At 42.1% G+C, this 60,948-nt stretch overlaps 1 protein-coding gene and 1 non-coding gene across 7 annotated transcripts; both read right to left on the bottom strand.

Annotated features, from left to right (window-relative positions):
* Positions 1-778: 778 nt before the first annotated feature.
* On the bottom strand, positions 779-17,819 carry C4H8orf37 (chromosome 4 C8orf37 homolog). 6 transcript variants are annotated; one of them, XR_003923226.1, is made up of 8 exons: positions 17,528-17,818; positions 15,904-16,003; positions 13,395-13,465; positions 12,814-12,879; positions 11,900-11,995; positions 8,467-10,195; positions 4,345-4,506; positions 779-1,175 (listed from the first exon to the last, which is right to left on the bottom strand). XR_003923226.1 is itself a non-coding variant. In XM_030012894.2 (7 exons), exons 1-7 carry the CDS (start codon positions 17,677-17,679, stop codon positions 4,494-4,496), a joined length of 630 nt encoding a protein of 209 aa, XP_029868754.1. In that variant the 5' UTR covers positions 17,680-17,819; the 3' UTR covers positions 4,164-4,493. The 6 variants fall into 6 exon arrangements, 3 of the variants coding, with proteins under 3 accessions (XP_029868754.1, XP_029868751.1, XP_029868752.1); XM_030012894.2 differs by lacking the exon at positions 779-1,175 and having other exon boundaries at positions 4,164-4,506; positions 10,064-10,195; positions 17,528-17,819; XR_003923225.2 differs by lacking the exon at positions 779-1,175 and having other exon boundaries at positions 4,167-4,506.
* A 79-nt stretch (positions 17,820-17,898) lies between these two features.
* TRNAS-AGA lies at positions 17,899-17,980 on the bottom strand. Its single transcript has one exon. It is a non-coding gene; the product is annotated as a tRNA-Ser (tRNA).
* Between the last annotated feature and the right edge of the window lie 42,968 nt (positions 17,981-60,948).

Raw genomic sequence — 60,948 nt, 5'->3', positions numbered from 1 at the left:
GTAGTTGGCAGGATGGGTTGGTGCCGTACATTACAACTTCCTAGAGTATAATGAGCAGAGCAAGGGGAGCTCCTCAGGTGTGCTTTTCCAGTGAGCAGGCTCCTCAGTGCTCACCCATACCTACCCGGATGGCAGTGGCTCACGCGAGGATGTTTGTACACATGTTCATGGTCTATAGTTTACATACTGGTGCTGAGTCAGAATATATTAGAGTGAAAAGATTTTCCTGCAAACGTCTTTGCATTTCAGGAAGAATTTGCCTCTGTATTTTGAAAAAACACAACAGCTGCTGCTGCCCAGCTTGTGGCCTTGCTCTCAGACCTTTCTTTCAATCTGCAAACCCTTACATTTTTTTTTTCCCCAGCAGTACAGTCTCCAGCACAGCAAATTTAAGGCTGCTGACAACAGGCTTGCTTTTCTTAGTTACCCTTCTTGGGCCTCTTAGATGTGGCCTGTGACCTCCTGGGGCCCAAAGCTACATTAGGGCCCGCAACACTAGACTGCACCTCCCAGAGCAGCAAGCTCTTTCTCCATCAAAAGTTTAGGAGGATGGTTGTCAGACATGACAGCTGAATTGGTTAAACTCATTGAGAAACTAAATTTACTTCCTCAAAGTTTGCATTGCAAGCGTGCCCTGAGCTTTTCCCAGGCTGTCCAGACCAAGATGAGATTTTTTCTGAAGGATGAATAAGCATACTTTCAAGTCTGTAAAGAAAACAACAGCCAACAGGAATGAAAAAAAGTGTGGGAAGCACTGTTTTAGTTTTAAGTGGTTCAAGCGTGAATGTGCTCAGTTAAGGGAAGACTGTCAAAAATACCACTAAGTGCCTAAATGCCACTGGTGTTAGCTTATTGAAATTCTCCTGCGTTCTCCCATGCGCTTCTGTTCTTGGCTAAAATAGAGCCCAAACCATCAGGCAGCAGGGAGAGAGGGGTGTTCCTCCTGTCCCTCCTGGGACCCGCTGGACAGCCAGCATGGAAACTCGTGGTCTCTTTTTCTTTGACATATACTATATCCAGCCCCCTGCAGATTGGAGGGAGATTTCTGGTGGCAACCTGCACCTGGGTTCAGCCTGAGCTTCCAGTAGGGCTAGTCCTGTTTCAGGGCAGAAGGCACTACCTGCTCCTCGGAGATGCCTTCCAGGCCTCAGTTTATGTCATTCATTTGACCGTGGCTGTAGAAAGACAGGAAAATATTTCATTTCAGACAAGTTAATGAACTCCCATTTTCAGCCCTTAGTCCTTTAAATAGCAGAACAGGAAATATGAGTAACTTGCAACATCTGACAGAAAAGGAAAGTAGCTGCTTCGTTCTTTTATGGCCTGTTACCCTATCGAACAATGATGTGAGAATGTGTTGGGACAAACCTGATGAGGTGCTCTCTGCTGTGAAGTGCCTATTAGGCTGTTTGTTTTTCCCCTATTTAAAGGTGCCATTTGCCTTACCATGGATCCTGAAAATACCCAAGGTAACCACGTGCCCAGCCCTGGCCGAGAACCCCGAGTAGTGAATTGTTATTGCAAGGTCTGAGAAACGATTTGACATCTGGAAATTATCCACTTTACAAACATATTCTTTATAAAGAAGTAATGCTCTCCAGGTTTTAGGAGGGATTTCCAATATACTATGGGGAAAAAAAAATCTTTTGCAAAAACAGAGCGATTAAGGATTTTAGCTTACGCTAGCAACCCTGGCGTGAAGCACCTGGCTGGATACTCTGGGCGCTAAGACTGCTGACGGCTGTGTCACCGTATCCTCCTGTTCTCAGGAGATCGGTGATGTGCAGTACCCACATTCAGTTTGCAGAACAGATGGACCCCAATATCTTCTTGGCTTAACTTGTTTTAGCAGTTCAAATCCAGAATGTTCTCTTTGCAATTACCCAGGACAGATATATTTTATTGCTCTTCAGGACACGGGTAGACTCTTTTGTACCACTCTCCTTTTTCATAGTTTAATTGTTTCCAGCCTTCCTCACTGGAATTGAACTAAATATATGTCTAGCATGGAAAAAAAAAAAGTGGTGTTTCAGACATATGTGGGAAGATGCAACTAAAAGACTGCTTTAAAGTGTTTCCAGGTCTCAACCTTAGCTTGTATAAAGTTTTGAGAAAATCTGAAATAATTTTGCAGTATACTTTGGGGAAGAGGGGAGAAATAAGAGTCATCATTCATAGAAAAATCAGTGCAGAGGATGCTACCATTTTGTGTTAACTCTTCATTTCAGCCACTGAGGAGCACGTATTGATTGAATGGTGCCTTGCTGCGCTGTGGGCTCAGGGTGGATGGATTTCCCAAGATATACACAGAAATCAAAAGGAAACTTGGCATCATATGTTAACGAGAAACCCATTATACTGCCAAGAATGTTTTGAAGCTGTTTATCTTCCACTTGTAAACAAGACACCTCATTGATTCAAAGCAGTAAAACAATGCTGCAACAGCTTTTATCTCTAAAGCGTTGGAACCAGAGCTGTGCCAGCTCTGATATAAAACCTATAATCTAAAAATTGAACCGGATATTGCAGTGTGTATTAGGATTCAGGAAAGGCTTATATTTCTTTAGGGCTAGTAAGACTAATAATAATTCTTACTATGATAAAGTTTTTATTTTTAAAAGACACGCACCCTCTTACTTTGGCATGCAGATCAATCTGTTTCTGCAAGTGACAGTAACTGAGACTGAATGAGACCGTAATACACCATGGTAAGCAGTTTTTCGGATAACTGGCCTCAGGATATAATCTCTTCCTAAACCCATCTGCATGTGCAAGATTGTACCCTGATTACATCGATGTGAATGGTCTTCCCAGGAAGGGTGTTACAGCCAGGCAGCTATCACAGTCTGCTGTAGCAATTTATACACTTTTTCTTATCCGCATCCTGAGCAGCCCACTCTGCCCTAGATAAGGAGTTTGATGCTAAATGCAACCTTCCTGTCTCTTCTCTGGTAGCTGCTTCCCCCTTCCTGTGAATGCTGTTTACATTGGGGCAGTCAGGACATGGGCTTCCGAGCACCATCAGCTTGCTGACTATCCCAGAGCTTCTTTGCATTAGCTGAAAGATGTATGCTCACTGTATTTCATTACTATCACATACATTGCATTGTCTTAGAGCAAGGCCATATTACTTGCCTTTAAATAGAGATTGAAAAATTTAATGGATACTTTATAAAATATCTTACCACCATTCAAAAGCTAGTTAACATTTTTTTCCCCTCTGTAGACAACCACATTTTTAAATAGATGTATTTAAGGTACTTGGAGCTAGAATATTATGTGTTTGTTTGACCAGTATGAAAATGTCTTCCTCCTCTTTGCCTCCCAGTTCTTTAGCATAAGCTCTGAGGCTGTGAGGGTTTCAGTTTCACTAAACTGTCATGAAAAGCTTCAAGATCATTTGCTTGTATTTGAATTACAGCTATAAACCACTGGCTAAGATGATTTTAGCAGCCCTGATTATCTTAGCTCTTATAACTAAATATAATATCTGACTATAATATCTAAATATAACATCTGACTATCTTAGCTCTTGTATCTAAAACCTATCACCAGGAAACAGGTTTCAAAATACTGCAGGAAACCCTTCTCACAAATTTTAGAGGAAAAAAACCCAAACCCAAATGAACCATACTCCGCTCACGTGTTCCACTGCATCCTCATGTGGAAGCAAGCAGGTACCCTCCGAGGTTGAAGACACTCCTGCACTTCGCTTCCCTATGCAGCTCAGGTTCCTGGGATGGAAGTGACCGAAGGGCAGTGTATGGGGGGGTGGATTCACCCCCACCTTCTGGACCAGCCCCTGGAATTGCAATTCTAAAAGACTCCTAGAAAGGACACCTGCCATATGAAGTTTTGTCCTTGCTTTTGGCAAATTGTGGACATTTCAACTTGTCCCGGCAGCATGCTATTTTTGTTTCTTTCACTTAGGTGTGTCTTCTCTAGAAGCAAACAAAAACCAATGGCTTATTTCTTGCCTGAAAAAATGTTTTCATGAAACTTTTCTATAGGCAACCTCTCACACTGTGCTACTCAGCCTTGCTTATTCCTATTTTCTCTACTAACCTTTTTGTTCAACTATTTCTCCTATTAGAAGGAAGGAAGTAAGTAAAAAATGAAGTGTTACAGAGATCACTCACCTATGGTGTAACTAGGCTAAATTTAGATGATACTCCCTCTTTTACCAGTAAAATAAGCAAACTCTAGTTTCATGGTTTAGATGTGTTTGTGCTTCCAGTTAAAAGCACCTTATTGCTTCTACAGAAATAGACACAACTTCACCAGTTACCGGAGATCACAGTTACTTCCATCCACTATAAATCTGCTTTGTGCATTCCCACTTACTGGATTCCCAAAAAACCAGAAGAGAGTTCAGAGAGTGAGATTTCACCAAAACCTTAGCCACGGCTCATGGCTGATGAACTACGGGATGCAGGTCTTCAGACGATTCTCCTTGCCATTTCTCAGACTGCTTGCTCTGCAGCATCTCTGGTCTACATTGCTTTCCTACATAGACAGAAACGATTTTTTGGTATTTCTAAATCTTGGCCCTTTAATATTTCCTTTTAAAGATCTGCCATCTTTTCATATCTTGGGTGATGTGCCATATAATTTTTGTATTGAACATTAGAAGATCCTAACGTACACAACCTCTACTTGCCAAAATTACTTAACAACCTTTTCAGGGAAAATTAATTTGGGCAGGGTGAAAGGTAAATCCTGAGGCAATTTAGTTTTTCCACGATGTTATTAGAGGATAAACATATACATACATATACCTACATACACACACAGAGACACAGGGGTTTTTTTTACGCTTCTTTAGCTGAGAGCTAAAAAAGTTAATCTGCTTTAGTACTGGTCAAGGACCACTTCAGGACCATTTGGATGAAGTCACACAAAAATAAAGTGGAGTTGCCACAGATCTGGCTACCCCACTTATAATCACACTAGTAGGAGACAAATGCAAGCAGCCTCGGTTGGTTGAATGTAAATCTTCATTATTCTAGAAAAAAAGAAGTATGAGCTTGTATTAGTGAAGCATAAGCTGAACTGTAACACTCAGCGGTGTTGCTCTGCCCTCTACAGACTAGATTGTATAATCACATTTTACCCCAAATTGCATACTTTTAAAGCACATCTAACCCAACAGAAAAGTTGTCAATGTGAATTAAATGTACATGGTCACTACCTTCTAACGGTGCACTGTGACATTGCAAGTCGTAAATAAGGTAAGTCAGGAGTACTCCTGAGGCAGTGGGTGTTTTCTATGTGTTCTCACAGTGTCCACACTGCCCACTAAGTCTGGGAAGTAATTATTGCCTGAAGAGCACCAACGCCTGGAGTCCAAATTCAGAATGGAATATAGGAAATATTTATGTCTGTTACTCTAACGTATGCCATGCAGCATTTCTCCATGATGGAGAAACACCATTTGTTCCAACTCCCATATGTAGAGCAACTTCTTCCTGGTACTAAGAATGGTTTTCTACAGTGAGATCCAGGGGACAGCAAATGTTGTGATTCCTTGATTGATCTCCCTCTTTTAAGTGACCAGTGTGATGCTAGTGAAAACCTGCCTTGACTGATACACAAAGGTACCAGCATCCCACTCTGCAAGAAGTTAGCTATATGCCCCCTTCCACAGCAGCTGGCTCCACCTTTTATCCTAGGTAAACATCCAAGAAATGTGGTAAATGCAGCCACCTTTATGAGCTCTCTATAATTTAATGTGCTCTCCTCATGTTATCTGGTAAAGAATGTTAAAGTTCATTTAATTCTCAGGTATTTGCTGCATCCCCATCGATGTGAGAAAACACACACAACAGTACTTATTGTTTCTTATGAGTTGGACAGTGTTTTTGTACTAAGGGCATTTCATAACCCTTCTGACAGAGAAAACATGGTCCTACATAATTTTTATAAGGCTTCTCTTAGATAGGAACAACACAATAGCATTTACACAACACACAATTCAGATTTGTTCCAACTTTTCATTTTATTGAAGTATCAACATTTGAAAAATGCATTCCTTGAAGCACACATGCCAAGTCCCAGGAATTATATGTGGCCCTTGCAAATGAGCAGCACCTGATGCTCCTTTACTCCATCCCCTACAGGTTGGCCTGTCTGCAGTTATCAGATGTCACACAGCAGACAAAACTGGTCAGGTCTTGTGCAAAAAGAGCCTGGCAGGAAGAAAAATTTGCCTACGCAGCTCCCAGCACAGTCCCTCTCCTATTGTTTGACTACCACATGTGCTGGTTACATGACCCAAAGGCTCACATGTCAGGAAACAAGAGAAGTGAGCAGTCTTTCAGCAAGTGGCAGCTTCCAGTGCCTAGCATTTGTAGAATACCTTCAGTACAAAACTGAAATGGGTGCTCAGAAAAAAAATATCTTTATTCAATTTTATACAGTGCAGAGCTTGCAATGTGTGATGCTATTATGCTTCTCTAAGTTAAATTTTATGGCAGGGCAAGATCCTTAATAATTACTCTATTGAGCTATACTCAGCATCTGGGTTGGACACCCTCCATAGTTTGCAGGTAAAACAAGTTAGATATGGTCAGAACAGCACATTAAAATTTGATAAAGAAAAGCTATAAGAATGCACTACGTACATCTGAATTGGATTCCTATCTAGAAGTGCTGCAGGAACACAGATTTACAAAAGTTGGTATGACACTAAAATTTCCAAGTGAATGCTTTTGTGTGGATTCTCATTTTGTCATCCTTCATTGGTTTTGTTTTGTTGAGGGATCTGCTGCAGAATAAAAAATTTCCAAGCATATCACCTAAACAAAATGAAAGTCTCAGGTTTTCACCTTGCCCATTTCACAAACAGAAATGGTATTATTACTTCCAAAGAAAAAAACTGGAGGAAAACAATGGTCACGTTTATACATAGCAAAACTGTTCTCCAGTACTTCCGTTTGACAACAGCTGAATGGCATTCTTAAACAAAATTCTTTACATAGTCCCTGCTATCTCAGATAACTGACACGGAAATATCACTTAGGGTCTGGGCTACATCTTGAAAACCTTGTGCAATCTTACAATACCTTCATCAAATGAGCATTCAAGTTCTAATTTTACCTTTCTTTACATTCTTTTCATTTGAGGACTTCGGAGTGGTTTGTAACATGTAACTGAAGACAGTAAAGGAAGGGAAATCAAATACTTAATACCACTCCTCTTTCCAACAAAATAATTATATTTAATGACACAGTAACTATTATCAGATCTAGAAATATGCTAAATTCTGTAATGAAAACTAATGCAATAAGCACTATTTCTGCACCTGTTTAAAACTTCACTTGGACAAAGAGCTGTCATATCCCACCATTCTGACCAAGGCTAGAAACAAGTAACTACACTCGAATAAGCATGATGATTTCAGGGGAATGCTCAGGTTTTCACGCACATTTACCAATAAAGATTATCTCCTAACATTTTCAGTGCTTGGAGTGCAGTCTTAATTGCATTAGTGATACAATCACCTGACAACAATCTCCACCCAGAAGAAGAACTCTCTTTCTACAACTCTCCAGGCTAACAGAAGACTGAGGGGTGAGGTGACCTCGGAGAAATGCTGACTAACGTTGTCAATAGATATTGGTGCTAATCCTTTTTACTTCTCCTACACTCTTAGTCCTTTTGTCTCAATTCCTTCCTAGCCTCCACTTTTGAAGTGCTGCAGGCTGTATTCTTGTCATAAAAATCACTAGAACGGATGTCTTGAACTTTTGTTTCTGCACGATTTGCTCCACACACTTGGTAGTGCAAACTATTCCAGAGAGGGTGACTATTTCTGTTGGTTTGTTTAAAACAGGGTACAGGAGACCTTTTGCGCTCCTTTTCCAAGTCACGTAAGACTCATGAACTGAGATGGGTGTTAGGATTTCCCCATTTCCTGCTCACAAGTTGCAAGCCCAACTTGTTCCCTACATTGTGGCACAAGTTCCAGTGCAAAGGCAGGCCAAAAGAGCATCCTGCGGAGCTACTTGGTCATCAGTTTCAAATGGCCTTGGAGCAGGCAAGCTAAGGCAACTCAGCACTTTTTGAAATGCATTCTTCTTCAAGAAGAAGAATGGAAAGTAGGTTTCTTCTTCTCTAGAGCTTGTTAATAAATTACGTACTACTGCTGGGTTCTTCTCTTACCATTAGCACTGATGTTCTCTGGGACTGGAAATCGCTCAGGCTCACCTGAAGAAAACCCAGGAACACTGCTTACAGTCCACACAGAGGCTATCTCTTCACAAAGGACAGAAAGGCAAGCAGACCTCTTCCAGTAGCTGACTATTAATCAACTGGTCTCTGGGTCTCTCTGTCTCCTGAACCTGCAGTTTTAGACTCTAGCAGTTGAAACTTCAGCCTGAAACACCAATTGCATTGAAAACAATACATGACCTCAAATATGTCTATACCATTATGCCAAGTAGTACCTCTCCAAAGCAAACTCACGTCTGAACCTACTAGCAAGGCCGCATGTGGCACTGGAACATGCACTCTAGAGCACCGAAGCACTGTGTATGTAAAGCACTACCAGGCCTCCCAGGCACACTGCTGGTCCTCTGCAGGTTCTAAAAAAACACTCATGGAGGGGGAAGGTGAGCAGGACGCAGAGTATATTGTGCCTCTGGTCACTACCGATATCTGCTCTTTCAGAGGGGTACAGAAAAAGCAACAGGTTCAAGAGATGACCTCTATAAGAAAGATCATGCAATTGTTTTGGAAAAGCTCAGAAAAAGAACAAATGTACAGATCAGGGCCATGAGCAAAACTTCACAAAAAAAGAAATAGCTCTGTATAGCTAGAATTGCACAAAGTAATTGAATTTATCTGTACAGTATCACATAGTGCATAGCAAAAATATTGACAGACTTCCCATTTTGAGATACTTTTCAATTTAGTAATTGCCAGGACTGGTAATCCTTTCCTTCCTCTCTGCCCACCCAAAACCCATATCCATCTCCTGTGTCATTTATACAGAATGAAAAGAAAGAGCTCATAAAGTATAGTGACATTAACTGTAATCAAGACAATTCACCAAGTAACATGATACTGGAAGTAGTTTTACGATGTTACTGGGGGAAGGGAGTGTGTTGAAACAGCACAGTTACACTTTCTGAATACATAGTATTTTGAAGTGAAGCTGAAGTGAGAGCTAAGTGAAACTGAAAAAAATCCAAATCTGAATGTCAGTGGGGATATATATTTTCTCACTCAAAAGCCTAAGGCTTTTTTCCCTTGAAAATATTGATAAAGAGTTATACACTCTTCAGAATCTCTTTAAAATTGCACAGTATTTAATAATTGCACAATAACTTGTTCACCTCTTGCAGTGAAGGCTGAAGGGAAGTCCAAGAAATTCACTGTGGTAAAAGTCTTTAGTCAGCAGAAAGTGCTTTGAAGAAAGCAGTAGGAACTGGATGGAGATTTCCAGCACCTGCAGTTTTTGGCTACTGGTGGCTAAAAGAAAGTAAAGTTTTGGGGTGTGCTGAAACCTTCGAGGTGAGAGCTGATCTTGCAGTAATTTTTTAAGAGATCTACAACCACTTGCTCATTAACAGCTATGAGTAAAGCAGAACAGCAGTATTAATTTCTGTGCAGAAATTCATATGCTTGTGTGTCATGGCTGCATCCCAACCCACCATATTTTGAGTCCAAGATTCTGCAAACATGGGAAATAAGGTGCTCTGCTAGATATGAGGAAGAGTCTCAAGGTGCTTTGCCCCATGCCTAAATCTGTCAATTTCCTCTTCCTTTCTTTAACACTACTGAGTATAAGCTTTAACCTCATTTAGCATCTAGAAAGCCTCCAAATTGATTGTTTCTTCTAATAATTCAACTCCCCACGTTGCTTGCAAGACAGATAAATTGAAAAAAAGTTTTCAGGTTGAAGTCTGGGTGTTATAATCTATTTCTAGATATAAGTATTCAGGTTTCCATCTGTTCTCAGAAAACTGTGGGGGACACAAATTGAGTTTATGACCTGTTTCCACACAAGTAGGTACCACGCACAAAAGGACTTCATTCTGCATGTTTACCACAAACCCACCGAAGCTGCTGGTCTGTTTGGAGGTCAGTTAATTCATCAATGGATCTCCAGCTGCACTGACAAGCATATGCTCGTGCTCCTTTCTTCTTTATCATCTTTGCTCTTAGTTTACTGAGCTCAGGCATGTTATTCCTGCCAATCAAGTGAGTTCAGCTTAGGATCATGCATTTTTTTTTTAAAGAAAAAAGATTCCTAAGGCCATTTCAATTCAGAAGAGCTCTTAAGAACATTTCTGAGTACCATTGTCATGAATGAATTTAGGGATGTGTTTAAATTCTGTTTTGAACACAGTCCTTTCCTGAGAGCAGTTTCAGTGTGTAGTTGCTGTATTCTCAGATCAACTGGAGATTGACATTTTTGTAAACAATGTCCTCGGTCGGGTTTAGAGACCCTGTGTGAGCCTCCAGAGAAAGAGCTGGGAAGAAAACTAGATAGAGTTAATTGTCGTGTTAAGAAATTATCCAAAAATGTATTTATCTTATCAAACTTACTGTAAAAATCCCTATGCAGAATGGGTACAACAACAACAGCTAAAATTTTCATCAGGAACTGTTATTCAGGATGGTTGTTAAAGTGACTGAAATGAATTGGCCTTAAGAGGGAAGAATGTACATCAAACCACAAGTAATTCCTATGCAAGCATCAAGCACAACAGATTTAGCATTTTAACTATCCCTGCTCTCATGACCTCCTCCTGGCCATCAATTACTGACCACTCAGTTGCTCAGAAACAACATTAACAAGTCCAGCTAAATAAAGAAAACCCAAAACAAACATCAAAGGAAGAATTTTTAGAAAAAGAGGTCAGACGCCTATTCATGGAAGGCAAATGTTCAATCTTCAACTTCATTTTTTAAACTTCAGATTGGTCAAAATAAATAGCTAAATATCTTGCTAAAGATTACAGATTTTAATCAATGTTACAAGTATCTGATACTAATGCCTTTCATTTCTTTTTTTTTTTAATATTAATTTCAAGAAATCAGAAGCAGAATAATTTTGACTTTGAGTAAGTAAAAGAATCATATTTTTATTTAACCTTTCCAGTTACCAAACTCATCTCAGGAGACTAGTGCAGCACTGTATTTTTAATGCTGCTTTAAGTAATGGGAAAATAAGATTTGCATTCAAAGAGAAATACAATTTTGAAACTTGAAGGAAAATACAGGAAAAACCTAACATGTAATACAGGAAAAATAATGGAAAAGGAGATGATGTACCCACTACTGCTCTTCTCCAGCTGTCCACCCCCTGGTGGCCAAGCACATACTCTGAACACATCCACTACCTCCCAACAGTTAACGGGCACATACAGAGACTACTAAAACCCGAGGCATTCCAATTTGATGTCTGTATTAGGAGCATGCCTACTACAGTACTGGGTAAAAGTATACTTATATATAATATAACGATACTGAAAAAACCAAAATCTGACTTGAAACAATCACAGTTTGTATGACTGAAGGTACGGTGAGAAGTACATGCTGAAAAATCTGCATTCATTTTGTAGACATCCTGCAATGGCACACCAGAGGCCAGTCCATCACACAGATTGTCTGCTCATTTCAGCAGTAAAGTTGCCTTTTGATCCATGAAACTTGAAGTCTTTTTAAAAAGCACAGAGGTAGAGTGACGGGGGAAGAAATGGAAAGGCACGATTATGGGAGACATTGCATCCCTCTCCCTGCAGACTTTCCCACCTGATCCCTGAACAGGTTGCACACATGCTCCTTTTTAAGTAACACAGGAGTGCTCAGGACTTTTCATCTTTTCCGTTCATATCAAGCCCCAAAGCACAGCCACGCAATACTAATACCAAACCCACCTCAGACATACCTGAAAAAAAGATAATCACAGGACTGATCCCAGATGTAGTCATTGAAAAGTGACACACGGAAGTCGCAAGCAGTACAACGTAGTTGATCACACGTTCTGACCAAAAAAGAACAGAAAGCTCCAAGAGCTTATTACAATCAGAGAGGCTACGCAGATCATAACTGTTTTAAAGTACAGCGCTCACTCAGAAATACTAGAAGCAAGGTTACCCTGTAATCTTAATTTTTTGACATCTCTGGCACATTCATTATGGTATGTGTTTTAACTCTATGATCAGGTATTATTTTTACAGGTTCCTAACCTCACAGAACACATGAAATAAACTAATACTCTCTTGATATATTCTCTTTAGTCTTCCTCACTGGTATGGCACCTGACCAGCATCCAAATATGCATCAAACGCATAATTACTACAAAAAATCCCACAAGGAAAAGCAATAACATTCTACAGGATATTGGGGATAAATCTTTAAAGTACCTCTCCTACTAAGTTCAGCTGCAGTTGCAAAGCACTCTGACTATTTTCATTTCAGGCTCTGGGATGATTTAAACCAGCCCGTTGATTTAAGTCACATACTCAGCATCGCACAGAAAGATGAAGAGAGGCAGGGAAAAATAACAATATTCTACAGCAGCAATTTTCTTAACTACCTGTTACTGATTTTTGGAGTCTCGTGTCTCATTTGCACATATCTTTCAACTCCTCAAATGAAAAAAAGATCTAGCGGTCAACAACAAAGGACTGGAAGGGACCAGCTGACTTCAACTGCAGTTACAGGCAGACATATGTTTAGATGAATATAGGGCTGTCCTGTCCAGTTCAAATGCAGAACACTGTACCACCGCAGAAACACAGTTGTGAATAAAAATAATGATAAAGCAAGTAGAACTTTTTTTTTTTTCACATTTCCTACCTTTTTGAAATATTTGTTCCTATGCCATATGGTGAAGAGCTTCCACCCAGGAACACTGGACAGCATCTATATAGATTTCATTAAAAAATATTAAATTATAGCAAAACATTTTTGAGAAAGTAGTACAATGCTTCTCCTAGTTTAACAGTATGGTATTTCTAAAATAATATTTATTAAATATAGGCAAAGCATCCAAATGTTTACAAACTATAGAATTTTAAAATTTCCATTACCAAGGTGTTCAAAGAAAAACTCTACAACAACCACTCTCTATACCAAATATATATGGGACTATATATTGCAGCATTTGATAAACGTATATGTCCACAAGGCAAAGGAAGCTGTTGTTCAATAACTTAAACAATTAATAAATTTATAACAAATAATTTTGACCACATGAAAGCACATTAGCAATTCTTCAGAATCATCTTTCTGTTTATCTTTTTCTTCAAAAACAATACTTTTCTGAGTACTCAGTTTCTTTCTTAGTTAATGTCAACACAGATTGAACAGGAGCAATATTATTAGACTGACAACAAGCTATAATCAAGCTATGTTCAACATAAACATTTTTTACTTACCTTTTCCTATGAGCCTGTACAACAGCACTATTGCTTTCAGGTCTGAGACTTGCAGAGTTAGACTTCAATTTCTATTTAAAAAGCAATCAAAGAATAAAAGGCAGCATTACAGCAAGGTAACAATATTCTGTTTTACTTAATAAGCAGGAGCCAGAAAATCTCAGTCACAGAAGAAGGGGACTAAGAATTTGGGAATTTTATTGCTTATCTTTCTGTGATGCTCTTTGAGAAAAGAGCTGCTGAAGTAACAGTTAAATGAGGAACGAGGCTTCTCTTCCCTGAGTTCCCACCTCTGCATGAAGGAATTCAACACCACACAATCACTTTGACTTTACAATCAAGACAGTATTTCATGCCTGCTTTTTAATAATTTTGCTTTTAAAAAAGTTTAATTTAGTAACCTTCTCCCTCAGGTTTTCTGAGCTTTTGTTTTACTGAAAACACATCAAGGACCTACATTATTCAAAAAGATAAAATGTCTTTGAAAAGTTTGTTATTTACTGCACATAAACCACGTTATTTGACTTCTAGAATACTTGAATTCTAGATACTAAATGGGAAGTCCTAGGGATATAAAATGATAAAATTATGCAAATTTACTGATGTAGTTCTCTTTTGCTCAGACATACGTATTGCGGTATACAAGTGTTTTCTGTTGGTTCAGACTTAGCCATTCTGTAAGAAATCAAAGACAACCAAAGCAAAACCAACGTCACTCATGAAAATAAGAGCATCTGCACAGGGGTTATGAAGTATAAATAATACAATTTTCTACTGATGATACCTAAATGAATATCTATTTTCAATGCCTTCTATCACTCTGACTGTCTTAACAACGTAAATTTGCAGCTTCATCACCATCTCCTGCTGTCAAACAACAGAAGTAATTTGCAGATGATACAAAATGGGGAGCAGTGGTTGGCATGCCAGATGACTGCATTACCATTCAGAGGGACCTCAACAGACTGCAGAAATGGGCTGAGAGGAATCTCTTGAAGTTCACCTAAGAGGAAATGCAAATTCCCGACCCTGGGGAGGAACAACCCTCATGCACCAGAACACGCTGAGGGCTGACCAGCTGGAAAGCAGCTTTGCAGTGAAGGCCGTGGGAAATTCAGTCAATGATAAGTTGACCATGAGCCAGCAGTGTGCCCTTGCAGCACAGAAGGCCAACAGCATCCTGGGCTACATTAGGAGGGACGTTGCCAGCAGGTCAAGGGAGGCGATCCTTGCTCTCTACTCAGCACTGGTGAGACAGAATCACAGAACCCTTTCGATTGCAAGGGACCTCTTGAGATCATCTAGGCCACCACCCCTGCTCAAAGCAGGGTCAGCTTCAGCAGCTTGCCCAGGACTGTGTCTAGTTCAGTTTTGAAAATCTCCACAGACAGAGACTCCACAACCTCTCTGGACAGCCTGTGCCAGTGTTTGACCACCCTCGCAGTAAAAAAAGTGTTTTCTTGTGTACAGATGGAATTTCATGTCTTTCAGTTTGTGCCCATTGCCTCTCGTCCTGTCACTAGGCACTATAGAAGAGAGTCTGGCCCCTTCTTTACTCTACCCATCAGGTATTTACACACATTGACAAGATACCCCTGGAGCCTTCTCTTCTCCAGGCTGAACAGTCCCAGCTCTCCCAGCCTCTCCTCATATGAAAGATACTCCAGTCTCTTAATCATCTCCACGGCCCTTTGCTGGATGCTCTCCAGTAGCTCCACCTCTCGTACTGGGGGAGCCCAGAACTGGACACAGAACTCCTGATGTGGCCTCATAGACATGTCTGGAGTGCTGTGCCCAGCACAAAGGAGACATGGACATAATGGTGATTAAGGACTTAGACCATCTGACATACAGGTAGAGGCTGTATTTGTAGAGAGCTGGAATTCTTTAGCCTGGAGAAAGCAAGGGTTAGGAGAATCTTATTGATGTATAAAAATACATGACAGGGAAAAACAAAGAAGATGTAGCCAGACTCTTCTCAGTGAGGCCCACTGACAGGAGAAGAGGCAATGGGCACAAATTGAAATACAAGAAATTCCGGTTAAACATATGAAAAAACTTCTTTACTTCTTGTGAGGGTGGTCAGACACTGGAACAGATTACTTAGGCTGTAGAATCTCCATCCTTGGAGATATTCAAAAGCTGTCTGGACATGGTCCTGGGCAACCAGCTCTAGGTAGCCCTATTTGAGCAGGTGGTTGGACCAGATGACCTCCAGAGGTCCCTTCCAACCTCAACCATTCCGTAATTCTGTGATATCTGATGCTATGCTCTGTCTTGAACTAGCATTTCCTTTAATTGCCTGTTACTGCCTGGGTAAGACCACCTCTTTATAACTCTCCTGTTCCTCACTATAGGACTGTTGCATTTTCCTTCCTGCTTTATTTTCCAAGTTCATCCTACAGCTTGTTTTAGTTAATTTTTTGCTTTAAAACAGTTTTAGTTTATGGTGCTTTTCTTTCCATCGCTGAACCTCATCTGTTCTGCATTTCTCCAGACTCCTACTCACCAGAGGTGTTTTGGTAAAGCTGCTGTCATTACAGATTTCATCAATAATGTCGTCTATATTTTCTTCACTGCTGCCAGCACTCATTAACAGTTTAGCTGATCTGAAAAACAAACAAATCAACTTTCATTTCGCAGCATGACCAGAGCAGTTCTAACTGTAAGTTAGAACATAAAATTAGTTACAGCCTTTTTCCTCTATTATTTCTGTAGTATCTAAGGTAGGCCATCCAAATCATGACTGGACAGATGTAAACTGCAGGATGACGCCTTTCACTCCCTGTTGAAGTGTCCCATCATAGGCCTTATTTTTGCTCGCTTCTTTTATTTCCAACCACTTCCAACCCTGAATAAAATGATGACAACATCACCCATGCTGCACTTACAGAGCAGTAAATTGGGCAGCCCTGATTTTTCACATTAATCTTCAGCAGCAGGAATATGGAAAGGTCAGGGGGAGTTCTCTCCTTATGCTATACAACTGCAGGGGTTCTGAAGGAATTCCTGCCAAACTGTATGCATTTAGAGAGATCACCCGCACTTTGCTTTCACTCGAGGAGTCTTGTCACTCATCTGCTGTTTGCTAGGTCTTTGTCAGAGAAAGAGGCCTGTAGTACTGCTGCATTAACCAATCAAGAACAAATCTACTCCTGAGAAAGAAAAAAACTGTGTGATTTTTTAAAATATTATAACTAGACTGACTAAATTTAAGTGCTTATCTAACCATTATGCAAACAATGGGGAAGTCCAGTAATGTGGCCAAAGGTAGCAGGCTTGTTGGTCTTGCATTAGTCATTTGGGTCTTCAAGATCCTTGCCTGGGACTCTGAAATGCCTGCTGGGTAAGCGCTCAGCAGCCCACCTGTGGAGATATTTGGCAAAGCCCCTCTGGTCCACAGACCTTCCAACGGGAGTCTGAGATACCAGTGAGAGCCAGGATGGAAACCTGAGGGCCAGCAAAGACACCTGTGAGGGCCGGGATGGAAACCTGAGGGCCCGCAGCAGTGTGGCAGACCGCTTGGCAGTACGGTCAGCAGTTACCCTGTCACAACCAATCCTGTCAGTATTCAGGCCAGCATTTTCAAAATTGTGAAATTTGAGGTAGATACATGAAAGTGTGGAGTGTAAGTCAAGCGCTTACTGTAGAAGATATGGTTAACAGAATACATAAATGACTGAAGTATCAACAGAATAAAATGTTTGATAATACTATTGCTAAAGTTCTTCCTACTCTAAATCGCAGGATTTATAGATATTTTATATATATCACGAGGTCAGTTATAGAGCTAAGTAATCCCTGAGCCTAACTCACAAACAAATTGGTGCAGCTTTTAACGCCATATTTAATCCGAGGTTGGGATACTCCCAACAAAGACTGTCCGAAGTAACTCAGCTCGCTGGCAGACGACTTCGGTGTTTAAAGTAAGTACTACAGGAGATACCCGTTGACCGCCGGCCAGTGTTTCGGCTCCCGAACCTCGGTATTTTCGGCTCCGGAGGGGTCTCGCCGGACGCCGACCCCCTCCCGCCCCACAGGGCGGGGGAGGGGCGGGCTGCGCGCCACGCCGGCGGCCGCCCGCTCGGCGGGGAGGTGCGTGAGGGCGCCGGGACCCACGCGGGACCGCTAACCTGCCCTCCTTCACCGCTGCCGCCGCCGCCGCCGCCTCCTCCTCCTGCTCCTCGCCGTCGCCGCGCCGGTGGCCGCCCGCCGCCTCCCGCCCCGGCAGGCGGCAGAGCCGCCTCTCCACTTCATCCAGTAACCGGTCCAAGTCGTCCGCCATCTTGCCGCCGCCAGCGGTTGCCAAGGCGGCCCGGCGCCGGCAGGGGCGGAGTTTCGGCGCCCAGGGGGGTGGCGGGGGGGGCGCCAGGGGAGCTCGACAGCGGCTGGGGCCCGGCCCGGCCCTGCTGCCGCCCCGGGAGTCTGGAATGAACGAAAAGAAAGCAAGGGGGAAAAAAAAAAAAAAAAAACCAAAAAACACTGAGAGTCCGTCGACTCCCGCCGTAGTCGGCAGGATTCGAACCTGCGCGGGGAGACCCCAATGGATTTCTAGTCCATCGCCTTAACCACTCGGCCACGACTACGCACGCTACAGCATCTTTTCCCGCCGCACTAGGTCTAACCGCCCAGGCTGCCGCCGCGCGCCGCTGCGCCTCGGCCAGCCGCCCCCGAACGGGCCGCTGCGGCACGGCCAGGCCGCCGCCTGGAGCGGCACAGGGAAACGTCACCCGATACACCTGTGAGGGTTATGGTTGGGTATTTAGGGCGTGTCTCCTCACGGGTGGAGTGAAAGACATAAAATAGAGTTTGTGCTTAATGTTTTTGTTATATAGTTCAGTATGCTGTATATTGGTCTGCCTAGAGTAAAAAGAAAGGGTTACACCGCTAAATCCTGCAGGAGAATCCTGTTTTTTTGCATAGATTAGAAACACTTGTGGAGAGAATGGCCCTAGCCCCCTTAAAAAACAGGTATGCTCCCAAGCAGACATCCCCGACAGCATTTGGGGAAGTCGGGGCAGGCTCTGGCATGGACGGTGAGATGCTGGCAGTGCTGGGCTGGGGGGTGGCCCGTTCCGGCTGTTTCCAGCCAGGGTGCTGAGAGAAGTGTCTGTGGCCCTGCACCACCTCCCGCCTAGCTGTGGGGTTTCTGGGGCTTTGTGCCATAGTACTGCAGGCCTCACTTGACAAAGAGACAACTTAAGAAAGTGGGATTTTTTTTTGTGTGTGTGGGGTGTGTGTGTGTTTTATTTAGCATTTTTGAGGAAAGTCTCATAAAACACGGTCTCGCCTATCACTGTTAATAAATCCAGACAAACAGAAGGTCAGATGTCTCAAGGTGGACACACTGTTAGCATTGTCAATGCTGACGCTTTGAGAGAAATGACAGAGGTGAATGCTGTATATTATTATATTTGATTAGAAACCCAAGGAAGCAATTTAGAGAGAGAGAGAGAGAGGTCCTGTTAAGCAAAACAAAGCATTGCCATTTCCTCAGGTCAGCTGAGAGAGAAAGCTCAGTGCTCCCCCCCCCCCCCCCGTTGCCGAGAGCATTTAAAATTTGTCAGCCTGTGATGAAGTGGGGGCTGCACTCCTTAACAGCTCCAAGCAAAGCCTCTCGGTTATAAGGTGTTTTACAATTCTCCTGGTATTCCAAGTAATAAGTTGCAAGCCCTGATTGAATTCTCTTGTACTTAAGCTTTTATTTCATCGTTCCATTTTCCTCCACACGCATCACGGGGCTCCGTTAATACCCCGGCCTGTATCATGGCAGTGCTGCTGGGGGAGATGTGTTGGGTAGAACAGTTGTGAGCCTTCCCTGGGTTGATGTGATGGAAGAAACTAAATAGTGTTGATGCTGCTCCAGCTCTTTTAAGTGGTCCCTTGGTCAGGACTCGTTGTCGTGTAGGTAAATTCAATCCAGAAGAAATGGATTTTTGGGTGGAATTTTTACATTCATCGCTTGCAGCTGTGGAGAGTTTAAACTAATCACAATTCTCCCTGGTATGCTATCATCTCTATAATTTGAAAAAGGATCAGGAGCCCACAGGCTTGGAAAATCTTGAAGAAACTCTTGTCCTGAAATACATCATCACATGTGGAAAAGACCACTTGCTGCATCATCTTAAAGGAGCTTAAGAATGCCGAAATCCAGTATCATTCTGGCATTCTTTCAAATGGCCTTAGAAATCTGAGTACATTCTTTTTTGACTGCAAAACAGCTTCTTTCCCTTTCCATCAATCCTGTGGCTGTCAATGTGTCTGTTGCAAGGTGCCAAAAAATGTATGGAGTGTCTATGGGATAATGGTGCCAAAGTCAGGGGTGCCTCAAGGCCTTCTCCCATGAACCCGCTGCAGCATTTGCTCAGTTGAAAAGCATTTGAAATGAAAAAGACAAAAAAAAAAAAAAAAAAAGGCACAGACCTTTAAAAATCCTTAAATTGCAAAGATTGTTTTTGTGCAGATTGCTGCCTGCTGTTTAGATACTTGTTGTTCAAAACTTCTGAAAGGCCTGATGCAATCAAAGAGACTTACTGGGTCAAATTGATTCCAGACCAGTCCCTGGAATCACACTGGGCTGAATCTGACATACTGGGCCTTCAGCTAAGCTGTGGCCAGGAGAAAGGAGTTGTGGTCACACCCTGAATTTTGCCCTCTCTTAGGAAATGAGTGAATTTGCTTGTGCAAATCATGTCTCCCACTGACTGCTTGGGGCTTATATTGGTGCAAACAGAAAGGTTACTGACTGCTGAGGGCTGGAAAAGTACAGAATGACCACTTTGATGATGATGCTTTCTTTTTTTTTTTTTTGATACTTTCTCAGTATATCCTTAGGAAGAGAGGACAGAAAGCTGGAAGGCTGTCCTGTGTGGAAGCCATCATGTTCTCTAATACTCAAGCTACTGCAAGCTTTCTCAGCAGTGCTGATAAAACTGGATTTTGCCACCACAGTGATGAGGACAAAAAAACTTCCTAGGGCAGGATGTTAATTTGCCTCTTCTGTTTTGTCTGGGAACCAAAGAGAGCCTTAATTGAGGTTGAGCAGAGCTTTCCTCAGCCCTCTTCTCTGAATGATGAACTCTCCAGGGCTTGGGTGACAATAGAGGTTAGCAGAGCCAGGGAATACCAAAGCTGTCATTTCCCCCAATGCTACCTGCTGCCAGCCAGGAGGGAAATGATTGCAGGGAGGCACTCTTCTTTTTGATGTGGTGATGGCCATCTCTTCCCCCAGAAGCTGGGGTGGAAGCAGCACAGTGACTGCCTCTTACCAAGGTGTTCTGCTGCCTCCAGCAAATGTAGAACCAGTTCAACTCCTTGCTCCCAGTCACAGGATATTGCTCTAATCCTGTTCCTGGTCACGTTCCAGTATAATACCATTTTGAGTGACACAACACTTATTTTCCAGTAGTGGTACAATGCATCGACATGAGCAAATTCAGGCTGAATGTAGATTCTTGGCCATAATTTAACCACTAGCAAGCATTTCTGTGGATGAAATTATTCAGTGTAAAGATATCAGACTGGGAGACAATTTCTTGAAAGACTGCTTGGCAGCAAAAACAGCAGTCTGTGCAAGATTCCTCATATAATGTTATTCATTTGTGATGTTGAGAGACAGCCTTGGATCAGAGGACAGTTTAAGCTGGAGGCCACTTCAGTCTTGGACTTCACTGCTGATCCTTCCATCAAAGATGCCAGCTCAGAGGGTAAATTTTCAGTTTGGTTTTCTGGTACAGCTGCCTCACCCATGAGGGACCAGACTGGCATCAGGACTGGAACAACTTTCAGTTACTTCCAGCCTTCCCTCGAATTAATCATTTCAGGGTTAGGGTACGTGAGCACCCACCACCTGGTCCCTGGGCTACCCAGTTCTCTTGCAAAGGAAAATATTCTTGAGAAGAGCAGGTAAGCATCCAGAGTGACAATCTGAGCCCTCGCTGTCACGAGTAAACATAATTTTGGATGTTTGTAGCCACACATGCCTCATGTTCAAACGAGTGTGACATTGTGGTGCTTAAAAAGGGAAGGAGAAGGTTTTCAGGACAGTATACAAAGCAAAAAAGTACTTCTCTGGGGGCCTTTTAATGAACCTGACGTAATCCTGAAAACTGCTTATAACCATGACATTTCGATCTCTGTGAGGGCATAACAAACATTGTAAAGTAATTTCTGGGAAAAAACTGTTAGCTTGTAAGGCTGTGTATCAAGGAGATCACACTTCCAAATCAATGATAATTATGTGTAACTTCAAATAAAAATGGTGTTGCCAGGCACTGTATGGCTTTACTGCACCTGCATTCTCTGGCACCAAGAGTGTCTGTCCCTGTAAAGCAGGGCAGAGAGAGGCACACGGTGATAAAGCAGGTTAATGCAGAAGAAACATCTCATCACAAGGAAAAAATGTTTCCATTTAAAAGACAGAAATAATAATTAGTAGTAAACATAAAATAATTGGCCTGCCAGGAAGAACCTAAGCTGTGGAACATGAGTAGTAAGGAGCAAGCGTCCAGCAGAGAAGACCGGGGGCTATTGTGGAAAAATCCTTTCTACTTGCTGCTCATTGCACAGCTGTGGTGAGAGACAAACAACATGCAAGACCATCCTAGCTGAGGGACACATGAGCTGAAACCAAGGCAGCGATAGTGTTACATCACCCTTGCCAAGGCTGGAAAATATTTTTCAGGGATGATTCTCCAGATGAGTTGTGAGCTGGGAATAACTAGCCCGTAAGCCATGGGGTCATGGCACCAGTATGCATGTGAGGGGGAAGATTGCTGTTTGTGTGATCTCCACACTAGGATCCCGCTCCCTGGCAGGGCCGATTCAGATTTTTCTTCCTCAGACCCCAGGATGATGCATCTCAGAGGGAGTCAGAGGTGGCAGTTGGCAGGGTTGGTGTTCTCACACAGCAGATTCCAGATATACTCCTTTGTTTTACTGTATAGCATTTGCCTGGCTTCCTTTTCCCAGTACAAGAATCCTGTTCAGTGAAAAATATACATTAGGCAGAATCACACCTGTGTAAGATGAATGCTATTTGCATGCGCGATTTTGTACAGGCTTTTACAGTTAAAACGGCTTAGACGAATGTCAAGAGGAACAATGTCTTTTGCAGCTGAAAGCTTCCTTATAAAACCTCTCTCTAGGAGCTCAATAAATGCTAAAAGGAGATCTTCATGTCTGTAAGCCACTAATGAAGTTTTCATTTGGACTTGAAATAAACAGTTTTTTTCCAGTGTAGTTAATAACAGCACAGTTTTCAAAAGGGGGAATGATTAAGGGCAAAGTGAAAATTAAAAGCTAGAACCCCACTGATTTCAGCGGGGTCAGGAATTCACACAGAAGGTGAAAATCCAGTCCATCTCATTGCAAGTATCTGTTCCTCGCTTAAGGACACGAACTGGTAGCTCTCCTTCCAGCTCCAAGTCGCGTCTCCCAGCAGAGGGCATTGCAGGGTGACGTTACTGTTATTTAGGACAATCCAGCAGAAGGTAAACTGAACTTCAAGGCGTTGTTTGGCCGGTCTAAAATTTATTTTAATGACCTCCACTGGGAGAGTAGATTATCAGTCATTTAAAACCAAAAGATGCTGCTAGCAAACTCTGTAGTTGGAAGATAAAGGAATTTTTCCTTGCGCTCTAAAAAACCCTAATGCCTGAAAGAAAAAACTAATGCCAGAAGGCATTTGCTCTTCAGTGTCTCTAACAGTTGATTTTCCTGTTTTAAATGACACTGTAGGCTGAATTGCAAAGGCTTGTTTCAGGCTGAGATCCTCTTGACATTCTGTAAAAAATAATAAAATGTTCCCTATTAAAATGAAATGCAGAATTAAAGTAAAAATGATGTGAGCAACAAGGAGAAGAAAGAAACAATCATTTGCAGTAGATGTGAATGACAAACATAATTTTAAAAAGGGGATATAAGAAAGGAGATTTTAAAAAAGACAAGGGTGTGCTGTGTATCAAACCAAGAAGCTATGGGCTACCCAGGTACCCATAGGCAGTGCATAGCCTTCAATGCCAGGTTTCTGTCTTTCCTGCCATCTCTGCCCCAAGCCCTGCACCACCCCCCCCCCCCCCCCCCCCCCCCCCCTTACACATCAGGAGCACATCCAGGGGCCAGACAAGGATGTAGCTACCACGCAGGGCAGATTAAGTGTCTTCTGACCCTGTCCCCACATCCTGGCCAGTCCTGTCCCATAACAGTAGTGCCAATCCACTTTCTGAAGGCAGTGGATTTACTGTACATGATCAGGTTGACTCCACAACACAGGCATCCTGCTACGTCTCTGTTGGCAGGCAGTGTTTAGTCCAGCTTATTGTGTGGCCACCCAGCAAACTGAGTGGACATAGGCCTTGGAAGAGGAGAGTGAGGGACTGAGGGGAGAAGGGGAGGCTGAGGGGTGTGTGGAGCAACAGTACTTTCTCTTGTTTAGCATTTGTTTTTTGGCAGGTCACAAGAGGATTCAGCATGTTTGGAAGTCAGTACTGTCATGGTAGTTTTACAGGTGGGGAAACTGCGGCACCCAGGAGATTGTATCCTGCTGGGGCTCATCAGGTAAAATCAGGACAGAAGTACTAACAGCACTCCCATCTCTCCTGCTGATGAAGTCTCAGCTTAGTACATTGTACGCTCACTGGGCTGCACCATATTTATGTGCTGCGGTGAGAAACACTTGCAAAATTAAAAAAGTGCAGGTGAGCAAGAGTTAAAAAGCAAATTCTCCCACCTTGATTTTTGATAGCGTTCTCACTCAGGTTAGTTTACAGTGTTAAAACCAAAGGGACTTGAACAGAGCAAAGGTCCTGAATTTGAATTTCAATGAACGATACTGAGGGTGCGGTTGAGGTATTTTATAAATACCCTAAAAACGCCTAACAGGCATTCTGCTCTGGCGGACTTGAAAGGACCGTAACCTTTCCTACAGTTTAACAACACATTTCTCCATAAAACTAACTTAAGAGAAATTCCCTGCATTCCCACACTGAACACTTAGCAGTCTTTTCAAACTTATGATATAGCAGTAAATATAGCTTATAACCATAAAATTAAGGTTATGTGGACTTGTAACTTTTTATTTTATGCTAGCTCTGTGGGCCACTAGCAAATTCTACAGAGGTTACTGTCCTGAAGTCTGCAACGAATTACATGAGTAAAGTAAGAGGAAACAAAATGCAAAACAGAAAACAACCCTCACTCTTTAAACAGACACATTGGGTGTTTAAGGGGAGAAGAAGGGCAAACAAAGGGAAGGGGAATCCACCATGAAATTCACAACTTCTCATGCTCTACAATTTCAATTTCTTTTAACATAGTTCTTTGTGCTGTACAGGGAACTTGCTAGCTTACATGGCTGTCATTGCACTCATGGGGTGTTTAATGGGTACAGAACAATTCAAGAAAGGGTGATAGATCTCATGTATAATGAGTAGTGTTTTCTTGGAATCCTATCAATGAGATTCTGGCAACCTATGCCAGGTGAAGCTCAAACATTGTGCAAAATTTAGATGATTTTTACTGTGGTGTACTAAAAAAATTGGTTTCCGTGTAGCTGCATCCTTGCAAATTGTATTAAGTATTGTGAAGTAACAGAGCCCCTGGCTTTACAGAAAACGTGCACTGCTTTTATTATGTGGTTTTACAGTGCCTAGAAAACCTTTGCCTTTCCAGTAATATAACTGTGGACTAAAACATACTAAAGATAGTCTGGTTTTTTTTCAGTAGTGACTGTAGAGTCAAGGTGCCTCACCTTTTGGATTCCTGAACAGAAATTCTTTAAAGTCCTCTGCTTTTAAGAAAATAGGTGAGCAGAATTTTGTAGAAATCAGCCCTTTCCAGGGTAAATTTGTGACCTTCTCCCAGTAGTTCTGTTGTCTGAAAACTTTGGAGGCCAAGAGCCACCCAATGAACAGATTTGTTTATCATGAAAGCTCAGTTTGCTGAAATCTCTATCTGGCTTCTGCAGTGATTACAAGCATTTGGACAGCATGGAAATTGGATGCATCTTTACTGACTCAGGCCCTTAGCTAAAAGAAATACAGCCACAGCAGGAGGGGGCTAAGGAAGGGAGCAATTAATTTAGTTTTCCAATAGTATTGCAACAACATGGCCATCGTAATTTAAAAGCCTTTGGAACAGTCTTCTTCGTTTCTTCCTATCCCACTCCCTCAACTTTTTGTCTTGGTCTGGCTTCTGTTTGCTTCACGCAGCCTGCCAGACCAACCTGAGCCTGGCTGAACCCAACCGGTTGGTCCCTGACGTAATCCCGAGTGGTGACCTGTGAGGCCGACCTCAAGATTTGCTGGGCGGAAAAGGACCCACTCGGTTTTAAAGTGCTGGCTCTGTTTTGTGAGGAGCTGGCAAAGTATGTTTTTCTTTTTACTTTTATAGCTTGTTCCAAAGTCCATGGAGGATACACAGCTGGCTGGCAATACCACAGCTAATTCCATGGCTGCAGAGTCTTAAAAAGCCTCTGGTGATGATGCTCAAAAGCAATGCACAGGAGTAGTGCACACTGTGTAATATATATGCTGCCTACAGACCTGCATGCTCTCCACAAATGCACAACATTTGTGAGGTGTTTCATTAATCTGTGGTGGAAATAAAGCACACATTTCTATAGACAGCAAGTTCTAAGTGCTCCTGATCTAGGTCGATTTTGATTTTACCCCACTGCTCCTTGCTCTCTGTGTCTAATGCCACCGAAAGTGAATGACACCTTCCAAACGTGTTTTACATTTTGGAAATTGCTTGTGTCTGTGAAAGAGCACACTGTTGTTTTGAAACTCTTTAAATGAATATTCTGATTCCAAATGAATGCATATTTGTCTTGTTTCGTTGTTTATTGATGATAGTTCTGTTTTCTCTAAAGTATATATTTTTTATAGACTTTCTTTTTTCTTCTTGACTTCTGTGGGTTTACCAGTAGTCTGAAAAAGTCTACATGACAAAAAGAACACAAAAGTTACTGAAATTTACTGAAATTTCATCTAAATCATGACCCAGAAAAGCAGCATGAAGAGAAATGAACAGTACTAACCCTTATGGAACTAATCTCATTTTCTCTCTTCTGATTAAGGGAAGTTGCAAACATAATACATGTCTCTGTAGTAGCAATCCTAATGATAACTCCATGAAACATGGAAACTAGACAGGTCTCCCAAACACTTGCTGGTAGCTAGGATGAGGTAGTATGTGTTTTACTGTTGTTGGGTAAAGTCACCCACCCAGTCCTTACATAATGGCCGCCTGTGAGCACTGACATGAATTATCTTACTGTGAGCATGACAGAGCTCATCACCTTCACTCAACTAAATATCAGCATTTCTTAATAACATAAACAAATCAGGACGTCTGCAGCTGAAGTTCACACTCCAGTTAGATTTAGGTACCTAAAACTTAGATGGGTTTTAAGCACCTCAGGGAGGCAGCAGCATCAGAGCCAGAGTTTTGGGGATTTTGCAAACGGCACCTAATTCTTCTTTTAATCTCATATTTCCTCAGTTGCCTGCAGTTCTGCTGCTAGGCAGGCTCATAACAATCTGAGTCCTAGCATCTAAACCAGGTGGGGATCTAGAACTAGGTCTCCAAATGGGAAAGATCTTCTAGATGTGCTCAGAACCCAGCTCTCAAGGACAACATCAATAAATCCTGAAAGGTTGCAACAGAGCCTCCTTTCTTTCACAGGTTGTGGCTGTATCTTCTTTTATGACCCTCTACTCCCAAAGCCTAGAGATTAATGCCCTTACCGAGGATGTGGAAAATCCAGGTTCAGTTCCATCCCTTGCTCAAAAAAATCCAGAACTATTTTGCCCACCCATTTCAGGAAAATGATTTAGTCTCTCATTTGGAGAGGTGTTCTCAGTTCCTCCTGTGGTGCAAAAAAGAAACAGACTCGGTTGCTACCATTTGATGCTTGTTAGCTGTTACATTTAATGGAATTATCTTTGAGGTATTTTTAGGGACATATTTCTCCAAGAGTGTTTAGAGTAATTTTTTCTTTAATTAATTGACAGGAGAACATCTCTGTAGGCCTTGGAGCACTGGCTGGAACATGAGTCCCACTTTTTCCAGGTGAGCGTCCCAGCAGGATATGCAGCCATACTTGTATGATTTTCACCTGAGAGCCTGGAAGGATGTCTTGTAGTTAGGGCAGGGAGCTTGGACCTTTCAGGCAGAGGAAAGAACTGCTGAAGTGCTCTATCCGGTAGTCTACTGTATAAAAACACTGATGGTAGGATCTTTTCACACCAGCTTTTTAAAGACCGTAATGATCTGTAGCTAGTTTCTAAAAGAAGAGCTTCGGGAGCGACTGTGGAGCTCTCGATCTTGAGAAGGGTACTCTGCAGCACAAAGAAAGGAGCTTCAGCTATGGGCTGAAAGAAGGCTGCTGACACCCTATTGCTGCCCATGTTTCATGTTAGCTAGCTCTAGATATATGTCCCCTTGGTGCTGGGGATGTTGGGATCCCTTCCTGGGATTTCTGACTCAAACTACACATGTGGGAAGCCTAGCTGTGGAGGGGTTGTTTCTATGTCAGCACCTACAATTCAGGCACTGCGGCTTTCGGCATTCAGTCCTTGCTTCTTGTATTTTCAGAACCACAAAGTTTTCTGGCTTAGTGAATCTTGCTTGCCCAAGACTAGAGTTCAGATATGCAGCTATTCCTGTCTATCTCAATGGGTTGGGATTAATGAATCTCTTTTCTTTCTACCATTTATCTGGGGAATACATCTGAGAGAAGGTCCAGCTCCATAGTATTTTTATTTGTAGACAATCCAAGTTGTAACTATTGGTTACCTGCAGGGCATAACCATCTACTCATTCTGTGAGTAGTGCTGAAGTCCACCTGAAAGAGGCATCCATCTTCTTCACCCAGGCTTCTGTGAGGCCTCTGCAGTTGGCCCTGGCACAGTGTATGGTAGGAATCTAGACTGGAGTTGATAAAGGGATAAATAAATGCAATGTAGTCCAAGACTGAGGAAAAGAATGGCATTGGATCATTAGCTTAATAAATTATTTTTAGCTACAGGTCCTCTGTGTGGATCACATGATGAGCAATGATCTTTCACTCGGTGCTTTGGCAAATGCTGGGCAGAGCCACTGAAGCAAAAGGTAGTGAGCTGAACAGCTGCCTAGGAAAGAAAATAACTTGCCTCAAGAGATACTACTTTCATAAAGGTAAAATATTCTGGGTTGGGCATTGACCAGGTTCAAGAGCTGTGTCCTGTGTTTGCAAGTGGTTTCCAGGCAGCTAAAATACTCCTAGGATACCTGCGTATCTGTGGTCTTGATTTTGACTTCTTTGTCTTTTTTCTTCCCCACCAATTTCTTCCTTCTTTCCTTTTCTTCCTTTTCCTAAGTACCTTCCTGGCCACAGATACAGAATTACTCCTTCTTTTTGTGTCCCCTGCAACCCTGCCAGCGAAACAGTGGTCTGAATTCAGGGCCCTGCCCTTAGCCTGCCTTGTCCCCACCTTGTCCCCACCTTTTGGGCGCAGCTCCCCACTGCTGAAGGCTCTGTACCTTCTTACCCACAGGTCCCCAGCACCACTGAGCTCCCATCCCCTTCCCGCACACACTGGCTATTCATCCGGTCATCATCTTCACTTACCCTGGCACCGACTCAGGGCACCCACTGATGTCCACCTCATATCTTTGGTGTGTACCCTCCCAGCCTTGAGACCTGGCAATATTTTGGGGTTCTTATGGAGAAAGAGGGGCAAAGATTTGTTCAAAGAGATAAGACATAGCTAGTGGAGGATGAGGGGCAGAGAAGAGGGAGGAGAAGCTGTTGTGCTTGCAGGGAGGAACGGGAGAGGAACAGGGGTGGCTGAGATGGGCAGACATCTCAATGAGGGGAACATTTTCACAAAGAAGCAGAGTGGGGGGACCTTGGCTGGTGCTTGCTAACTTTACCACAGGCTACATTTATCCAAAAACCAAAGCGGGGGAAAAGTTTCCACCAGGAGAAAAACTGGGAGGATTTGCTCTTTGTTGAGACCAACGTGTGGGCAGTTTTCTTTGCCTACCACCCAAGCACCAAGCTCCTGTATGATTCTGAAGGCAGGTTATTAGTTTTAATATAGTTTTAAATTTGCTTCTATTATTTGTTTTTACAAATGTCCATGCTATATCCATCATGGGAAAACCAAGACTAGCCAATGAAAGCTGAGCTGCAAAAGCAAAGCTGTCCTATGAATGTAAAATGGAGTTTTATATAATCATGCATTTTATAATCATTATGATGAATTGTGATTGCTTTCCAGGCAAGAAATGACAATATCTGCAAAACTCCACCTGCAGCAAGGCTGTATTTTCTGTATAGTTCTGATGGAAAATGTGAATCATGGATTATTACAGTTTTGGTGGTGGTTTTTTTTTTTTCTTCTAAGTCATGGGTTTTCCATTATTTATTACAATTCCTTTAGGACAACACTGGAGTCTTGAGTATTAAATGTGTTCATGTGCTCTGGGGTACCTGCATGTAGTTTACATGCAATTTATGGAAAAGAAGATAAGTGTTTGAGAAGACTGAACTCTACAGCCACTGGAAATTGGAGGGAGAGAAATTTTTACAGCTAGATCTCATAGTCTGAGTTAAATCTTAATCACAATCACACTGGTATAAATCCAGAGTAACTCCACAGAGAGCTTAATAGGGTCCTGACCACACTGCTGCTGAATTAAACACAGCTTGTGCCTAGCATGTTGCAAGCCAGCGTTTGGTGGAAATATCCTTTGGTCAATGTATGCAAGTCCAGACAAGTTCACAGGCAGGATCGCAATTGTCTTTTATAGTACTATTTTCTGGTGCCCTGCTGGAGTTCCTGGTAACCAAAGAAGCATAATAGAAAGCTGTAGTACAACTCTAGAAAATATAGACCTGAGAGAAAAATGTAACCAATGAAAATATTACAGAAATGTGATACTAAGATTAACAAATGTCATTAGTCAGGTTGCCAGCTCTGTCTAAATAGTGCTGTAATGACCCTTGAAAGGAAATGAATAGAGTATTTCTGAAGACATTGTAGGAACTAGACAATCTAACATTTCATAGGTTGTGTTTTCCCCTTTGTGTGCATATAGTCAGGGAAGAATATACCACATAGGAAAATTAGTGAGCCTAACACATTTAACATCATGGCTATCCCTGGCCTGCTTTCCACAGTTAGTTTAAAATTGTGTCCCACGGACTTGCAGCACTTTCTTTGATTTGCTGCCAATATTTACTTAAGCAAATTGAAGAGTTCATGCTATAGTAGGGTAGAAAGAGTGATAAATTGCAAAAGCGCAGTAAATGTTAAAGCTAAATTTTTTTCAGCAGAAATCTGAAGAACTTATTCTCATGGCTGATAAATTTAACAGATTGAAAGGAAACCACACGGACACATAAACAGTTGGAAAGTGAAAGCTTCTGATAGAGGAGACAGATTCAAATATTTGCCACACCTGAAGAGATTTTGGCAAAGCATTTTTACTGGGTTCACTGAATCACAGTTCATTAGTGTTCAAAACAAAAGCTTTGAATCCTAGAAAAAGTTTACCAAATATCTTATTCAAATGTGAGAACTGAGAGGCTAAAGTCTCCTCTAAAGTGCCTGCAGCTCCAGTGTTGACTTCAGGATAGAATTTGGCTCATTGTAGTTCTTTTAGCCTATTTTCTTGTTGACAAATTTGTATTGCTTTTGTTTGTGCATGTGTGGAGAAAACCATTGCAGAAACTGTATTTTCAGAGCCATGAGGCACATAATACAGATGATATGGACCAGAACTAAATCCTGAACTGGTACGCTTTAATTTTGCTGCACGTCAAATGCAAATAAGAGATGCACGATCTATTATTATATGCACAATATATTATTATTTGAAGTACAAAAGTCAAAATAATCTGAAATAGATTTAGTGAGATGTATTCTGTCTCTGGATTTATACTTGCAGGAACATACTGTGTATTTCTGCAGTTATACTGGATAATCTGAAGATATGTATACTACTTAGTTCACATTAAAGCCAGGTGAATATTGTACAAAAATATTTAGAAATGCTCGTTTCAACAAAGGGAGGAGCTCAGTGAGGTACAGAACTAATGAAGTCTGGTATCCCATTGCCTTGTTACTTCTAGGTAGAATCTTAGATATTTGACTGAAGCTGTCAGTCCAATTAGATGGTATTCTCAGACCTTTTAATGGTTTCCATTAACATGGTGATATCTAATTACTTTTACTAAAAGGGTCTTTGTGGAAAGGCCTCATCACAGATACTTATGTAAAAAATTTTCTAAGAAACGTGTGTTGTGAGCAGAGAATAGTAGGAAAAGAGAGCATTATGAAATCTTTGATTTTGCTTCTCTACATAGACCTTCCAGTGATGCAAGGATCAGGTAATATTGCCACCAGGTGGGGTGGGTAAAACCAAATACAGCCCTTGAACAGTAAATAGCATGTAACAAATAGCAAAAGAAAGAACTGAAGTGAATCACTTGAGAACAATCTAAACAGCTGAAATATGTTCACTGACACAGTTATTTGAACAATTGTGAATAACAACCAGATGAATTAAAGTCAAAGTTTGTCCATAATAATTCACAAAGAGAACAAAAGGCTTAATCCACTAAATAAAACATTTGCTATGAAAAGCTTGCCCAGCTCTAGTTCATATATTGTAAAAGGAGGTTGGCTTAAGATATGCTTTATTACCGAACTCAGATAAGGATACAGGGAAATGCTGCCTGAGGACTTCATTAAAGGAGCTATGGACTATGAGATCTAAGAGTGGTCAATAGGTGAAACTAAGGTATTTTTACAATTTTATGACTTTAGTGTAATAAGAAAAGGATGTAACCAGTGGAACTTGGGGGAGGAGGCAGACAGAAGAAAGTCAACATTAGACAGGGTGCAAAAAAAGAAAACATCATTTGGCAAGCTTATTTTGACTTTTTAAATTGGAAGGCTGAACTACTATGGACAGTCCCTCCCTTCCACCATTATGCAATGACTTCCCCCCTGCTTTCCCTTGGTAGCCCTCTGTGCCAGTGGACACAGATCAGCTGTGGGTTTAAATTGGCCCTGGCACTTCATGAGACCTCACATGATTCAGGTCTGTGAAGTTCCTCAAAGCAAACCCCTGTTTCTGCAGAGTGCTGGGCTATTCCTCCTGCTGTAGACAAATGTACGTGGCTTTACTGTGATAACTTCCTCAAGGTTATGTTGACCTTAACTAGTGAGTCAAGCGGATAATATCCTGGTGGGTCGGGAGGACTTTCTGAGGGTGGATAATGAAAATCCTCTCTCAGGTTCCCTGGGAGACCACAAAGAAGAATGCTCACACACACAAAAAAGTGAGAATGGGCATTTGGAAGGAGTGTTCATCACCAGCGTGTTACTTTCTGGTGGAAGACTTGCAGGGTGTTAGAATCACTGTAGCTTGCATCCAAATCCAAGTCAATGAATTACAGTGCATTCTCTGCTGAGCAGGACTTCATGCTTTTCAGTTCTTTCACATGCAGCAGTTTTATGGATTTCAGGATATAACTGGGAAGGGATCATAGGTTTGTCCTGAAAATTGCAGTCCTTTGAAATGGGACCTTTATTAATTTGTAGTCATATAGATTTCATACACATTTGCAAATCTTAGACATATCTTCTGTGGAGCAGTCTTTGGACAGTGTGAAGAGTCCCAGATGCTTAGGTAGTTTACTGATCATACCTAGAGAAAGGCAGTTGCTCACTTGCAACAGCTGGCAGAAATCACTATGAACAGAGACAGGTACCTCTTTCTTGGGTGGAAACCCTCAGAAGAAGGGTCTCCACTAAACAAGAATCTTTGAAGGTTTCTTTTACAAATTTCTCCCCAGTTCTCTCCCACTTTCTTGGTCATTCAGGGGCTCCTGAGTTCCCTTCAGTACTGGATGGTGAGTTTGACACACAGGGTTTCATTCACAGCAGGATACCTGAAGCACTATAGTTAGTGTAGGAAGTCTTTTTGCTCTAACAGAGATTGGTATCTTCATTTTCACTTGATTTTGTGGGCAAGTTGAGCGTTGTCTTCTCCAGTTCCCCTTCATACTGTCCAAATTGATCTGTGCATATATTATTGTACTTTCGCAGCTTCCAGGCTGCTTCCATTAAAAGCTGAAAAGGACATAGATGAGCACAGATTCATGGAATAATGGGTCCTGTCTGGTTCCAGATTCCAGATTCCCTCTTCTACCCTACCCTGGATCCAAGGCACTCACAGAAACTGGGTTCATGGTTCTGAGGACCAGACAAATCTGGGGAGGAAACAGGCTGGTCAAATGAAAAAAAAAACAAACCCAAACCCTAAAACCAAAACAGTTCTCCCCAAAATCCAAAGTAAAGCACAAATTCAATAACACTGGAACTGCTCTGTGACCTTTCACAGGTGGGAGTTGAGGAATTAAGGAAACCTTAGAAAACTGAGGTCATGTCTGCTCAGCCTAGACATTAAAGATCCCGTGGTGCTTTACATACTAGGGGAGGATTTACCCCCATGTCCTGACCAAAATGTAACCTTTTCTCCAGAGCAAAGGAGCATACCATACTCTGATTAGAGGCTCTTCTCCATCCTGGAAGTGTCTGCATTTTGCTGATACAGCTTGTGCCTTTGTGTAAACACACACGCAAGTCTATGCAGAAGGACTTGGGTATTGCAGGGGACTTTGCACACAAAAGGAAGATTCCCATGTTTGTCCAGACTGTGAACAGGCTTATAGCCATGCCTTATGAAGTATTTTGGGATCCCTTTTTAGATAATCTTCATTATTTATAATTAATATAAAGGGATGGCCAGCAGTGCAAGCAACTGTAACATGTAACAGCTATTGGGCTTGATTGAGGAAATGTTCTCGTTTTACATGAGGGCAGTCCTTTTCACTTCATCAGAACTACTAGCAGTATTGGTGATATTTACCAATATTAAATTCAAGTTGGGAAAATCATTTAGGTGAGAAAAAGAATTTGCAAGTATACAGTTAAACTTGCAAGAATATTTGCAGAGCATAGCTTTGATTTATCATTAGTGTTTGCCAAGTTCTGTGCTAATGGGTCAGAATTTGTCTCTCCTATTTCCTAATTTAAAAAAATCCCAACACAATTTTATTTCATCTTTTAAAGCACTTTGACTCTAGGGATCAAAATAGCTTGGACTTCTACACTAAGTTATACCAGAGAATAATTTTTGTTGCACTGTAGCATAGACTTTGAATAGTTGCTGTTTCAACAGAAAAATAAAAAACATCCACTTAATGTGTAATTAATAGTTTGGCATTTCCCTAAGGCTTTACCCAGGACCCTTTCTGTTTCTGTTTTGTATTACTGAACTCCCTTGCTAAATATTTCCAGATCATATAGATTTAGATAAGACATGTTCCAGAACTTATAACATTTTTTATTTTGACTTTTACAGTATTTATTAGTGTAATGAAAATAATACTTTGACAAGTCCCCAAATAAATGGTAATATTCACCCCTGGATAGCTAAGTGAAATGTTCAGTGGCTGTAGTCCATGGGTTATTTAACCGTGCTTGCATTGGAGACATAAAAAGTATGACAAAAATTTTAGTGCAGATCCCTTAAAAACCTGTGACCCTCTCCTTTGACCAAGGCCCTGTGTTGAGTAACACAGGAGGACATTGGCAGACATGAGAAATGCCACTGAAATCCATGGAGCTCTCCTGGGGGGACAGGAGACCACAGGAATGGGACCTAACCTGCTAATGTGATCCTTTTGAGCACCTTTGTGGCATTCTCCAGGACCACTCTTACCTGCTTCTATGCCTAATAAAAAGGTGTATGAAGAACAATTTGGTGAAAAACCCGTAACTCAGAAATGGAATAGTTGGGAAAATATCATAAATTCAGATGTCAAAAAGCCAATTATGATAAACTGCTATGAACTCCTGCATTCCTAGAGGTAAAGAATTTCATCCACACTCACCAATAGGTATGAAATTATTGAGGCCACTTTTATACTTAATACTATATAAATGTGCACTACTTCTGACAAGGATAGAAAGGTTCATTTCTGTGTAACAGATTGTGTTATTAAGGCCTGTAAAACCTTAAAGGCAACATTTGTCATCTTTGTTAAGCTTTTAACTTACTTTTGAGACTATTCAAAAACTAAGGAGCCTTTGGAATCCAGGCTGGAGCTTGGGAAATGTGTGCATACCAAAAGAAGGGCTTTGTAGAGGTCTCTGGCCAAAATGAGCACATTTTCTCCTTTATGGGGCAGATCTCAACTTACGGCTCCCTAGCTGTATCTTCACACCACAATTCTTTTCCTGGTGGATGCAAGTCAAGTGATCTTTACCTCCACTCCCTTTTGTCACCCACACAGGCTTACAAGTTAATTTTTAAAAAGAGAAACACCAGGTCAAAACCAAGAGCTGATGAGTTTCTGTTTGGCAATATTAAAAAACGATGTTTCAACATTTCCCAAACCAAATATTTCTTTTGCTAAATGAAAAGTTTCAACATAAAGAATTCCTCCATTTTTCAATCCCAGCCAAAATTATTTTTCCAAACTTGACTAAAACTCATTTATAAGTATATGCCCTTTCCGAAGTTCAGTTGTTTGACACATTTATTGTTTGTCTAAAAATTGTCAGAGTTGCACCAGGTTTGCTATCCGATGCCTTCACCTCAGCAAGGCTGAGGGGCACAAGGGTGTTTTCCTGACAAAAACACCTGAAGTGTTTCAAGTAACTTAGAAGTATTTTTCTTCTCTTGGTCCTTCCAGAATAGGCCACGTTGAATGTACATTCAAATTTTCATTTCCTTGGAGCATGCCCACGTGTTCATTAACATATTCAAAGGGTTGGATGTGATCTGTTTAATGGGAAGCTTCATAATTTGAAGAAATTCCCTCCTGCCTATCTTTTCCCAACATATACTTCCATGTGTACATAAAGGGTATGTATCTGACTGCACAAACACATGGAGAAATTTGAGATTTATTCGATATTAATTCTGAGCACACATGATTTTTTTCTTCAATATGTGGAAGAGCAATCAGTTCCTTGTTTGGTATCATTGCACAGACATTGTCTGACACCATCTGGGAATGATCATAGCATCTATGATGGGAAATCCCATGTTTTTACTCTGTCTTTCCTATAAAAGTGTGAATCTTCATGTGTTAGTCCACGCATTACCTTAACCCTTTGCAAATAAATTATTTTTATAACAGCTCTACAGAACTCTGTCTCTTTGCAAAAGCCATGCACCTTGCAAACAAACTGGATCTGAATGTAATGAATCTGAAAAGAAATGAGCCAACTCTCAAATCTGCCATCCACCAGTGTGTATATGCAGAACAGCCAAACCTTATCATCTCTTTCTTTCCTCTGGTTATTTTTTCACTACAGCTACCATCATGTGATGGATCAGTGGTGACACATGAAGTACATTTCTTGATGATTAGGAAACTAAGTGGTGGTAGGTCATACTTACCTATTTATGTGTATGAAAAATTAGCAATATTTTTGAATTGCTGAAGGTCTTCTTTTAAACTAAAAGAAGAGTAAATATTTCTGATTTAGTGTGATTAAAATAATAAATGTAAGATTAAAGTATGATTAAAAACCTGATGCGTGGCCTGCCAATAGAGTTAATATATTACCAAGTCTCCTCCCAAACACAGTTTCAACATTTGTATTGACATGTTGAAAACCACTATTGGCATCTCTGTGCAAGTTATGCTTTCCTTGTTTTGTTCTGGTATCTGAATTCCTCTAGGGATTATGGGGGGAATTTGGGGCTCTCTTGTGGGTAGGTGCAACAGAAAGTGACTGGGAAGGGGGTAGAAAGGTAAAAGAGGGACAGAGTAATAGCAGTAAGAGAGGGCTGGGAGGGAAAAAACCAGCAGGTGTTGAATCCCTATTGAGCAGGTAAAGGAAATTTCTTTCCAAGCAATCAAGCTACCTTTCTATGTTATTTTCCAAAACTCTTATTGTAACTACTATTACCTCTAGCCTGTTGAAATGGATAACTCCCATTACTTCAGTGGGAACACAATAAAGTGAGCCCTAAGTACAGCTGGAATTCCCACCTTTTGCATGTTTTTAAGGTTACATGTTCAATTTACGCTGGCTGTGGGCACAAAGCTGGAGTACACTCTTTTTACCTTCAAAAATGAGAAAAATTCTCAAAAAATGAATGCAATTCTTTATCTCTGAGATAGTTTTGAATTTTCAAGAAACTCTGAAGAGTTTCTAGGTCCTACATATTTTTGTGTCCTGCTGGTTGGAAATATTTGTATCTGAACTAGGGCCTAAGATATGCTGCAGCTTCTGCTTCCCTAAGTTTTTTATGACTTCAGGGTAAGCAGCATTTGAGTATGTGGGCAACTTGTCCCAGCTGGGTTCATGGCTTGCTTAGGTTTATCCATGTGGAAGCATCTAGATGCAGCATGCTGTTGATGCAAGAAGGACTTGTAAATATTTCATAACTTGCCAGAGTTACACTGAAAGAAAGTCTTCATTGTTCATCTTGGTCGAGAGCAGGAAGATCACAGACTACCAAAAGAAATGGCTTCTTATCCTTACAACAAATAGCTCATTCAGTTGAGCTCTGTGAATAGGGCAAAGGGAAAGGCAGTCCACATTTACTTAGACCTGGTAACAACACAACTTGAGGTAGCTGTTTTCTAAGTTTAACTGAGGAAATGTGATCTAGGGTTCCTCCAGCTGCAGATTTCCTTGGGGTCTGGAGTCCTTTTTTTCAACAGCCTTTTCACAAGCCTTGTCCTAAGCCCATTGACTCTGCCTTTGGAGAATAGCTGAGGGCAGGGGAGGGTAAACACATGTTAGGAGTCAAGAAATCAGAATCCTTTTTGTTTAAGCTCACATCTTGTGTTTCTGCCACTTCCATTTATTCATGTTGCAGGCATGTTCAAGGGAACAGCAATACTTTATGGTACACCCCAACAGATGAGTTGAAATGGGTCTTTTCAAAGAGGGGGTCCACGCAGTGTTCGAACAACAGCCAATTAGACATGCTCTGTAAGACTAATTCAGCAAGGAGATTAAAACAGACCTGGAGGCAGCCATAACTTAAGAACATGTGCAGGATAATACAGATGAGCAAGTGGTCAGTATATTTGCCTCCCTTCCAGGTCCTCCAGGCTTGCTCTAAGTATGCTGGCACTGCCAGTTTTTTGGCAAGCCATCATTTTTGCAAGTGAGCTTGAAAAAGAACACATCACAATAAAAATCTGAAAACACTTGAACAACTGGATGCATGGTTTACCTTCATGGTCTTTTCCCTGACATCCTAAAGCTTGACTGAAATCTCTGAGTAAAATAAAGTGATGTCTGAGCATGGAAAAAGCCAGGAATGTGTCACAGAATCATGCGAGAGGCTCGCGGGGAGAAAACAGAGCCTTTGCTGAATGCTTAGCTACCGTTTCCCAAGTGAAAATACAATGGCTTCTATGCTGATCACAATTACGCTGTTATAAATCTACTGATTACTTCTGTGTTTCCTTGGATTTACAGCATTGTAACCAGCCTCACAGTCTTTTTGGGTCTGCTGCTGCCAAGGAATTGTATTTTCTCACCAAGGCACACTCAGGAGACTTCTCTCTGTGTTGTCACCCAGCAAGTTGTCTATCTTCTGAAGATAAAGAGTGAAGATACAGCATGTCCAATTCCTGCTTCCTTTAATGAATATTCCTTATTTAGTCAGAGTTAGGAACAAAAAATTCATTCTAATTGGCATCGGACTGTGCTTTGCAACCTTCTATTTTGATTTCGAAGTTACCAGGCTAATGCCTGAAGTTTTTGCTCAGTCATTTGACAGACAAACCAACTGGCTTCAACATGAGGCTTATCTGTATCAGAGCTCAGTCACAACGCTAGAGGGCTGGAAGGGGTCACAAAGTGTCCCACCCCCCATACCACAGCAGGATTCCATGATAGACACATCCGTCTAGTTTGTTCTTAAAGAACTGCACTGTCTTCCCCAACAGGTTGAAGCTCTGGTCCACTGCTCACTCAGATCACCTCACAGACTGATAACTCTTTCCCTCTTTCCCTGCATCGCTCTGAAATCTTCTTTACTGCCAATTAATTTTTCATCCTTTCCTCTGTGGCCACAGAGAACAGTTCATCATCTCTGTCTCCAACAGCCTTTTTCATACTGGAAGGCTGTTACCATGTGCCCCTTCAGTCTTCTCTTTTCTAGACTAAACAAACCCAGTTCCTTCAGCTTTTCCCTCATAGGTCATGTTTTCTAAACCTCTTAACATTCTTAGTTGTTTGTTTTTTTTTTTCTGTGTAAAAGGGTAGACAGTTGTTCTGGGAAAATTATTTCCCCAGCATTTGGCCACAGTGGGTCCCTGCTGTGAGATGGTTTCTTCCTTCCTTTGAGTTAATGCTAGCCTGAAGGTCTCACGTTATCTATTGTCAGTCTCTGTGACCACTGTGTAGTGTGGAAAATGAAAGTAGAAGGATGTGGAAGTATTAGTGAGTAGGGGTAATGTGTGCTAAATTGTACAGATTTAGCATACAGATGACTGATTGATTGAGAAGTCCACATGTTTCATAGTTTCCAAGAAGCCCATCTCTAGGAATCCCTCTTTAAAGAGGGAAGTTAGATGGTACCCTTCTTGGGACACCCTGGAGGATGGACATGATGGAGTCATGGAGCATCAGTGCTGATGAGCTGAACTAAGAATTGATGTTTGCATTGCTAGAGGGAAAGCTTTCTCTGCGGTGGAGTAGAAATGTGTTTCCTCTGTCTGACTTTTCCTCCCTCTGATCTCATGCCAGTGGTATTTCTGGAGGAAGAACTGGTCAGGCTTGACCCAAGACTCCAGAGTTAGCTTGACTCTCCTCTAGCCTGAATATGCAGGAGTTCTATGTTCTACTGATTTTTGCACCTGAAGCTTGAATCCCTCTTTCCTCTGTTACTCATTTTAATGAAGTGCACCAGAAAATGCAAGGATTATGAAAAGCCTCTTGAAGTTTAGGATTTATTTTTTTATAAACCAAGAGATCCCAGACCTGGGATCCCTTAGCCCCATGTCTAGTCAAAACAATGTGGGATGTTGTATTACTATTCTGACATTTCCTTTTGATGGGGGTGGAAGACTGAAAAGTGCCTTCAAATATCTCCAAATCCATTATCACGTTTATTCAGCATCATCATCACTTCTTGCCCCTAATTTGATACATCACATTTTCCATCCTTTCTGAGTCTGGCACTGCTGAGTGGCTGCAGCCTATTGATTCTGGCCTGCGATATTTCTGTGACAATCACACAGCAATGACTCTAACGAGTAACATTTGCCACAGTCTTAAATGCTGATGGGAATACAAGTCCTTATAGATTCATCCTACAAATCTAGGGTTACCTCTTAATTAGCCCAATTAATTTCTGCTGAGCTTAAGCCCTGTTTACACTGGCCATGACAAAGGACTTCACCTCTGCAAGAGGACAGAATTAAGCCTACTTCCAGCTGAGATGGCTTATGAAATGTTTTCACAAACCAGTGTGGATAGCACCAAAATGTGTCAGAACCACATTTACAAACTGTGTTCTCCTTCAGGGACTGGAGACCCAGTTCAGAAAAGGCTGAAAGAACCACTTGTGTCATAGTTTACACTGTCAGAGCACAAGGCAAACACTAGCCAGCGGGGTGCAGCTACAAACCAGCCAAAGCCTGTTGGACGCTGTGTTAGCTGGGAATAAGGAAAGCACAAGCAGTGCCTCTGCCCTGCCTCTGAGGCCCAGTGGGAGGATTTGCCAAGAGGAGAAGCCTGTGGGCCTGACCAGGAGTGAGCTGTGAAGGAGCCAGTAGAGAGATACAGTCATTTTTGCAAAAGGTAGTCTGTAGTGGACATCCTTTGACCTTGATGGGATGATTGCATTTCATTGCCTTCCATGTACTAATGCAAGAGGGAATTTACTCAAGGCCCTAGACATATTCCAGAAAGCCACCAAAGAGAAGACCTTATGAATCCTTCCTCAGTTCCGCACCTCCTGGATACATCTGCAGACTGCCTGCCTGCCTGGATCTCCAGATTGATCCTGAATTGTTGCTGATCCCTTTTGCAGCCTGGAAGAAAGTCACAGGCTTTCTGGACCAGGCTGTTCCTTCAAAGTAATTTGTATCTTCTGTTTTCTGTGTCTGAATTATAAATACAATCATACCCATGTAACATTATCGGCAACAGGGCTTCCTAAAAACTGCAGAGATCCTTCTAACCTTCTGCCGTTACCTGATTATTTCTAGCAATTTCCTGGACATTCAGAGGGTGTTTACTTTCCCATTTTATATTTTTGCAGAGTGGAGATGCATAGAATCAGGCTGCAGTCTAACGCAGCTATTTAAATAATGCCGTCCATGTTCACATAAAAGAGTGGCCAATTCAGGAGCTGCTAGCAGTTCTGCCACAAGCTGAAACACCACATCATTCATTTCATTACATTAAAGTGCAACTTGCTAAAAAATACTCTTTTTTCTGCCACTGGTAGGATTAGAACTTGCCTGGTACCTAGGTTGGCAGCAGGAAGGATGGGTTTTTGGATGGATGTGTAAAATAAAAAACAGTTGCTGACAATAGCAAGGCACTTCAGCTTTCTGCCATGAAGAATAGCTTCCAGAATCAAGAAAAATGTGAAGTCTGTGTTCTGTGTTCTTTACCGATCACTGGTGCAGGATGCTATGGTCTATCAGTTGTTAGCACAGACCTTCAACAAATCACATAACTCTTTCAACCTTTCTACTTTAACTGTGCAAATGAAAAAGTAACTGTAAATCTTGTTGACAATTACTTCTATATCTATTGGCAGGCAGTCAACTTTGGCCTGAACAACATGGGAACAATATGTGCAGCACAGCCAATGCCCATTAATTGTCTCTTTAGTTTCTCCTGCAACTTGTAGAGCACATTTCTCCCAGGTGATCTGCTTCTCTAAACATTAGTACAAGCTTGTCTGGCACAGAATGCCAATAATTTATGAGTTAGATTCTGCTGTTCAGTAATATTTACAGTGTGCTCTGATGTAGAGCACATTAGATACTTTAAGTACAGATGAAAATGTAGGAAAAGTGCTTTTTTTCGGTTATCTTCAAGAAGCAATTAAAAATTTCTCATTTTTCTATGAACTATTTCATCAGCTGACACAGACCCAGAGCCCGTTTTCTTCCTCAGTCAACATACATATACTCACTAGTGAATGGCACAAGGATACAGTGGAAGCAGCTTCCAGATACTTTCCTCTCTGTGGCATGGGACTGCTCTCTGGATTGCCTTGCCATCTTGACTCCCTAATCTACTGCTGTCCTGTTTAATCACTGTTATTTTAATTTCTGCAACTTCTCCAAGACCTCTCCCACGTTTCTGGGAAGGGCGCTGTGACAATAGGCAGTAATAACTGCTTGGCTGCGATGGATACTTTTCTAGTGGGAACAGTTGACCTTTCACTTTCTACTTCTGAACTAGTCTCTCAGTGCTGAATGCTTTATAACACTTACTTAATGAGCAATCTCTTCTCAGCTCTCCCAAAGACTTAATAGCAGAAGCTGTAGCAAGATTTCCTATCATCATCTTTTTTTTGTTCCAGAGGCATTGCTGAACATGCACCAGTGTTTTATGTAGCGTTGTTGCAGCTAAATCCAAGTTACACACAAAAGCAAATGTAGAGGAACAAATACTGCACGAGTTCTACCTCTTTAACACTTTTCATTCAATTTTATTGTACAATTTAGTCACTGAAAACCCACTGGGGCTTGGAATATGTTAGGTTATTCTTGTCCTGTTAAATGAAGGTTCAAACTATTGTTTAGACATGAAGTGGAGTTGAATTAAGTCTTCCTTACAATTTTAAGGATCGCTTGCAATCTCAGGCACTTGGGTCTGGGGTTTGGAATCAAACTTGGCTGCTGTCTTTCAGCAGAGTCAGAAATTAATCTCATTTTACTATGGGGGAAACAAACCTCATTTGAGATACCAGCAGTGTATCATTTCCCTCATTAAGGAACCTCCTCTTCATCAGTAATGCCCTTCCTAGCCCTTTAGCTGCTTTCTACTACTTTGTTAGCAGCCCACTCCTTCCCAGCAGCCTCTGGAAGGTTTTCATTCTTCGGCAATGTGTGGCTACTTGCTGATTTTCAGAAGGAAGGCATGGTAATCTTCCTACTGATCATCACAGAGACTTAAGCTAGAGAAAAAAGGTTTCAAGGAAAACTGGTGGCCAACCTTTTATTCTAATATGGCAGTAACTCTGCCTCTTCAGGGACTGTTGCACTTGTATTCCTTGGTGTTGGCGGTGGAAGGGAATGTTGTCCACAAAGCAAATTGAAAACCACCCTGAAGTTCATTAAAAGGATCCTGGCCTGCTTCTGTGTGTTTTCTAGCAATTTGCTACTCTTAATGTCTGGATAATGCTGTGCCAGGTAGTGTATTGGGCCTGTAGCTACATCAGTTGACAAAAAGGTTTTTTCTTACCTTTCAAACTTGAGTAATCCATCTTAAGCCTGTTTGAAGACCTGAGAACATTGGAAAGGATGGATGGCTTGCTGTTGTGGTGTGTCCTTTTGTGCCCGCATTCAGCTGTAACAGGAGACCCCTGGCACTGTCAGTGGGGTCAGTTGGTGCACAAGCTGTCAGTGAGAGTGAAGCAGGCTCCTGCGACCCTGCTGGTAAGGTAGCAGTGGGCTTACTCCTCTGCATGTGTGGTAGATTTATCTTCCACAAGACCGTGCACCTTTTTCACTAGACCCGAGAGATGGAGTAATAGGAAGCGAAGCAGTACAACGTGTCTGATACCCTGCTGACCCAGGCAGCTCAGCTCTGCTGCTGCTGCCTTGCCAGAAGCAGGGCAGGCAGCCCCTGCCCTCGCTGTCCCCTCAAACAGCCCTGGACAAGCCAAGAGGGCTTTTCAGTTGCACCTGCTCTCCATGAGGAGCTGTGAAGACCTCAGAGATATTAGCTAGGGTGCTGGAGATATGTCTGCAGCAGCTAGCCTGCCTAAAAACATTGCATGGGAGGGGTGCTTGGGGCTGTTCACAGCTTTGGGCTGGCTCTGCAGGGATGTTCTCCTGCCTGAAGCATGGCTCTGGGCCTGGGGCATGCCAGGGCAGTGCTTGTTATGCCAGCGGCAACCAGTTCTCCACTAGGATCAGTAAATAAGAGAGAATGGGCACAATATTCAGTCTTTGGGGAACTGCATTTGCGCTAGTGAAATATTTAGCCCAGGATGTGATGGTGCTTCTCAGGCTTGTATATGGACCAGGGCAGAGAAGATACAATTGGATTACAAGGACATTCACAGACCTGGGAGGATTCTTCTTCCACCTTGGCTGGTTTAGTTGAGCAGATACAACTTCTGTTGCGATGCCCAGCCTTGGAGTTTAGGGCAGTCTTCTGGAGAGTAGCACAGACACAGCCAGGCTCTTCTGCCCCTCTCTGAGGATGGCTGGAGTCCTGCACAGAGGTTGCTGGGCATGTTCATTACTACAGCCTGGCCGAACTAGTATATCCTAATGAGAAAAGAAAAGCACTTATCCTGCAGAGCTGTGTCTGTGGACAAATGCAAGGATTCCCAAATTCTTGAGTCACTTGTGTCTATTCCTGCAGAAAGGTCTTCCCTGCAATATCTCAAAAACTCATTTGTAAGCCTCTGAGCTGACAAAGTCCCACATTACCAGGTCTGGCAGAGCTTTCCCAGCCCTCCTCCTTGCCCTGCCTGGGCCGCAGGTGATGCTGGACAACCTGCGCAGTTCCTCCTGGGGGATGGTGTGACACCCTATCCTGGAGCATGCTGTCTCTCTGCTCTGCATCCCATAAAGCAAAGGCAGGGAGAAACTTGCCCATGGTCACAATCAAAACTTTCAGTATGAAACTGTCCTGCTCAATTTGGCACCTAAACAAATGTGGCTTTTCCAAAGGTGCCAAATTTTTATAGCTCCACATACTCTCTTGGGGAATTCTTGGTGCTGAGCATCTTTGGGTGTGAAAAAAGAAACATGGGCGGTCTGAGTGATCATCTGAATGGATGTTTACTCCTGATATTCACATCTCTATTATTGAGTTTATTCCTAGTGGAGGTGGTGGGGATTAACCCCATTCCCTTCTCCAAAACAGGGAAATATATTGTAAAATCAAATTTTCAATGCTGATATTGGCTTAGATGAAGACCAGAGCCAGTAAAAACAGTTATTGCAGCCTTCAGATGAAATAACTGATATGCAGTAGCTTTCCCAGATGTACAGGCACGAGGAGGATGGCTGGATTCACATATTTTCTCACACATATCTGCTAATGGAGAAGTCCCACGTCCCACTGTAAATGTAAATATCCAGTAATGTTATATAAAGCTATGGCTTTCCCTGGAGAATTTTTGCTTCATAAATTTTTGGCAGCTCAGGATGGATGTAATCTTGCTCCTATGTGTTAAGTAGAAACAGGGCCTATTGCTGTCAGACCGCCACACTGAAGACTTGAGCAATAAGGGATATCTTATTAATGGACACAGAAACACACTTGCCATGTATTCTGAGACTTAGAATTTAAAATGTGCCTGAATATCACCTTTGAATAAGGTACTGCCTCCTGCCTATATTGTATAACACAAGACAGAGTTATTGCTTCACCAGAATACATGAGAGTAGTTACTGCAGCAGTGGCCTCTGAGGTCTGCATACCAGAGACTTGTTTTGGCCTTCGTTAGCTTGTTTAAGTGATGCTGCATGATGCCTTTTTCTAGTGATCTGAAACATAACGAAGGTGTATTCTCCCTTATTGCCTCTGACCTGGCTGGGGTTTGCCACAGAGGATATTTATTTGCCACTGGACATAAAAGCATCAAAGGATCTGGTGTTGGCGATATAGTTAGTCTTTTTATATGCTGTTGGACGTTTTCTCATCTAAACCTCTGGGCACTAATTTTGCTTATCTTTTCTTAAATTACTTTCCTAAACAAATATAAATATTTCATATGTCTTGACCTGATTTTAGACAGTATTTTATGTCGCTGCAGCTTAAAGACTGACTAATGAATCCTTTATATCTATCTTCAGACATCTGTTGGCTGAAAAATGACATGCTCGAATTGTGTAAGGATGCCTGGATATATGAGAGTAAGTCTCACTGCCTAGGCTGGATTTGGCACCTGTCTTTCTGAGACACTGCAGGACATCTTGGTACCCTTTCCAAGAGGGATGTCCAAGTCTGGGAGCTTCCCAAATGGGAAAACCCATCATGAACTAGATCAGCAATAGAAATCCATGGAGCTGGCATGGAGGAACTGGATGTTGTTCCTAGGCTGATTCCAGGTATGGGAACTACAGAAACCCGGATTAGCTATCTACACGAGTCTCTATCAGCAGTAGGATTTTGTCCGTAATTTTGAACTTCATTGCTCATCCAGAGAGATGCTCTGCACGGACCCTGTGGTGTTTGTGGATGTCACATGAACACAAAGCAAGTCAGTTTGTTTGGCAGAACAGAGTGGGGGTGGTGTGTCAAGGGGCAGAGAGATCCCTTTGCACCTCTATCAAATATATCTAATAGGGATTGTTGCCACTAGTAAAAAAACCACTTCGAGATGACAAAAAGCACACATGCACTTTACAGGTTAAAAATATGTCTGTAATAGTATCACTCTATGGTGCTTTTAAACATCCTGGAGAACCTTGCTGAAATTTATGATACGTGCAACACAGTGTTAAGGCATCATTGACCCACCACTGTTTTAAAAATCTGGCATCCCCTTTACTTGGAAGGCTAAACTGTTTTAAATTTATTTACACCCCACCATTTCCTTAGGGACCTGTTTTCCATAAACTAATGAGGCACTGGTGCAAGAGCTTTGCTGTTATTCCTGGCAGAGACTGTTTTGACTCAGAGGCATACTTCACCGGGTTTTTCTCTTCAGTAGCCCAGTGCAAATAATAAATAGGAGGAAATACATCATGTTTTTGAATATGGGGGACATGTTGCAGGACTGCAAAAGCTTAAACAAAGCATTATGAGTTGAAATCCGTACTATCTCACTTCTCCCCACAATTTTTCATGTCTTACCCTTTTCACCTACTTCAAAATTGCACGTACACTTTGTTGAAGACCAGCTCAATCCACCAGCAACCAAGGAGCATGTAAGCTTGCGAAAGAGAAATAACTAGATCAATATTCCTCATCGTGTCCAAAGGGCTGATATGTCATTCCTCGTCCCTTGGTTAACAGTGTGCCACACACTGGATCTTTTACTTCACATTTGAGATACAAAAAGACTGGGTGCTGCTGAGACATACAGGACTTTCTAAGCAAGGCAAAAGTTTAAGGTCAACTTTTAGAAGTAAAAAAACCCAAGGCTTCAGTGAATTTTCTGAGTGCTGAGTGAAGGTTCTGTAAAGGGACTGGGCATACCCAATTACAAAATTGCATCCAATTTGCAAACTAATAGATATCAGTGTATGCAAAAATGTGTAGTATAGAAATCAAAACCTTTTCTTACATAACTGTTTCAATATGCACTTCAGTTATTCACATCTTTGCACTAGGGCCCATAAATATGTAAAACTGATTTACCAACAAGGGAAAAATGCTTATTATGTGAGTGATTACACTTGATTGCTAGAATATTAAGAGTACTTTGCATTAGCATATTTATCTGAAAAAATGTCAAAATGAGTGTCTATGATTAATCTCAAGGCATAAATCTCTTCCCAATTACATATGAAAACATGTTGCTCTGCCTGTGGACATGGGAGGATGGGCACGCTGTCCTCCTTGGGCATCTAAAGCTGGCTGACCTATGCAAGGGTCTGCAGTTTCTCTGTGGTCACGGGAGAGAGACAGGTGAGGGCAATTAGTGGCTCTGAAGATGGGCTCCTGCTCCCAGTTTCTCATAAGGAGGATAGAGTGTCCCTCTGACCAACCAGCTGGAGAGGACCTGGGCTGCTCACCTGGGGAGGGGAGGTGAATATTCATGCTCCCTCCCAAGGTTATTAACCTGTTTGACATTTGCGAAAATCATGGTAGGTAGGAATGACGTAGTTTTCCCAAAGCCAAGGAACAAATGCGCCAAAGCTGAAACCAGAAGCTGAGTGTCCTGATTTGCTGCTCATGTACTTTAACTAAAAGACCACCCTTCTTCCTGGAGAGAAGGAGAGGTCATTATTAAACACAGGAGAGGTAATGTGCAGAAATAGTGATGAGCTAGAGCTGTAAAGCAGGATTTACTTGTTTTCTTTTTTCCCCATTAATCCCAGTTTTAACCTAGTTTCTTTAGGCACTGAGGAGACTATGGTCCTTTATCTGTAAGCCCTCATGAATGTAGCGAAACCAAATCTGACAGAGGTGAAGGTTTCAAGCACGGGACGTCCCTGTATGTTTCACAAGCAGAGGTGGCCAAGAGGAAGAAATCCACGAGGCCAAAGTGTCAGTTGATGCAGTTTCTACAGAAATACTTTCTCTGACCTTTCTTTTGCTCATGGTGTCACTAAACTTGTTACTGGTACATGAGGGTATGCTGATACTTCCATGTTAATAGCTGCTCATTTACAAAATTTATCTTAATAAAATCCACCTTGGAGATGCGATGAGCATTAAGGCAAATACTAAAAATTATAAATAATTGACTTCAGAAACAATGATGGTGCTTGAAGCTCAAAAGTATTAATCAGTATCTGTAGAAATGGATTAGGTGCATCACATTTTGAGTTGTATCACTTGTATATTGTATCTCTGAAACATGAATCCTGCAGTAAACTAGAGGAAATCTTTTCACACTAACTATTGCAAGATGCTTCTGAATTGCACTTGAAAGAATACAGTGATAAGTATAATTTAATTCTGTTGAATTAAAGCACATTATACAAAGAGTACTGTTAAAAAGGAGAGTTCAGTTTTCTGATGTGTATCACTAGATCTTCTCGCTAATCCACCCTGGTAGCCCAAGTTTAAATTTTCCATGTGAACTTTTTCTTTCTTAAATCTTAGAAGGTGATGAGGTCCCACATTTGTAGAGCAATTCAGACTTTCCATTTCTTTATTATGTGTGTATGACGTAAAGCGCTTTTATGTACAAAGTAAATAATGGCTTTTAGATATAAGCAGTCAGATTTGTAAATTTAAATATTATTTTATATTTATAACTGCAGCCAGATTAGTTGATAATGCCCATGTCTGTCTACTCTCACAGAACACATGAGTGTTTTCCTTTCATTTTATGATGCTGTATTGCACATAAGTGTGTAAGCACTTGAAAATATGCTCACAGATGTATAGGCATGATGAAGCCCATGCTGAGCACTTAGAGCAGGGGACAGACCCTTGACTTGAGCATGCCGTTGGCAAAATTTGCTGCCGATTAGGGACAGAAGTGAGTTTCTACACTAAACGTGCTGAACATGTCAGGTAGTGCATTTGGCCAAGGGTGTCTGTCCCGGCAGCCAGGTACCAAGATGCCCAGCATGGTGTTTTAGGGAGGCCGTGAGCTGCTGCAGCCTGGCAGAGGTCAGGCAGGTGTCAGGCAGGTGCTGCAGGTGGGGAGGTGGGTGGGCAGAAGCAATCGCGAAGGTCACAGCAAGCCCCATTCCCACCACTCCTGCCTCATCTTTGGGTGCACGCTGGCTCTGGTGAGCACAGCACGTGGGTTTCCCTCTCTGCTCTGGTCCAGGCTTGGTCTGCAGGAGGGAAAAGGAGAGCAAGCGTCCTCCTTGGGTCTTTGCCCTGAGTGGAGCCAGAGGAAAACCATGATTTGGTCAGTTTTGGACACAGCCTCTGTCCCAGGCTGCCTGTTCCTGTGGCTTTGCTTGCACCGGGTGGAGATGCCAGGAAACCACCACGGTGAGCTGCATCTTCTGGAAGGCATGCACTCATGTGCGTGCATGCACACCCTGGGTGCCTCTTCGTGCAGCCAGGTGTTTCCTTGCAGAAACCAAGGTGCGATGAGGATGGGGCAGGACGGCAGAGCAGGACTACCACTTCATTCAGCAGCCTCCAGGGCAGAAACAGTAAATGCCTGCTAGAGCTGCCCGGCAGGCAAAGACACCAGCAGGGTGGATGAGATGATTTTGGGGTTATTCAGGAAAAAAACAGGTCTTACCCCAGCCTGTCACTCACTGTGACCCTACATACCCCTTAATGTGCTTATTTTTGGTTTTTAACCATCGTCCACTCTGACTGACAGCAGCATGGCCGGAAAACAGAGGTCTGGTTTCCTTGCAGCCCCTTCCTGCGGCCTCAGCCCCATCCCACTCGGTGTGGAGTGGGGTGGCCAGCGCAGTGGGACTGCAAGTAGCGGATTAACGGCGTCCGACTGCGCTCCGGGGCTAAAAGCCACCTTGGTGGGACACTGAGGCGGGGCTGCGCTGAGAGGCAGACAGCGCCTTTGGGAGATTTACTCCCCTACTTAGAGCCTCATAATTTTTTTTTTCCTTACCTTTGCAGAAAAGCAATTCAATAAATCACCCAAAAAATGCCTCATACGCTCACAAGGAAAAATCATTACCTGCATGTTTTCTGCATGCGTACAGCATCATATCTACATTACAAATGTCACAAACATGTCTTAGAATCAGGCTTCTTTATTTTTTCCAGATGGCAGAAAAACAGCTCTCTACGGCTGTTCCTTAAAACGTATTTTTACTTAAGTAATGGTGTTCTGCTGAACAATGGTACTCATAAACAAATAATAACGCTCGAGAGCCACTTTGCACCATTTTAACTGACTACCCAAGACACAGAGAAGTGATGAATTTTGCTTACAGGCTCTGACTTTTCTTTGCTTTATGGTGTAATTGATGCTCAGGAAAATTATGTAGAACAGCTTATCAGATGTGGCAGTATTTTTTCCACACTGAGTAAAGGTTCTGAATTTAATCTGGTTATGTTTTGAAACAAAGTAGTGCTGAGCTAGAGAACCAGAATTTTGAACAACAAAACTCCTGAGACTTTTTATTTAGATAATTTAAAACTTTATAAAATGCTCTTGAAAATGTTGAAAAAATCTCTCTTAATGCAACTTTTCCTGTACAATGATTTACTTCTGGCAAATCAGAATTTTCTGAGAAAAAAATATTATCATTGTATGTCCCAATTAACTCCAGTTGACATGAGGAGGGTCATTTGAATCTCTTGAAAATATTGTGTATTTCTCTGAAAAAATTCTGAGATTTTATCAGGGGATTTATGAGCAACCACTGTCAGATGCAAGTAAAGGGAATCGTAGGCCTGCCTTTAACAGTTAGGGGATGTCCATCTTTGTGTTTTTGTCCTCAAAGCTTTCATCTCCATCCTCCATCTTCCATTCTTGCATCTTCCATCCCCCTGAAATCGTGGCTTCCTTGCTGCCGTTACTGTGTGAGGGTCAAGCTGATAGAACAATCCCTTGTGAAAAACATACAAAATAATATTTTAAAAATTTCCTTCTGAGTCTGTATTCCTGTACTGGGACAAATCACTTTTTTCTTCTTTGTGCTCCATTTCCTTGTCTGTAAAATGGTGTGTGTGATCCTGGCCCTTGTGTGAAATGGTTTGGTCTCTCCTAATGCAAATTGAACACTTCTTGCACAAAAAATGGGCCAGATCCTCAGCAGGTGTGATGCAGAGCAGGTCAGACAACACAGTTGGGTTTTGCATGCGAATACCAATCTGCTGAAATCCAGATTTCTGCCCGGCTGCTCAAACTAGTTTCAACCAGAATGAAATTGCTGGCTAAAAGCAGCAAGAAAGAAAGAGACCCTCATGCATCTGCTATGGAGAATTTTATTACAGAGACAAAAAACACTGCAGAAAATTCAGAGGAAATGAAACATTGTGTGGCATTTGCAGCAAATAAGGCACCTGTAGGAAGCCTCCTTCCCAGGAATCTCTGCTGAAAGCTAAATTTATTTAAGAAGATAAACTCCACTACGTTGTCACAAACCATAGTATAACTTCCAGTCAGAAAAGATTAAAAATGCCACATACACTCACTCACTCTTGCCTTAGTAATGGCATATTGGGCCAAAGAAACATAGGCCAGTTGAAACTGGCTTAGAGATGGGGGTACAGTGTAGCATTGCCATGGAGAGAGTGAAGGGCACTTTTGCCACTGATACACCCTGTTTGTCACTCCCCTCAAACCCAGCATTTACCACGACAACCCTAGCCCATGTGTGCATGGAGCGCTACAGCTGTCTAGAGCATGTTAAGAAAACAAACACATACCGAGACATGTATGTCATTTGGACTTGTATTAATTTTACAATGTTTTGAAGGAAAAATATGCAGGACACTGCGATTCTTCCCTCCCCTTTCCAAACTTTGTTGGTCGTCTGGGAGGTCGTCCCTGTGCTGTGTTTTTCTGGGACCTGTTCACGTCCTCCCCACGGCCAGGTGGGGGATGTCGGAAGAGGGCAGTACCCCCAAGGGATGAGTTTTGGACCAGTCTGGAAAGGTGATGGTGAGGCATCCATGCTCCCGCTGCCTGTTCATGCAGCGCTTCCTCCTCTCCAGGTTTCCCCTGCAACACCTATACTCACAGTCATTTTTGCAGATACTGCAAAGTCTAATTTGGGGTTTTGATGTGGTGTGAATTTACACTATTCACTATGCCCACAAGAAGATGTTCCAGGTTTTTACTGCAGCACTGCACTTCACAGCACACACTCAGGCTTGGCTTTCTATTAAGGGTTCTCCAGTTGTTGACAACTTGCTCAAAAATACTGCCGTGCTCACGAGATTAGCAACATTGTATTTTTTGAAGCAATTATCTCTCTGTTCACCTAAATCTAGATCAAGCGAGGTCTCATTTGGATGTTTTCAAGACAACCATCTGAAAAGAGATTAACAAATTGCATTCCTGCAGTTGAATTTTCTTAATTGGTTTGCAGCCTATCGAAGATCGAAAAGCACAGCTTTCCTTCATTCCAGAGAGCATTATACCAACTCACCAGGTCTTTTTGTAAGGGTATGAGAACTTCCAAGTCATTAAAAAATGTTACTGTTTGTGTGGTGTGATTCATTTCTGGTAGAGTAACCGGAATTTCACTAAGGTAGAGTGGCTTCCGAGGATCCAGATGGTGGGTGATCCAGCAGCAATTCCTGAAAGGGGGGATGTGTCCTGAGCAGATGTGTTGGAATACTGGTGCATGCTGAATGCAGATAACGAGTTACACCAAAGGTCTCTTGGTCCTCTGTTGTCTCAGGAGATCAAGGGCTTCCAGTTGTTAGAAGCTCCAGAATGCTTTTTCCCAGTCCTACATCCACATTACACACACAGACCTGCAGTATGGCACAGCAGAGGTTAAACAGGTGCCTAACAGGTGGGAAAAATATCAATTACATTAATGGCAGAATTGTACTAATGCAGGTTTTCAGATATTTTAAAAATTTGCTTCTACAAACTTGTGAGCAATTCTGATCTCACTTAAGGCCGTAAGACCAGAGGGAACTTCTGTGATCAGGCATGTGCAGAAGACCTAGGATACTTGTTTTTCAGCCCACGTTCAGGTTTGCTCATGCACTGCTGCATTTGCAGCCCCAAGCAATTCCCATCAGCTTTAGCAAAGACTGCTTGTGGTTGAGCACCACAGAATTAGGCCACACTAATCTCACCGTTCCCCATGTGGGCTTTAAAAAATGGAAATGAAAACAGTTGAGAGAAAATACTGGCCTTCTGGGAAAAGGACAGGTTCTGCCTGCTGGTCCCAGAGGGAATATATAACACCAGGATTAGAGTTACTAAGGAGTGGCTTAATGAAGCTGGCTGGCTCTGAGCTGTTCATGGTTGTACATGTGGGAATACCATCCGTGTGCCAATAGAGCACAGCAGTCAGTTGTCTTTAGCTTAAGAACTGATCAAATAAAATAAAAATGGTGTCTTCATACATTAATTTACCAGATTTTTTTTTTATTTGGACTTAAGCAAAGATTTATTGATCGTATATGTAGATGTAGGGAATAATGTATGATAACTTAAGTCCATTAGAAGGTGAATCAGATGAATGATGTTTGCTCATCTCCTGAGCCAGCAGAAACTGGCCTGTAAGAAAAGGATGTCTCTGCAAAGCAGTTGACTGTCAGCTTATTCAGCTGAGAGACTTTGGGTAGTCTTGCTCAGGTAAATCATTGCATATATCCTGGCATTTAAACAGGGCCATTCCTGGGCCTGCAGCCTCAAGGTAATGCAGCAGCTCCCCTGCTCTCACAGTGACATCAGGCAATCACTTTCTCAGACTGAATCAGCTCCATTTTAAAGCAGTTTGCACTCTTTAGAAGTGCATGCCAGAACCTCACTGCCATCTGACAGTTAAAGCCTTTTAATTACCGTCATTTGTGTATACATGGCTAATTTTATACCAATTCATTCTTGCATTAGTGTTATCTTTTAATCATCTTGTCAGCTCCACAGCCTTTACTATCTCTAAATATAAAGTAATATTGATACATCTTTTATCTACCTTTTTCTCCCCTTTTCCTCCCTATTGATCCCTTGCAGCCCTGCTTTGCTTTTGTGTGTGCTGGCCTTGCCTGTGCCTGGTGCTGCCTGTAGCCAAGGAAATGGTGCTGCCCTGCGAAAGTGTTCAGCTGGTGTCATTCCCAAAACCACTACAGCCACTGGGTCAGCACACCTGAATGCATTTTTGCTGGAAAAAATCCATACATCTTCCCTCAGTCCCATGAAAACACGGCACAGTTATCTACAGCTACTGTTCTGCTGCAGGTGTTGTCAGACAACCTCCCTGATTACCTGGCAACAACTTTCACAATGGGAAAAGAGGGACCATTTCCATAGCTGCAGAAAGGGATCTAATCTCTTTTCCGTGATGCTGGTTCAGAGAGCTCAGCTGCAGTCCTGCCTTGGAGAAGACCTGGTAGCTTCTGCTGCAGCTCACCTGAGCTCTGACCACCAGACTTTGGTATCATGTCCCCAAAGCATCAAGAATTAAAATATGCCTATGATCATCCTGGCAGCATTAAAGCAGACAATGCCAACATCTTCAGTACTGACCACCCTGACAGGCGCACCACCAATTCATTTGCTTTTGGTATTTGCTATGCAGTACAAAGGACATCCGGGCTAGGTCTGCACTAGAAAATCAGATGGTGGGAACACTTCTGGACAATGACTATGATCACCTATACTGTTATATGGTTTCAGGCATGCTTTTGACTATTCTCCCAGACAGCTCCTGGACTGGGTCAGGAGGTGCCATGAGCCAGGGAGTGCTGTTCCAGTTGGTCTGTTGGTCTAGGTATTTAAACCTGGGCGTGCTTAAATTACTAGTATAGTTATAATCCCATAATACCTTCCTGCCCTACCAGCACCAACATCTCTCAGGTCTGCGTTACCTGCCATTGGTAGAGGTAAGATAAGGTCTGCACCTCTACAGTGGGAGTTACTGCCATAATGGTGGTGCTGAAAGTTTTGGGGATAGCAACACTTGCTGGATGGAAAGAGGAAGAGAAGGAGGAAAATGGGGAATCTGAAAAAGGAACAGATTAGCATAGAGTGCTATAAATTATCAACTGTCAAGAGGAAAAAGAAAGGTTGCAGTCAACAAATGTATCATTTGGTTCAAAACCCCCATCTATTTGCATTAGTTTTTTTTTTCCTGGCTTAATCCTGAAGTTTGCTGTTGCCTGGGCTGGTGTATGTGCTGGTATCCTAGGCAAAAGTACAGCCTGCAGCTTATCTCTCTGGCAAACCCTTCAGGTTGCCTGTTGACAGAAGAGAGAGCCCACTTCTGAGCTCTCACAGCTACAATGAATCGTCCTGCTCTTACAATGACCAAAACGGTGCAGTCAGGAAATACCACAACACAGAAAAAGGCTATTTAGATAGAAAGGAGAATACATTTTTCTGTATCAAGTATGACTTACCGCATCTGTTTTGGTTAACACGTTCTTAATTAAGGTTTCTTACAGGAGATGCCTATCCATTTTATGAGACAATATTGTAGTAGTTGTTCCTGTAATAACCATTTCTTTTTCTTGTATAGTTTTAAAAAAAAGATTTTATGATACATGACAAGTACCAGATTGACAGTGCTGGAGATAGAAATTTGCTGTTCAAAGAGCAGGTGAAAAACAATCTCACTGCTCATGTGGCTTAGGTTTACTATAGAAAGGCCATCTACAGCAGTAAAATGACAGTTGAGTCCCTCACTTCCATTGATCCCATTTTTTTTCTGAAGTTTTCCTCTCTACCTACGTCTGTTAACTTGGAAAACAGTGGCAATAGCATTTTTTGACTGTCTTATTGATACTATACTCAGACATGCACCTTCTGGATAACACCCAAGCAATCCCCCTTTGTCTAGGTAGACAATTACTCCACACTGCCTTCTCACCTGTGGCCAAAGGATGTTTAGTTCTAATTCCTCAAAAGTTTCCCACACCCCCTAAGGCAGTATCAGTTCCTACATCCCAACACTTCATCTTATTGAAAAAGGTATGGGACCATCTGTGACCAAAAGCTTCTGCTGCAAGAAGCTAGAGCAGCAGGTGAAAGTCTTTGGATGTCCACAGAGGATATGTTCAAGTGAGGGTGAATTCTAAGATCAGAAGAGAAGGAAAGGATGGTTTGGAGAAGATATGCCTGGTTTTGGAGGCTGTTCACTAATGATTATTTAAATACAACAATATTGCAGATTCTAAGGCCATTTGTTAACTTTTGGGAAGCCCGTCTGTCCCAAATTTAAAAGGTTTCCAACGTATGGAACCCCTAGAATCAATTTCTTCTAACCCAAACAGTGGCAAATTTACCCCTCAGTGAATCAAAACAAAATTTGACATTATCTCAAATGCCTGCTTTTTGAATGTAAAGCTTGCCCACTTGCAAAAAGACAACAAGGCTTCATTTTCTCCAAAATTATGCCTTAAGTTCTCTTCCTGTTCATGTGTCCACATAGCCTAGCATACCTGAATAGAGGAGACTTAAAACACTGGACAACCCACCCACCCTGAGTTACACAGCAGCAGCAGAATAGTCTATCTATGTTCTGTACTATAAAGTATTGACAGATTATAGTCACTCCACTGTCTGAAGGTCCCTGAGACTTGACTTCACTGTAGTGACTGTGCTTACAGCTCAAGTATTTGTGTGCTTGGGAATACTCCACAACTGCCCTTTTTGGTCCTCTGTCCACCTCTCCCCAAAACTTTCTTCTCTTCTCCTGACCTCTTCCCTAACCTGGAGGGAAGTATTATGGAAGATCCAAAGGACTTTTATTCACTGCCCCAAGCTGTCATCATTGGCTGACAATCCTTTGGTCACAGGTAGCATCAGCTCTTCTCTCCCCCACTTATCTCCTCTCAGGCTGTTTGATCCTGTGCTGGTTCAGAGACGCCATCCCCACAAACCAGGGATCCATACCCACCTGGCTTCTGCTCCAGCCATCTCTCTTCTTTATACTCTCTGAAGCTGACTAAAGTTAAGCAGAGGGGGCATGTTTATGTTTCTTTAATAAATTAAAGTCAAGACCCTTTACATGAATAAAAGTCAGTCCCTGGAGGTTTTTAAACCTTCCAAAAATAGCCCTCAAAACTCAGCCAGAGTGAATGCAGCCACAATTTCCATGGAAAGCACCATCAGATGGAGGAGGCTGTGCCAGCCAGCACGCGCACAATGACTATTCAGTCCCCTCCACCCTTCTCACCTCCGCAGATTTTGCAGGGAGACAGGGGGAAGGTAATGGTTGGACTCTGAAATGATGTCATACCCTCCGTTCAGGAGAAGATCACCAAAGCTTTCAAAAAGCCTCTTACAAAATCCTTCACAAGAGGCTATTAAAGAAACTAGGCAGTCATGGGACAAGAAGAAAAGTGCTGTCAATGATTAGAAATGGGCCAAGACAGAGAAATGGAAAAAAGGGAAAAATTTCTGATTTTAGACAGGCTGAGAGAGAAACAGGTGCAACCCATGCAGTAGAATATCATCACTGAGCCTCCTGCAGAAAGAGGTGAACGGTGGGGGGAGGTCTCGGGTGTGAGCAGGGTTACATTGCCTACCAGGCACCATACATGGCAGCTCTTGGGAAGGGGTACATACACCACTTAAAAGACTTATGGTGCATTTAAAATGAATTTAATAATTCATAAATTAGAGCCCAGCAGACAGATCTATGAAGTCCTTTACTAAACTAGCAGTGTCCAAACCCAACCAAACAAAAAATCCTACTGTTTCAAAAGAGAATGCTTTGATACCAAGGCAATGATGGGCACAATAAGGAGAGGGAAACACATCTTCATCTGGTATGAAATGATGTATCTCAACTGGAATTGGTGAAGCAATGCTCTCTTTGGATAACTAACAAGGATCTGACCTTGTTTACTGACATAGATGTTGAAAATGGAGAGCAGAAAGAATAAGGAGATAAGCCAACTGCTAAAAAGAAGGTGGCATCTTAGAAACAGATTATTCCATAATTTGAGTACCACTGGGATTTTCAGGAGTTTCCTTTGGAACATCTTGGCAAGTCTTGAAAGCAAGGTATTAGACTAAGCAGATTGTGGCTTGATGGAATATAGCAATTCTTACATGAATGGGAGGTCTTCAGTAAAGCCTGACATGGTACAGGCTATTGCTAGAGCTAGAACATACAGGAGGAATTCATAAAAAATACGTATGTTGTTTTTAAGAGGGAAATAAATCCCCCACTCAGAGTTGGTCTTTCTATAAGCTGTAGGGTATCCACTCCTCTCAGGTTAGTAAGGTATAGCTGAAAGATCAGGTTAATGGAAACGAAAGGTCTACAATTTTTCCTGATTTTTCTCCTGTATGTGCATATGTTTCTATATGACCATGTGCACACAGGAGCATACTCAGTACTCTTTGCAGAGACTAATGGATCTGGTGTGACAGATTCAGCATCTGTGAGTTTCCCAAATTACCACACCTGCAGAAAAAAAAGGGCTGTTTGAATCCCTCCGTCCGTCCCTGGTGTCAGACTTGTACAAAGCTGTGTTTCACACAGCTCAGATCTTTCAGATGCATCACTTAAGCCAGTCATGAGTGGGATGAAGTGTGGGGGACACTGAGGGGGAATGTTTTCCAGAAATGAAGGGCTTCAGGGAAAGGATTGGAAATGGAAAAAGAGCCATGATGGACTGTGCTTCTCTAGCTGTCAGATGCAGCTTGGAAGTCAACCAGGAAGTCTAGAAAAAAAAAGTTTTTCATATCCTGGTGACTAAGTTCTTCTTTCTTATTTTCCCTCTGATGGTTTTTAAAGTCCTTTTAAGCTTCACTTATAGGAAAAAAAAAAGAGAGTTATGCAGAAAACTCCTTTTTTTATACAGAAAGTTCTGTCTCCTACCAACTGGGGCAAATATGGAATTGGTGCCAGCACCAAGGGAACTGCATGTACAGAGAAAGTAAAAAGCTGACCAAAGCATCTCTGGAAATCCATTTGTTTTTCAAACTCTGGTTTCTAAGATTATGATTGTTATTATTTTCTGTTATTAGAGGCCCTAGGCAACAGTGGAATAGCACTGGGCATGGGACTGGCAACGGCAAATTCTGCCATAGACTGAATAGGTGAGGCGGGTGAATAGGAAAAAGGTTGCAACATGCAAGGCAGACATCAAACTGTGTTAAGTGGCGATGCTGAGAGCTGTTATGTCTCTTTGATCTCACAGCATTAACCACAACCTCAGTTTCTCTCACCTACATCTTGCACACCTAAAGGTATCACCAGTCCCATCACTGCAGGTTGCAACTACGCACAGGTCCAAGGCACCTGCTGTTTCCTGCTGCCAGGAACGAGATGCCTGGTACACAGCCCCGCTAAACACCCAAACCTTCTCTAGGTGACTGCACTGAAGGTAACAGTCTCTGTCTAGTCACCTGGCTTGAAAAATTTCTGTTGCTAAAAAGAAAATCAATGGATTTTTTTTCTTCTGTTTGGAAGTTGGTTTTCACCTGATTAGTGACAAACCTACACATGGTTCCCCTGCTCTAGCAGCTCATGGGTTGCTGTACCTGTTGGGGCACGTTCTCAGGATGTCCTTGTGCTCCCAGCCAGGGATATAAAGGATTGGAGCCATCTCAACATCTTTCTGGCTCCTTCTCATCAGCACTGAGAGTTCAGGTCTTCAGAGACCTCTTGGAGTTCATTGTACATTGCCTTTCTTATCAATCTGTTATGTAAATATTCAGTACTTTGTGTAGGATACCTTGATAGCCTTTTCTCTCTTTATTTTTTTCTTTAAGACTCTCTCTCTCTTTTTCTTTTTCTTTTTTTTTTTTTTTTTAATGTGGCTTTCTAGGAATAGATGACCTGCAGGGTGCCAGCTTTCCATGTGACATTTTATTTTATGGAATGAGGTGGTTAGGATTCAGCCACTTAGGTAAGAAAAAAGAGCTTCTTCATCAAAAGCAGTGTTGTCTCTGAGCTGAGGTCACCTTCAGGACTTCTGTGCAACCTGCAGTGTAAACAGTTCTGAGAGGGCTCTCTAGTGAGAAGTTAACTGAGCATCATGATGGGATCCAAAGATGGAGACAGTCTAGCAGTGCCCACATCAGCCAGAGGCTTGCAAAGAACGCACAAGGAGAGGACAATCAACACAGCAAAGGGTCCCAGCACTTCTCC

Source organism: Aquila chrysaetos, chromosome 4, assembly GCF_900496995.4.
Source record: "Aquila chrysaetos chrysaetos chromosome 4, bAquChr1.4, whole genome shotgun sequence".
In the NCBI taxonomy this organism is placed as follows: Eukaryota; Metazoa; Chordata; class Aves; order Accipitriformes; family Accipitridae; genus Aquila; species Aquila chrysaetos.
Note: the sequence above shows the minus strand (reverse complement) of the source record. Positions and strands in the feature narration are given on the sequence as shown.

Coding starts and splice junctions, on each gene's coding strand:
- C4H8orf37 (XM_030012891.1), bottom strand. CDS start 17,679: ATGGCGGACGACTTGGACCGGTTACTGGATGAAGTGGAGAGGCGGCTC. Junction 12,880..13,394: donor GTACAGGCTCATAGGAAAAG/GTAAGTAAAAAA, acceptor AAATCTATATAG/ATGCTGTCCAGTGTTCCTGG. Junction 10,196..11,899: donor TGTGATTATCTTTTTTTCAG/GTATGTCTGAGG, acceptor CTTGATTGGCAG/GAATAACATGCCTGAGCTCA.